The sequence below is a fragment of the Neovison vison genome, chromosome 2 (assembly GCF_020171115.1).
Source record: "Neovison vison isolate M4711 chromosome 2, ASM_NN_V1, whole genome shotgun sequence".
Taxonomy (NCBI): domain Eukaryota; kingdom Metazoa; phylum Chordata; class Mammalia; order Carnivora; family Mustelidae; genus Neogale; species Neogale vison.
Window position 1 is genome coordinate 94810170 of NC_058092.1, and position 67035 is coordinate 94877204.

Genomic DNA, 67035 nt, shown 5'->3' on the forward strand with positions numbered 1-67035 from the left:
GATCATGACCTGAGCCGAAGGCAGAGGCTTAACCCACTAAGCCACCCAGGCACCCAGGAAGGTCCAAGATATTGAGTGATGGTCGAAGATCGTTTGGCAAGGCTGATTCAGAACCTTGATTTATCTGACCGTGTGCACCACACTGCCTCTGAGAAAGAAAACAAGGCGAGTCCTTGTGTAAAGCGAAGAAAACTTTAGAATCATCCATCCCAAAGGTGTGTTTCGATCTGTACTCCTGATGTTCACGCAGGGCTGTATTTAGTCAGGGCACCCATCCTGCTTGAAGAGGATTCTGGGAGTCAGATTCTCCAGGGCAGTGTTGCAGTTCCAATAAGGAGAAGGCTGGAGTTGCCTTGGGGTTGGGGCCTGGCCTGCATTTGTGGGGTGCTTCCTGTTCCTGCGGAGGGCTGTCCATTCTCCTTCATCCTGTGCTTCACAGTCTCACTTCCACAGAGGAGATGAGGACCCAAGTGTTCAGCGGCTTGCTTGAGTCCCAGTGGAGGAAGGTGAAGTATGGGGTGCAGGAAAGAATTGGGAGGCCCCTCCCTGGTTTTTCCAGGGCCTTTGATCTCTCCCTGAGTCTCTTTCCTCGAATTCCTCCTCACTTCTGCCCCACCTCCCCCAACCTGCTCACCACTGGGGTTCTCTCAGAACCTGGACCAAGAAGTGGGTTCCCGGTCAAGAATGAAGAGAGTCTCTAGAAGCTGCTGGGAGGTAGAATCAGGAATACAAATAAGGGTCTCCTCTCAGGGGACAGGGATAATTCTGAAGTGCTCTGGGTTGCCACCTCCCACTGAAGTCTAACTGGGAAGTTGTACCCATAATGTCACTGCCATGCTCTAAAACTTTCAATGCCTCCCTATTACCTTTCAGCCCAAGTAGAGGTTTTCAGACTAATACATCAGTCTTCCACATTACAGGATCCAACTCACCTTCTGACTTTATCTCTCACTAGTTCCCCAAGCCACACTTCCAAAAGGCCCAGCTGGATCCAGACCTAGGTCTATGGGGTTGGGGACGCGGTAGGTCCCTTCACAAGCTCATCCCTGTTTGCTCACTATTTCTCTGCAGCGGTCCTCAAGCTCCGGAGAGGAAGCGAGATGGACTGGTGATATCCATGCCATCATTGGAAAATGATAATTCTATTTATGCAGCTCGAGCTTAAGTTAGCTGTTTTAGCAGCCATTTCCCATCGTTGCTTCCTATGTATGCTTGAAATATACAAAAACTCTAGTTATTTTTCACATAAAACATGTGATGGAACCAAATGATGGAACCAAGAATGGTGGATTTGGAGAAACAGGAAACAAACCTGTCAAGGGTAACGAACTCATCTTTGTTGTTTCTACAAAGATTCTTACTTGAATTATTATATACGCGTACATATAGGCTACTGGTACACAACAGAATCCTATTCCTTCTTCCAGGAAACCTAATGCTCAGGGCAAAAGCGGAACTGAGCACAAACCCGTAGGTGCTAACAAAGTCCTTCAGGAAAGTTTGCTTTCTTTTATATGTGGATGAAGCCCATCATTGTCTTCTCACCGCTGGGGCCGATTTGGGGCTTTTGTTAGACCCTGGCCAATACAGAGGAAAGTTATTTATCTCTCTTCCATGTTGTCTTTGGCTGATGGTGTAAACCCCGCCTGGGAACTCAGCCGTGAGCTGAATGAACTTAGCACAGTGCCAGATACAGGGGAGCTTTCCCCAAAGACGATTTGCAAAGAGACCCACAGCACAGAGGCAGGAGCAGGTGGGCTGGGAGCAGCAGGAAGGGCTGCTGCCTGTCCCGCCCACCCCCACAGTCCCACCAGATGGGCCTGGCGAGGGGGCGGCTGCCTGCTGTGCACTGACTGCCAGGGAAGTCCCTCCCCCATTCAGGTTCCCACCGCTCCCCCCTTTACACGCGGCTCAAGTTTGGACGGGCGACCTTTCGGACAGCTGGGATTGCCAGCAGAGCTTCCACCTACGCTGGAGCCCAGGACAGAAGGCTCTGGCCAGAAGCACCTCTTTCCAAGCTTGTGACCCAACTCTCTACTGTGTCGTTGTCACCATCACCATCATTGCATTGTCATCATGATCCCAGTAGCAGTGGTCCTGTAGAGGCCTCGCTCTGTGCCTGCTGCTAGTATAAACGTGTTCCTTTTAATGATCAATATCCTGTGAGGAGGGTGCTATTCTTTTATTTACTTATTTGTTAAGAATTTATTCACTTATTTGAGAGAGAGAGAGCATGAGAGAGACAGAGAAAGCACGAAGCGCGAGCAGGTGGGTAGGGTAGAGGGAGCCGGAGAAGCAGGCTCCCCACTGAGCAGGGACCCAGACAAGGGGCTCGATCCCAGAACCCTGGGATCATGCCCTGAGCTGAACACAGACGCTCAACTGACTGAGCCATCCAGGCGTCCAGGAGATCTTTATTCTTTTCCCCATTTTGCAGGTGGGAATACCAGGTCCTGAGAGATCCCACACTAGTGACAGGGGTGTGAAGCTGTGAGCTCTGGTGCCAGTGCACAGGGGCCCAGTTTCCAACACACTCATGTCCTACTGCCCCACGCTGCTCCCACATCCCTGCCGCTGAGAGCTGGGACGCCCTTTCTTGCTCATTTTCTAACTGAAGAGGGCAGATGTGGGTCCTTTCTTCTGCAGACTCCAAAGGATCGGAGAGCTGATGAAGCCTATAGGGAGGGTCTCATTGGAAAAACAAAGTACAATTGAGTAAGGATGGCAGCCGCAGGCAAGGAAAAGGAAGTAAGGAAGCAGAAGTGCCATGAGTGGGGGTAGCCCGGGAGGAGGTCAGAACTCCTGTTCTAGGTTCCACTTTCCATTCCCCCCAGGGAGTTGATGCTGGCATTTCCCTCTTCGTTGGTGTGAAATTCCACAGACCTACAGGGCTTGGCTTTATCCTCAGAAGTCGTAACAGGATAACGGTCCTTAGGGAACTGCAATAGGCCTAGCATTTGTTCTAAAGACACATACAGTATCAGCAGGGGGTGGGGACTTTTGCCTCCGCTGTGTTTTACATCGTGAACCTTACCTGGGTGAGGCTTGCTCCTCCCCTTTGCTCATCTGATTCAATGAATCTGGGAGGATGGGGTTCCAGTGATGGCTGCAGGAAAAGGCCCATTTTCTACTTCTAAATCGTTGGTGAGGGAGGTCTCCAAGGTGTGAAAGTAGCATGTGGTCACTGACCTCCTTGCTGCTTCCATGCTTACTTAAAAATTACATGGCTGTTCTGGTTATTATTTTTTTTTTAAGATTTTTATTTATTTGACAGAGAGATAGAGAGAGATCATAAGTAGGCAGAGAGACAGGCAGAGAGAGAGGGGAAGCAGGCTCCCTGCAAAGCAAACAGCCCGATGTAGGACTTGATCCCAGGACCCTGAGATCATGACCTGAGCTGAAGGCAGAGGCTTAACCCACTGAGCCACCCACGTGCCCCATGTTCTGGTTATTGCTGTGTAATGAAGCACCCTAATACATAGTTTGATTAAAGCATTAATTTTTTTAAGGCATTAATTAAATAATTAAAGCATAAAATTAAGGTGATCATTATCTTTCTCTATTTCATGGTTTCTGGGCATCAGGCATTTGGGAAGGACTCAGTGGGTGGCTCCATGCACTGTCCACATGCGGGGACTGAGTGGGTTGGAGGAGCTGCTTCCAAGATGACGCACTCCCGTGGCTGGCGAGGTCAGGAACTCAGCCCTCGCTGGAGGCTGGAGACCTCTTCTCCTCATTGGCTTCTCTCTAGGCTCCACAGAATAGTAGTCAGGTTCTAAGAGCAAGCATCCTGAGAGAGAGAATGGAAGCTAACCATTTTCTTACGGCTTGGGTCCAGAAAAATACATGACTTGCCTCCCTTGTTCGGGCAGCACAGATCCCAGATTCAAAGGGAGGAGATATAAGCGTCACATCCTGAAGAGAACACAGTCAAACAATGTTGGGGCCTTTTAAAAAAACACCCACACTGGAAAAACTAATACTTGTGCCCCCCAGGACAAAGGAGAGATCATAGCTTAGCATCTGTGTGTTTCAGACACTCAGAAACACAGTTTAAGTTAATTGCAGTTTGGGCTGCTTCCCTGTGTCCTGGAAAAAACCATGGCCAACACTTCCTCCTACATCTTACTACTTAATGATTCTGGGGCGTAGCGTTCCTTGGATTCCTGTACAGAGAAATAAAAATTAGGAGCATTACTTCAGTGTCTTTCTTTTCAGGAAGACAGGCTTGGGTGGAAGAGGAAGAGCTGGGGAGGGGAGATTAACCAGTAAATGTGTCTCCTCTTCCAAGTAGGACCAATATTGAGAAGAATGGATTAGGTCATTGTGTTGGACCTGCCATACTTGACAGGGCTTCCCGACCTGCAGATTTGACTGAGCACCTCTTATATGTACGTCCTGTGTTGGGTATGGGGGCGCAAAGCATGGAGAGATGAAGAGGAAGAGGTCCCTGCCTTATATGCAGCCACACTCTTAATTTGAGACGTAAGGCATAGACATGGGAAGGGGGACCTACTTTATAAAGCCCTAAATGTCAAGGTTGAGAGCAAGAACTTTGGTCCTGGGATGGCTTCGCTGTATGACTTGGACACCAAGCCTGAGTTCCTCTGTGAGTAAGCTGGGGTTACTAATAGTCTTACCTCATAATATTATCCTATATACTTTAAACATCTTTCTATAGTCCTGGCAAGAAAGAATCAGTTTTCTAGATGTTCAGAGGGGAGATGGCCACTGAGAGCTGGAGGGTTCAGGAAGACTTCCTGGTGGAAGTGTTCCTTCCCTCTCCATGCTGGGACCTTCAATCAGGGATATCTTCTGAGCTTTATTTTCTTTCACCTCACTGAAAATGTTGACACTGTGGACTGCCTTCTCCTTCTAGAAACACTTTCTTCTGTGATAAACATTGTCCACTCACCTCTTGACTCTTCTTCTCTGTCTTCTTTCCTGACCCTTCTTGCTCCTCCTGCCCCTCCAAAGGAGGCACAGCCCCCCAAGTTCTGTCTTCTTGACTGTCTTTTATGTACTTCCCCTCCACTTCAGCACCACGTTTCCACTCATGATGTCCAAGTCTGTCCTCAGCCCTCTCTCCTGAACTTTATAGCCATATTTCTTTTTTTTAAAACAATGTATTTATTTATTTTAAAAGATTTTATTTATTTATTTGGCAGAGAGAGATCACAAGTAGGCAGAGAGGCAGGTAGGGCGGGGGAGGGGGATTGGGAAGCAGGCTCCCCGCTGAGCAGAGAGCCTGATGCAGGGCTCGATCCCAGGACCCCAAGATCATGACCCAAGCCGAAGGCAGAGGCTTCTCCCACTGAGCCATCCAAGTGCGCCCCCCACCCCATATTTCTAACCTCACCGCTTTATCTATTCTTTCAGCAAATCCCTGTGGAGAGTCCACCTTGTGGTGAAGAAGGACATGGTCTCTGCCCTCATGGAGTTTACCCATCAGCCAAGGAGGCCATCACTCAGCAGCCAGTCACACTATTAGGCATCTGGTTACGATCATGAAAAGGGCTACCAAGAAGAAATGTCTGCTTGGGAGGTAGGTTGAATTCTTCTCCGCGGTCAGGAGAGGTGTGAAGAATTAGGGTTTGAGGTGAACTGGGTGGATGAGCAGGGAGTGAGGGAAGAGGAGAATGGGACAGAGAGGCTCTCTGTTAGAGAGGGAACACGGCTGAAGGCCAAGTCAAGAAGGAGTGGGTGCATAGGAGAGCCAGGAGAAAGTTGGAGCAGGCAGTGGGCTGTAGGGAAGGCCCTTTGGGAAGGTGTGAAATGAGGCTAGGGCCAAGGCAAGGCCTGGAAGGACGTGTTGAATATGTGAGCCAAACTCTGCAAGCTTGAGAAGCGTGTGGTCATATCTGGACTTCTAAAAGATCGTGCCTTTGTGGTGTGGGGAAAGGGAGCAAGACTGGAATTATCATAAGGAGGTGATGGTGAGAGTCCAGGTGAGCCATTATTTTGGTCTGGACTAATGACAGCAGAATGAAAGAGAAACAGACAGAATCTAGAGGTACTTAGAAGATGAAATCTCCCGGATTTAGTGGTAGATTGCACAATAGAGTGAGAAAGAGGAGGTCTCAAGGATGATTACTGGGTTTCTGACTGCTCAGCTCTTCATGGAGCCAGGGAAGACTGGAGGAGGAGCAGGAAGTGAACTACAGAAAGTTTCCAGGGTAGAACTTTGAATGGTGAATGTATTTCTTACACATCTGCATTGGATGTGATTCCAAAGGAGTCAAGGGGAAAGATGGAGTAGGAAGTTGAGCATGTAGAGCTCAGAGGATATCTGAAATGGACATGTAGAGGTGGGAATCAGTGGTCGGTCTGGGAGACGCTCTAGGAGAGAAGTACAAAGGGTGAAAAGGCTAGGGCTCTGGGAGGCCCAGCATTGAACTGGAAGGGGAAACTGAGAGGTGGCCAGAAGGTAGGAGGAAAGCCAGGGAATATGGAGTCCTAAGGAAGAGAGTGCTAGAAGGAAGGAGAGCCAAGACAAGTATCATAGAGAGGTCAGGGAGATGAGGACTTGGAGACTGTTCCATGGATTTAGTGACATAGAAATCCCTTGTGACCTTAGTGAGAGAAAGCCATTTGGCAGCATGATGGGCAGAGGTGAGTTGGAGAGTGAGAGGGGATTGAGGGAATGGAAGTAGGCTATGTGGAAGACAATGAGAAGGTAGGGATGGGAGCTTTAGTGATTTTGTAAAAGGAAGATAGCTGCTAAGAAGGATCTAGTAGCAAGGGAAATGTGGACAAGGAAGAGAGAAGAGGAGTAACCCACAGTGACTGAGGATCTCAAGAAGCGTGGGACCAGGGGACCCAGTGGGCAGATGGGGGGTAATCTCAGGGAGCAGGAGAGACTCTCCAATGCTGTACCTGGAAGGAGGAGGAGAGGGCAGGTGCAAATATAGGGGCATAGGGGGGCAGGTCTGCTTTCATCAGTGGAAAACCAAGGGGGGCTTCTGGCCGAAATAAAGCAGGGATCTATGTGGTATTGGTGCTACAGTGGGATGGGTATTTAGGAGAGTGGAGAAGACTGGAGTGGCCTCCAAAAGAATGGAGAAGTAAGTTGACCAGAGAATCCTAGGAAGGTTGTTGTGTCACTTGAGAGCCCACTTGAGGTTAATGACCATGAAAAGCAGAGGGACACCTGTGTGTTCCATAGTGTGTTTTTCTCTAGAGAACTTGGCATAGAGAAAGCCAGTATTGAGTTCATTCACGGTTGGGGCTTGACTGGGGTTGATGTGACATACAGGTAGGGAAGCAATGGACATCTTGGGGTTATCCTTTTGATAGCTCACGGACATTTTATTTTCAATATGTCCTAGATCCATGATCTCATTACCTTCTTCCCTACTGCTCCTCAAATCTGTTCCTCTTTTGAAATTCCCTATCCTGGTTAATAATAATAAATCATCTAATAATACCACTAATAACAGTGATTTTTTAAGCATATATATCAGACGTAATACCAGATATTTTTAAAAATCATCTCATCTGATCATCATAACAGCCTTATGGGGGATGTTATTATTCATTGTACAGATGTGGAAACTGAGGATCAGAATGTGATATCACTTGCTCAAGGTCTCTAGGAAGTGGCAGTTGGGATAAGAGAAAACAGGTCTGCAAGGTCCAAAGTCCTATCCTTCCTGATCAGCACACCATTACTGCAATGAGTTCCCCTGCCCCCAAACCACCTAACTCTGACCCCGCCCTTCTTCACCATCCCCCACCAGGTCCAGTGTCCCACTCTGTTGGTTCACCTCTGGCATGTCTCCTGGATCACTTGCTACTTCCTGCCGTGCCTCTTCACCCCACTCCGTGTTATTGGTTGGGTCTCCTTGCATGTCAGCTCCACGAGGATAGGGATCATCGCCTGTCCTGTTCTCTGCTGTGTCCTCAGGGCCTAGAATAGCACCAGGCAAACGCTAGCTAGCACTCAGTAGCTGTTGAATGAAAGGATAGATGTCCTTTGGGAGATAAATCTCCATGGGAGTCTCACATTTCTGCAGGCCTTGTGGGCAGAGGCACTGAGGGCTGTTTGCTCCAGACTATCTTTTCGAGGGTATTTGCATAGTGAACAGCTTTGGGAGACACTCTCCCTCAGTGGAAGATGGGCTTGTTTGTTGTCTAAGATAACACTGTCTCTCTCCAGGGCAAAGGCTGGCAGGTTTGCTTGCAGCCCATTAGAAAGCACTGGGGTTTCTAAACTTAGAATTCCTCAGGGTATGCAGGATCACAGGGACCTAGCCCTTCCCATGGAACTTGGAAAGCAAGGGAAACTGACTTGCAAGTGAAGCTCCTGCTTCTTGCTGCACTACAGGTAATGAAGTCCTTTGTCTCTGGCCATGGAGTCTCATGTCTTCTGCCAGCTTCCATGAAACAGTGGCAGATTCACTCTTTAGAATCCAAGGGTAAAAATCTCAGAACCTTCAGAGTTTGTGACAGTGGCCCTCTTGCCTGTCAGTAGGACAACTGAGAATCAGCCTCCACCTCCCCCTGCCTCTCCTTTCCCCAAACACTATCTCTAATGCCAAGGTCCATTAGAGCACAGAGAATTCATCCTAGACTCTCTCCACACAACCAGGCCTCCAAGGCTGCGAAGGATGGCCCCCCCTCCCTCACTTCACTCCTGTTACCCCACTCCTCCAACTTGGGCAGTCAGTCACCTCTACTGCACACCTTCTCCACTCTCTGATATCTTTTTCCTTGTCATGCTCTCCCCTCAAGGGCCAACCTTCTCCCTTTCTGTCAGTTGAAGTCCTGTCCACCCTTTGAGGCTAGGATCCCACTTCCTTCCTCAAGGCCTGCCCAGAGCCCAGTCAGAATTTTCCTTTCCCTTCATCGTCCCCTATTTTCCCCATGTTATAGGGTTCCCCAGTCTTTCGGCCTGATATTGTGGCTCTCTAGGTAAACCCCCTCTGCCTGTCCCAGAGGTTCCCCCAACAGTTCTGTGATCTTCTCAACCCTGTGGCATACAGGAGAAGCTCAGCAGAAAAGTACTATATTGAAGTTGAACCGCAGGGGAAACGGTCTTGAGGATGGTAGGACAGAAGAACGGTGGAGTGGAAAAGGAATTCCAAGCAGGGGAAGAATGAACGAAGGAAGGCAGGGAGGGGGAAGTGGCTACAGGGGAGTAAGCACTTTGGCTGGAGCTGAGTTCACAAAGGAAGGCCAAAGAGCTGCTCCTTAAAAGGTGAAGAAATAAGGCCCAGGACTCCGCAGGCCCTTGGCCATCGGGGCCCCATTCCTCTCTGAGGACAGAAGCCCTGGTAATGCTGTCCTAGGGTCTGGGTCCCTTGGGCTGGCGCCACAAGAGGCTGGTCCCAGGTTAGCCCCTCTCCGTCTCCTGGCCCACCCCCTCAGCCTGCATCGTCGGCCATCAGAGCCTCGCTTGCGGCCCCAGAGCCTCGCACTGACGCGGGCCCGCGCGTGAGTCAAGCCTGCGTCACGGCGCCCCGCCGCCAGGGTGGCCTTTCGGAAAGCGAGGGAACAGTGCGCGCCGCGCTCCGCCCAGCTCCGTTCCGCTCCGCAGAGCCGGCGCGGCCAGGGCACAGGGAGGGCGGCACTCGGCGCCCGCGACCGCAGCCGCACGCGCCGTCTCCATCGCGGGACCTGGGTCCCAGCGCTGCTCCCTAGAGGCTCGAGCGCGCAGCGGGCGGGATCTGGGCCGGGACCGGCGGCGAGGGAGGGAGCGAGGAGCGAGCAGAGTCGCGTGCGCGGACGCGCGACTCCAGGTCCCCTCCCAGACCCGGCCGGTGCCCGCCGCCGCCAGACTCGGGCTGCCGTGGGAGGGGCGGTGCGCCAGCCACCCGTCTGGGACCGCAGCTACTCGGCCGGAGTGCAGGGGCCGAGTCCGCGCGACGGCCCACGCCGGACAGGTGAGTCGCCGGCCGCGCCCCGCCCGGGTTTACCGCGCCAGCCACCGCAACTTTAGCTGTTCCGGCCCCGCCCCAGCCAGGAAGGCCTAAGGACAGAGGCGCGAGGAGGCGCCGCCAGGTACCCGCCCGGCCCTGAGCTGGCCCCGGGCTCCTCCCGCCGCTCCAGCCGTTGTTGCCTGGAGACGGAGCCCCGGGGCTAGCGCTCCTCCGCGCTCACGGGTTGGCCAACCGGCTCTAGCTTCCCGGGCTCAGGAGGGCCCAAGAACTCCGGGGGTAACCCGGCAGAGCTGCAGAGGCAAGCGCCCCGCTGAGGACCGGGTTGGAGACCCGGCCGGTGTGGCCGCCCGGAGCTGCGCGCCCAGGGCGCAGTTCCCGCGAGGAGGCTTCTGCGCGGCTGGAGACCCCAGCCCCAGCCGCTGGGCTTCAGGCCCGTGACCTTGACAGTAACATTGGCCAGAGAAGCAGAGCTCACGCCCGAGATGAATATTTAATTCCCAGTCTGGGGCTGGACCGCGCTCAATTCGGAGCTAGCGGGGAGCCCATCTTCCCTCGAGGGAAGCGCGTCTGGCAACCGAATGGCGGACATGGGGGACGTGCGCGGGGTGCGGGTCTGGAGGACTGTCTCGGGAGAGGCCTCTGCCACGTTTATACCTGTGCGCATCGCGCTCCCAAACTGTGCTCGCTGTAGTCTAGGGAGGGCAGTTCCCCCAGGGGCGCGGCCGCTGAGGAGGGTAGCCCAGTGCTATCTTTTAAAGCCCAAACAGCCCTCTCGGACTTTAAGTGTTAGGAAATCCCGAGGCCACTCACCTTTATAGGACCCAGTTGCTATCAAGTGGAGTTAAAAACATTTTTTTATTTTTTTTTTAAATCCCATTCCTCTTTCCTTCTTTGGGAAAACCTTTAGGAATTAGGAAATTTCTAACCAGCGCTGCCTTGGTGGGGGTGCAATTCAGCTGTGAGAGTGAGACAGGAAGGTTGGGTTGGTGAGACAGGGCAGCGGTATACAGAAAAAAAGATGCTTGTGAGGGGGCTGTCCTTGTTAATAGGAACTTCCAGAAGCTAAGAAAATCCTGTAATGGCTCCCCAAATATTCAACCAAAACTTGAGTGGGAGCCTGTTAGATGGTGCTGGACGTTCTGATAGATGCCTAGAGAGCAAGGTCAGAGTGTGTTGAGGTTAACAGCAAAGGATTCTTGTATTTCGTGCTGTGCCTACATTGTCCCACGGTCCAGTGAGGTAGACCCATCACCCAAGCAGGAAGGGCTTTGAGGTCACACCTGACTGTCCTTGGCTGTGGCCCATCCAGTGGGACCATCAGAGGTTTTGGCTCCTGTGCTGGCCTTTTCTCTAACGAAGCAGCTGCAGCTAAGTAGGTGGTGAGTTTCAGCAAATCCTTGCAGCTTGGCCCGAGTGACTCAGTGCAGGAGGCAAATCGTGCCCACCGGTGCTGATTGGAGTCAGTTCGTTTGGCCTGAGTCACACACAGAGTTGTGTGTCAGCTATTTATGAGTTGAATGGAGTTCTTTATCCGGACTTGTAAGCAGAAACCCCAGAGCTCCCAGGGTTTTGGGGTCACAGAGGTAGGCAAGTCCTCAGGGTGAGCTAAGCAGAGCTCGGGCTGTCTGGCTCCTGGGCAGGGGTCCTAGAGCTCTGGCCCCACGGGCAAGGCAAGCAGGGGTTGGGGGGTGGGTTGGAGCAGAGGCTCCGTGGGAGGCTCTGTGATTGTGGACAGAAATGGGCCCTGTGCTCTGCCACATGCCGGCATGGGGTGACCTTGGACAAGTCACTTTACCTTCAGAGCCTTGATTTCCTCAGTTATAAAATGGGGATGTCTATAGTGCCTTTTTCTCAGGCTTATTTGGAGCCCCTTGCTGGACACCTGGCAGATGCTCGTGAAATGTTGATTCCCCACACTTTTCTTTATGGTCCTTAAACAGCGGTGGTTCTTTCTCTCCCTGCCCTTCCTTGTGCCTTGGTGTGAGAAGGGGTGTGGAGACCAATGCAAGTGTCAAGGCTTCTCACGTGGTTGAGAAGGACCCGTAATTCAGCTTTAAACTGACCTCTTCCCGACCTTCGGGTCTCCCCAGGACACCCTGAGTGAGAGCAGGATTACAGGGCGGGGGGTGGCGGGAAGAGCTGTGCTGGGTCTGGTGGGTGTGCTTGGCTGTCTGCAGCAGCTCCAGGGCGAGACTCCTGCACGGACCTTTACTCCTTAGGATCGTGGGTGACTGTGGTCTGCTCTCAAGTTGTGGCATTTAGCTGGGTGGACTCCAAGGGCCCCTGCCCTTGGATAAGATCTTGCCCTCCTCCCCCCACCCCCACCTGTCCTGTCCACCATGGAGTTGGAAGCTGCTTGACAACCATTCTGGAGAGGAGACTGTGTTATTCTCCTGCCTTTCCCGAGGGATCCTGGCCCCTCACTCTTTCTGTAATGTCTCTAGACTTGGTGTAGCTAAGAAGTGTGCGCCTCAAAAGTAAAGGCAATAAGGGGATCCCCAGTGTAGCAAGAGGCCATGCTGGCCCAGGGGACTCCATTCTACTACTGGCAGTGTGTGTGTGTGTGTGTGCATGTGTGTGCATGAGGCACATGCACCCTGGAGGTATGCTCTTCCCACTGGATCTGGCAGCAAATTTCTGAGATGAGGGCATTCTTGACAAGCAGGGTCCCTCTGCCTGTGCACCTTCCCTCCCCTCATGCTCCTTTCCTGTCTAAGTTAGCTGCAGCAGGACAATTCATCACCAGTCCCTTTAAGGCTGCTAAGATAAGCAGCAGAATAGTTTAAAGGGAAGATGGATTTGAGCTTTCTTCCTGGAAGCAGATCTGAGTTATGGCTTGCTCCTGGGCTGGGCTGCAAGGCGTTCTCACAGCAAAACATCTGGAGCACCCAGGCTGGGAAAAGACTCTAAGTCAGCCCCCACAAAGTCCTTTTCCATCATCCTCCCCCACCTTGTGTCCCAGACTACCAGAGGTCAGAAGCATAAGACTACTGGTGGATCTGTATTAGTGCGCTAACCTAGATGGGCAGGTTAGTGACCTGTGGGGAAAGGCCAGCTTGGCGTGCTTTTAGGGCGGGTGACTGCCGTTCTAGGTTCCAGCAACCCACGCCATGCTTGGCACACAACAATGACGCCCAGGTTTTTACCGAAGGCTTCGGTGTTATGCTAAGTGCTTTATTCATATACCATCTCATTTAATCTTCGCTACAACCACAGGAGATGGATAGTGCTCTCTGTACTTTACAGATGTGGGACTTGATGTTCAGAGAGGTGAAATAATTTGTCCAAGGTCACACCGATAGTGAACAGCAATCTGGCAATTTGAATTCAGGTACGGTAGGATCCAGACTTTATGCCCCGAACCACTTAGGTGATATCTTCACAGTATGCTCTTAATAAATATTTGCTGGCTACCTGAGCATTTATCCAAACAAGGTGTTCTAAGCCTGTGGGTCCGGTTCTTTAAGCTAGTGCCCCAAGGAAGCAGAAAATGAGCCTCCACCAATGGGAATTTGGTAGAGAATGAACATACGTAAACTTCCACGGTTTGGGAAATCTGGTCTGTTGTGCCTGGTGGTTGGAATCCAGCCGAAGATCCCAGGCTCCATTGTCATGCTTTACTGTCCTGTTGGTCTTTTTCTTCCTGATCTCTACCACTCCTGACCTCATTCCTTAAAGTTTATCCAAGTCAGGGGTTGGTGCTGGAAGCAGCGAGGGAAGAGCCTCGGCAGGCTGGATGGTACCCGGAGGATGTCTGCCTCCGCAGAATCAAGGCGGCCGTGTGCTGCTGGGAGCTCTGGTGTGTCAGATTTCTCTGCTGGAGAGCACGTGCCAGGGACTTGGAGGGATTTCTGGTCAGGCCCCAGACCCCAGAGCGAAACTGTTAACACTCCAAGGTTATTTACGGCACCTGCTGGCATGGGCTGCTCAGAGGGACGCTGCTTGCTTCCTAGTCTTGTTCCATGGAGAGCCCACTGTCCTCACCCCTGGGGCTTTGCCCTGGAGTCCGTGGCTGCTCTGGGAAATGTGGCTTCTGATTCTTCCTGCCTCTTCATCTCTTCACTCTCTGAGAAATTATCAGCCCTGGGAGAATAGGCCTGTTTGTCCTATCCTGCCTTGTACCTGCAAGCCACCATTGATCTTGGGGAAGTTCCTGTAGGTGAGGGTGGAAAACTGGAGTGTAAGCATTATTGCTTCTCCACCCCACCCACAGAGAACATGAAGAGTTCTCCCAGAAGCCCTTGCTGCACAAGCAGCCATTTTGTGCAGAAACAGTGCTTTGAAAATTCCCCCTCTCCCACCTCCATGAGTAATTATTTAAATTAAAATGTGGTTCAATCATGGCTAAAACTAGTTATTTAAAAAAAAAAAACTAGATATTCACGGTGTTCAGAAGATTTACAGGTGAGAACCTAAGCTCTAAGCTCAAATGCAAGATGGATTGCTGTACTACATTATTCTCGTGTTCGTGACTGGGTATATTTTGTTGGAGAATAATTCTGGTTCAGGTGAGTCCTGAGTGGCCTGAGTCTCCAACCTGGGTATTGAGACTTAAAGCCCTATCTGGCTGGGGCCTCTTGTGGAGTGAAGGCATAGGCAGGAGGAAATAATGCCCAGCTCCTGGGCTCTGGGCTCATCTCATCTCCTGCGTTTGTCCCACCGAGCTGCCTCTCGATCTTCCAGGGCTACTCATGGTTCATTTGGAGATAACAAGTTGCCTCTCACTGTACTCCATCGTTTCTAATTACTGGGTTAATTAGAATTTCCCCTGGATTCTGTGCACCACTAATTTGCCACCTATTCTTTTACTCACAAAAATAATTCATTGGTCCACACCCCCAGATTCTGCTGCTTGCATTTTTCTCTTTAACTATAAGACTCCGGCTCCTGTGGTTTTAAATCCCACTCCAGGCCAGGAGTGCCGTTTGTTAAAGCTCCCTTTCGAGGAATGAGAACAGTCACCTGCTGGAATGCCTCCATCAGGTGCTGCCAGGTGCATATTCAGTGAGGATGTGGACCTTCTCTTCCCTAGGGGTGGGTCTAGGGGAAGGAGGGCAGCCGCAACCCACAATTAGCTCCCAGAATGGCCCGGTGGGCGCTGTCCACGGTCCTGGCACACCACAGAGATGACCCGCCAGCTAGTGATTTGGGGACTTCTTTAGAGCAGCTGGAAGGAATCTCCTTGACCAGTTCCCCAACTCTCATTATGCCATTGGCTTTAGGGAAGGACCTAGCCAAATGAAGAAACTCCTAACCCAGGGAGAAACAATGGTAGAAGGACTCGCCTCACTGTTGACGTGCTGAGTGAGATTCAGGTGTGTCACTGTGCAACGCAGCCGGGCCCGGTGGAGAACTTCCTCACCAGTGCCACATACGGGTAGCTCGTGGCCCGGAAACAGTGATGCCTTCATGTTTTGGAGTAGCCCCAGTGTCCCAACCAGCATTCTTTTCTTTGTGTATTATGACATACAGAAGATTGGAAAGCACCAATATATCAGAAAGGAAATGGGCTACAGAGTTTTGAATCCCCACTCTGACACTTCATGACAGGCTAATCTTGTACCTGTTATCTTCCCTTAGCCTTGGCTTCTTTGTAAATGAGAATTACATTTTTTCCCCCAGGTTTTTTGGGGGATAAATTATGTATGTAAGCATAGCAGGTCTTCAAAAATACTTGCTCCTGGGGTGTCTGGGTAGCTCGGTCCACTGCGTGGCCACCTTTTGATTTCGGTCATGATCTCAGGGTCATGGGATTGAGCCCCATGCTCAGCGGGGAGTCTGCTTGTGGATTCTCCCTGCCCCTCCCCCCACTTGTGCACTCTTTCTCTCTCAAATAAATAAATCTTTTTAAAAAAATGCTTCCTCTCTTTGCTGTGATTTCAGCTGTCCTATGACCTGTTCCCAGTAGGAGCACTTTTCTGGCTACCCCTTCCACAAAGCTGCACTTGTGCTGGTGAGCAAAGGAACACAAACCCTTCTCATTCCCAGGAAAGAGACATCATGTTGGGACGGTAATTAAGGGTTTCTGATCTCTATTCCTTCAAGTGCACTTCAGCAGTCTGGTGGGTAACTCAGGTAATTGGACCCCCTGGGTTCCCTCTGTTCTCTTTCTGAAACAAGATAAAATAGTGGCTTTAAGAAAATCCAGGTCAGAGAATTTGGACAGATACTGTGAGGACCCATCTGTTACCACCATGAGCCTCCTGTGAATGAGGAAAGAAGGTAGTGAGGTTTTTACTCATTGCTCCTGAACTTTTAATTTTTCACATCTGATTTAAAAAAATTGTGTCTTTTTCCAATTGGTACAGTCTCATGAGTCTTCTGCCTGTCTGGGACCTGATATGCTCTGCAACAGCTTGGGGCCCTCCTTTTCCTTCTCTCTCTCAAACTTAAACCTCACCCATCACCCAGGCTTGGGTCACCATCCCTTCTCACCTGTCCTCCCTGTTTTTTCACTTGTCCTGTAGTCATCTCCTTAAAAACAGTTGAGTCACATCACCCCCCTGCTCAGACACTTAAAACAACTCCCTGCTAGCCTTGAAAAGAAACCCAGGCTTTTCCATGCTTTGCAAGTCCTCTCTGGAGTCTAGCTATCCTCCTGTCAGCACTTCCCATTCTTCCCTTGCTTAGGATGCTCTAGGCTCAGGCTGTTCTTTCTGGTCCTTGTACTCACCAAGCAGGCTGCCTCAGGGCCTTTGCACTTCCTATTTTCTCTGCCCTGAATGATTTCTCAGGCTACTCACATGGCTCATTCTCTCCCTCTATCAGGTCTTTATGAGAATGTGCCCACCTATTCCCCCTATATGTCGTAGCATCCCTGTCTCACTCCATCCCCTCACATTCACTATTACATATTTTTGTGCAATCTTTATGTATACTATAGGTATGTGTCCGTATACACAATATTGATTATATATTTGTCTGATTTTTATTTGTCATTTTGCACAAGAATATAAACCTCATGAGGGAGGGACACCGTTTATTCTGTTCTCTGCTGTGCTCGAACAGGGCCTGGCACTTAGTTAGTGTTCAGTAAATATTGGATGAAGGAAGTAAAGAAAGCAGCACATCAGTTGGAGCGCCAGCACCTGTGTCTCCTAGCAGCATCCCCCCCCCATCATCAGGGACCCACATGCTTGTCACACTCTGCTTTGCCAGACCGTGGGCAGCTTGCCTCTAGACTTGGGTCAAGCCCATCTCCCCCGCATCTCCCCAGACATGAAGGGGCGGCTGGTGCCTGTGTTATCTTTTTATCCTCATGATGCCTCTGTGAGATTGGGGCCATCTTTTCCATCTTTTCAGATCTAGAAGCCAAGACTACAAAGGTTATGCAGTTTCCTGAAGACTCATAGCTAGTAAGGAGAGCAGGACTTCAACCAGGGTGCCCTTGCTCCGAAGCCCATCTTTCTGGGCTTGTGTTGAGGTATAGAGCCAGACCCCAGAGTCAGACTACGCTGGTGTGGAACCAGGGCCCCCAGATTTTGAGCTGTGTCTAGGAACCCGTTGCCTTACCTCATCAGGTCCAAGATGCGTTTTTCTGTACGTTGTCACCTCGTCAATTCAGGACACCATGCACAATGAGTTGTATCTCAAAATGGCTATTGATTGGGTAGGGGTGGTGATTGGGTGGAAAACTTCCGTTGACCCTCCCTGGTAAGTTCAAGAGAGTGCCAGCATCAAAGGGTCTTAAGTTCAGTGAAATTAGGTAACCAATCCCTTCAAACCTCTACTTCTTCATCTGTAGAATGGAAATAATTGTGGGACCAACCTCATCCCGTAATGGGCAGGAGACAATGGCTGCTGCACACAGGGGCTGCTAGAGAGCCAGCCCTCAAGAAGGGTCCCCTGTATGTCGTGGTTATTGTTTATCACTACACCACCCCCTGCCTTCAGAAGTTCCCTTAGCACCCAGAGTCTGGCACAAGGTTAATACATCTGTGGGGTGGCCACGGGGCTGCTGTTGCTTACACACCCACGGGCATGCCTTTCCCCCTCACGTGAAATGGTAAAGCTGAACCAAAAGATTTTGTTTGCGCTAGCCCCGCCCACTTCTTCCAGTGCCAGTTCCTCCCCCTCTGGACCATCTGCCCCTTTTCCTGCTTCCCTTCCTTCTTAACTAAGAAAACAAAATACCAGCTGCAGAGAACACGCTCCGCAAATGCAACAGGAAGGTGAGACCGGCCGAGGAAGATTCTACTGGCTCCTTTGCCTGAGCTGTTGTTCGGAATGGTCCCACCAGCCTTGTGGAATGCTCTGGGCCAAGACGGTGCCCCTCTAGGGTATATTTCTCTGAGGTGAAAATGGACCCTGTCTACGACGTGGAGAAAGTGAGGTACAAAGAGTGGATCCTTTATAAGACAAAAAATGTCTGTGAATGCTGGCTGGGCTTCTTAGTTCACCTTTGCTTTAAAACACCGGCTTGGGGGAGCGCCTGGGTGCCCAGCTCTTGGTTTCAGCTCAGGTTGGGACCTCAGGGTTGTGGGTTTGAGCCCCAAAGTTGTCTCCCTGCAGGTCTCCCTGCTCAGTGGGGACTCTGCTTGTCCCTTTACCTAAGCCCCTCCCCCAGCTCACGCTTTCTCTCTCTCTCCCTCTGTGTGTGTGTGTGTGTGTGTGTGTGTGTGTGAAATAAATAAATAAAAACCTTATAAAAAATAAATTGCTCCTTGGGGCGCCTTTGGGGACATCATGTCTTCTTGAGATCAGAATATTGCATTGGAAAATAGGAAAATTTTGGAGCTGGGAAACTCTATCAGACTCTGGAAAATTTGGGGACTTCAAAATGCACCCGTTCATGAGTCCACTCATTCGCTTCCTTCATGTCATATTTACTGAGTACGTAAAATAGTAATACACGAAGGTTTGGTTTTGCAGAACCAAAAATGGTATTCTGTGAAATACAGGTGAGAGACCAAAACACCAACCCGACAAATCTCTGAAACGGAGTTGGAAATTACCATTCTGTTTATTTGCCTCATCGATAAACTTTTCTTTTGCTTTCTCTCTCTAACCATGTGGTAACCAGATGCAGTTGGTAGGTAAGCACTGTTTCCTATTTTACAGATGATTGCAGAACAGAGGACTGGCTTCCCAGTCCTGGGGTCCTCCCCCATGGGCTGCAGGGCTGCACCCGATTAGTCACCCTAGCTGGGACAGGCAGACACCTAGCAAGTTTAAACATATCTTTCGGTCAAGTGCATTAGCATTTCCCCCCTGCCTCTCTTTCTAGGTGAAGGCAGTGGTTAGCATTTCAACAGGGAAGCAGGCTGCCCTTGGAGGATGGGAAGGCAGGGAGCGGGAACATTTGTAGGGACCTTGTTCCATTCCGTGTGTGGCAGGCCTGGGCTGGGCTAGGCTGGGCTGGGCTAGGGGCAGTGGCGGGCGGACGCAAAGCTGGGTACACCTTGGTTCCTGCCTTCAGGGAGCTTCCTGTTCAGAGGAGGAATCAGGGGTGCACACAGGTAGCTATGGGAAAAGCATGGAAGAGTATTCCAAGTTGCATGCTGAGAAGGGGAAAGAAAGGGGCGTTCATTCTCACTTAGAGCATCACAGAACATGTCACAGAGGTGATGCAGTGGACCTTGAGATGCACCTTCGAAGACTGGAAGCTTCCATAGGCAGAGACCAGGGAAGGTTTTATGCAGAGGGGTTTCGGAGAAGAAGTGCCAGCTGAGGCTGGGGGGTGAAGGGGCCCCGGGGGAGGAGCCGCAAATGTGTCTGGCAAGGGCAGTGGGCTCTCTCCAGGACGCAGTGGGAGTGGGTGACATGGAATTTCAGGAAGCTGCCCCGAAGGCCTACAGGAAAGTGAGGCTGCTGCAGGCATCTGACTGAGGAAGGGTCTGAACTAGAGCACAAGAGGTGGGAGTGAGGGTGGGTTCAGACATGCTAACAGGGCTCTGTGCCCTTGGGAAGGAGGGTGGGGGGCCAGGGAGAGGTCAAGAATGGAGCTGGATGAGAAAACCCAAGGAGAGCAGCCATCGAGACCCGCCAGGGCCTGTCAGGAGCAATTTGCCCCCAGGTGACTACCAGAAGTTTCGATAAAACAATTAAAAATAATTTGTAGGACAGTTTTTGTCTCTGATAACGGTCTGATCCGTTCTGGGCTCAGTTGAAGCCCAGAGGCTCTAAGGTAATTAGTAGAGGTGTTTGGGCCATAACTGCACGTCACATGGAAATCAGGAAGCTGTGGAGTCGTCCAGAGAGCAGGACCCTGACCTGACTTCCTGCCCACCACATATGAGCCTTGAGTTGGACCCTGGCTTTATGGCCGAGGCGGCTGGGTGTTCTTCCCCTGGCCTCCCCTCCTGGGGGCTCTTCTCAGCTCTCCACTGTAAAGGTTTGCATTTAAGAATGTGCACTACTGTCCCCAGGAGACCCTGGCGGGGGGGGCTGAGCAAGGTGTGCCCCATGGGGCTCAGGGAAGTGGGGCCCTGGAGGGGGGTGTCTGTCATCACCTTGGCTCCCAGCTTTCCCGAAGAAGGTGACCCCACCACACAGACCCTGGGAGGAGTCTGGCTGGGAAAATAAGTGATTCCCTCGAGTCTGTCCCCTGAGTTACCTGGTCCAACCCTCCTGAACAAGAGAGACGCTGACCCCAGGAGGCGGATGTTCAGGTGGCTGACTGGATGCTCTGTTCCAGAAGGCCCCCAGCTCTGGCTGCCGAGCAGAGGGGCTGGCCCCTGTCGCAGGTGGGCGGTCGCCCCTCACCCCAGAGGGGATGACTGAGAGCCGTGCTTGAAAAGCCACTGGGGACCTATTGGCCCTCTGGCCCCGGGGTATTTTTACCTGCTTGCCTCCTCGTCACATTATTATTATTATTAATATTATTTTCCTTTTTAAGAAGATTTCGCAGTTCACTCCCTCCGGGCTGCTTCTCTCACGTGTTCTGCTGAGCTGGAAGCTTAGCCTCTGTTGCTAAGTGACGGATCTGTCAGCCAGGCGTTCTCTGTTCTCGAGCCCCCCCCGGCATTATGCTTTAGGTAACCGAGGCATTCCTCTCAGAGCGCACCCCGGAACTCTGTTATCTGACATTTGGCCCGTCCCAACTCCTCTAGAGCCATGATTCGAGTTTGGCTGGGCCAGCCGTCAGAGCGTCCCCGCAACAGCCCAGCGAATTCTCCACCAACAGAATGGGTGAGACAGGTGGAAGGACCTGCCGTGTCAAGTGCCGAGGCAGATCACACCTCGCTCACACTCATGTGCGGAAGGGACACACCCTGGATATAGGCAGGGCTGAAAAGGGCCTCAGAGATCGTGCAGACCAACCCATTTTACACATGGGGAAACCGAGGCCTAGAGAGGTCAGGGCAATGGGGCCAGCTTGCACAGTTGGCTGGTGGTTGGTCGGGACCAGCAACTAGCTGGCTTCCTGATACCTGGATCATGGCTGTCTTCATGGCCTGTAAAGTCAGGGGCAGAGAGGAATCTGCCCCTTCTGGGTCCTTCTCTGATATTGTTTGTCCCAGGGTTGTTGACTGGGTACATGGTGGATTCCCATGGCCTGGTCTGAAAGCTGACCTTTCCCAAGCCCAGGGACTCCCAGGGAGCTGGAGGGAGTAGGAAGGTAGGGTCGTCCCAAGTCACTGGTGCCCCATCATCTTTAAAACATGGAGGCAACGCAGGAGCGAGCAGATGTGGGTGCTGACAGCCATGTGGTGTGAGCCAGGTGCTGTCCTGCCCTGGAGCGTGGCTACCCCTGCTCACTCCCCGGGCTGGCCATGAATCCAACGAGCTGTCAAGAAGAGGTGACAATTGTGAGCCCTTGCTGGGTGCCATTCTGAGACCCACCTAACTGCTGCTCCCCACAACACTGTAAGGCAGGCACCGTTATCCTCCTTTGACCGCAGAGGAAACGGATCTCAGGCCAGGCAGCCGGAGAGCACGAGCTGGGGTTTGACCCCGTGCAGTCTTGCTTCTGAGCAGTGTCCCCTCCCCGGACCGTGCCAGTAGACTGAGTAAAAACTGTTTGTAAGTGGTTTCAAATGAGCACAACTAGGAGCTGTCCCTCCACTACTAATATTGCTAAACATTAAGATGAGGCCACGTTTATATTTGTAATAACATTGCTGATCTTTAGACCCAAGACCCAGTGCTGTGTGGCGTTTACCTGCTTCCCTGTGGCCCCGGGTCCCTGAGGGGGGTGGGCTGGGCTTTGTAGGGTGCTGCCCCAGGAGCCTCCGGCAGAGGGTGGGGAGCACCCGTCCCTGCTGACAGAGCTCGGACCTTTCTGAGATGGTGTGGGTGGAAAATGCTTCTCTCCACCCTCATCCCTCTTCCTCCGCAAACTCACTCTGGCTTTTCCTGAGGAGCAATGGCATTTCTGTGACCAAATAGAAATAGGGAGGGCTTGCATATTTTTAAGTGAATTAAGGCAAACAATGCAAGGCTTCCCAGTAGCAGGATCCTTCCTGGTGCCGGGACTGGGCACTTTGGATGTGTCCGCCCACTGAGTCCCTATGGGAGCCCTCCCTCAGAGGGGGAGCTGTCGTCACATAGACCCTTTTCGCCCCCAAGAGGACTGTCAGCCGCATTATTAAGGTGAAATGGCTGCCCACCCCTCTCAGCACACTGAAGTCCTGATAGTTGGCTGCTGTGGTGGAGGGCAGGGGCTTGGAGACAGGCCAGGGGTTGAGTGCTCCCATTTCATCCATTTGCTCGCTCACCTGGCACACATTTCCTGAGTGCCTCTGCTCAAACATCCCCTCCTCAGGGATGCTTTTCCAGACCATAAAATGGCGGCCCTCCAGCTTGTGACACCGCCCCCGACCATGTTATTTCTTTGTATCTTGTACCCCGTGGGCCATGGTACGTTTCTTTCTTTAGTATCTGGCCCTTCCATGAGAAATATAAATGCCACGGGAGGACATACTTTGCTTATTTTGTTTGCTGCTGCATCCCAGGCACCTAGACCAGAGCCCGTCACAGAGAAGGAACTCAGTAAATGGGTGTCAGGGGAGAGAATGAATGAATGAAATGGGAACTCTCCAACTTGGGCCCGCTGATTGCAAAGCCGCCGTCCTCACCACCTCCATCTTCCTCCTCTTTCCCACCGCCCCCATGCTGAGTCTGATCCAGTGGCTTTGGGCAAGTCACTTCATCTGTGGGGCCTCAATTTCCTCGTATAGAAATTGAGAATATTGCTAGGGCCCCTCGAGCTTTAATATTCTATGTGTCAGACTCGGTTGTCACTGAGTGTGTTTCTGGGCACAGAACGTTCCAGTCAGGATTGTCGCCCAGCCCAGGGGCTCTGCTTGCAAATTTGCACCAGCACTTTTTGTCTTGTGAGCCTGATGGCCCAGGAGGCCCCTGGACCCCCCCTCCTGTGATGCAGGATGCTCACTCACATCTTGGGAAGAAGAGGCTTTGGCTGAGCTGATTCCTATGGTTTCTGTGATGCTGCTGTGGCCAGCCTTCCCTGGCTTTACCAGAATGTGCTGATTTTGTCCTTGAGTCCTCCTAGCTTTAATGAGACTCGCACCCGCCCCCCCCCCCAACTGCAGCCCTTTCTTTGTTGGTGACCAGAGCTGCCACTCTCGGCTATTTATGGGAAAGCTTGTCCTCCAGTTGGCCAGCAGCAGGATAAATTCTGCGGACTTGCGGGAATCCCCTTCGGTTTTCTCCAGTTGTGGGATGATGGGCAGTAAATCATACTTAATGCACTACAGATCCGTCCTGATCAGATTCCACTGCAGGCCCAGTACCTGCAGTTAGGCTCTGAGCTGGGACCCTAGTGACTGCCATCTCCAGAGGGACCCCAACCCTTCTCCCCAGTTCTAGTTTTTTTTTTTTTTTAAGATTTTATTTATTTATTTATTTGATGGGGGTGAAGAGAGAGAGAGAGAACAAGCAGGGGGAACAGCAGACAGAAGGAGAGGGAGAAGCAGGCTCCCTGCTGAGTAGGATGCCTGATTTGGGACTTGATCCCAGGACCCCAGGGTCACGACCTGAGCTAAAGGCAGATGCTTAACCGACTGAGCCACCCAGGCATCCCCCCAGTTCTAGTTTTTAATTAAAACTCTTGTTTAAACTGTAGGGGAGTTAGGATAGCCAGCCAGCCAGACATTGCATGGGCCTTAAGTTTTCTCTATTTGAATGCCCTGGTGAGAGGGACCTGCTGACTAGGGAAGGGGGAGGGGCTCATCCTGGCAGCACGGGCAAGAACACAGGCCTCCCCATTGCATGCCTTCTGAGGGCACGCTTCCCTTAAGAGGCATGGGCCACATGGCAGCCTGGGGAGGCTGAGGGCTGAAGGGTCTATGGAACACACACTCCCTCTGGGACACAGTGGAAAGTTCGCCTGACCGGATGTGAAGAGGAGTCCCAGCCGAGAGCTGTATTTCTTATAGTGAATTCTGAGGTCTTTTAGGCAGACCGGTTCTGTCTCAGTCCCTTCAAAGCCCAAGACCTTGACTGTTCCTGGGATCGACGGAAGGGGGGCGGTGGCGGTGTAGTCACTAAAGACTCATGGTCTCCCTTGGGTGCGGAAAGCAGGGAGGTGTCACCTGCTGCTGTGGTCCCCGGCCTGGCCCAGGGAGGGCTGGCGAACCACGCAGACTGGTGTAGACGGCCCCCATCCCTCAGGTCTCCCAGCGTCACTACACATGTAACAGGATCTGGCTGGTCAGGTCCCCCTGAAGCCTGGGTCTCTACTCAGTCGGCCAGGCAGTCTGGGTGAAGCTTCTGTTTCGTGGTGCCGCTGCCCCGCGCTGTTCCGACGGCACAGATGAGAACAGACGGGACCGCGGATTCCAGAGGCAACTCCTTCCCTTCGTCAAGGAATTACTGGATAATTTACATCCCTCGAAAGATGCAGGGCAATGGCAGGCCGGGTGTATGCATGTTTAATTTTAAATCCTCCAACCTCCCCTTGACGAGGAGGTGCATTGAAACACAGCATGCTGATATCCTTCAAAGGGCTCATTTCCTTGGTGCTTTATTTCTTTAAGGAAAAGCATGAAAGACAGATGAGGAATGGTAGGAGCTGGGGAGGATTTTGCCTCCCCCGCCCGCATCGTGCAGACATTATCTGCTGTAAAGCTGTCACTGAAGGATGGAGAACTAGCTCTTGGCTGCAGTGGCCCTCAGATAGTGTCAGCGCTGAGCGATGACCCAGCATTTGTTGGCACTCAACAGATGCCTCTAGGGCGGCCGTGCCAGAATGCTTAGCAGAACCTGGTCAGTGCTCCTGCCTGGGGACTGCAGGGGATGCCGGAGCCGATGTGCAGGGTCCCTGTGGTTGGAGCTCGAACTTTTTTTTTTTTTTTTCTTTTGCAAGCATTAATGTCCCTTTGAATCACCAGAGAGTTCTGTAAAAATACAGAGACTGACTCAGTCAGTCTGGGGGTGATCCTGAGAGTCCGCATTTCTAACAAGCTCCCCATGATGCTCCTGGCGCATGAACCGTTTTTGGAATAGAAAGACCCTAGAGATGGCAGATACAGCCTCCCTGGGTCCTACCGGGTGGTTGAGCTATGTAGAGCTCAGGAGGGGTAGGGCTTGGCCACCAACCAATTCACCTGGGGCAGGGGGAGGGCTGTGGGGCCTCTTGAACATGCTAGGACATGCAGTTATGGGAAGGGGGGGTACTGTCATGGAGGGCCCTTTATTTGGGGTTGGTGTCTGGTTTGGCTTCTTTTGCCCCTAGTAGATTTACCTTTCTTTCCTTTTTCTTTTTTTAAGATTTTATTTATTTGGCAGACAGAGACAAGCAGGGGGATTGAGAGAGGGAGAGGGAGAAGCAGGCTCCCTGCTGAGCAAGAACCCAGACACGGGGCTCGATCCCAGAACCCCAGGATCATGGCCTGAGCTGAAGGCAGACTCTTAACTGATGAGCCACCCGGGTGCCCCTAGGTGTACCTTTCAGTGCTGCTCACATAAGGCCTGTGGGAAAACTAAGTCTGTAGACTCTGAGCTCCTCAGTGGGCACCCTGTGAGGGGGAGGAAGGCAAGCTCAGTGTTCCAGGCCAATCACTGCCCGGCCTCTGAGTGTGTGCCCCGGAGTGTTGGGGGACTGGGGCCCATGTGGGCACCCTGCCTCTCTTGCTGCGGTCAGCTAATCCTCTCCTGCTCACCCGGTCGCTCCCCCAGGTCCCCGGATGAGAAGGAGCTGACAGCAGCCGAGAGTCACCTTCTCTGAGTGCGGCGGAGCGGGGCTGCGTGGCCCAGGCAGCACCCATGCCAAAGAACAGCAAGGTGACGCAGCGTGAGCACAGCAACGAGCATGTCACAGAGTCGGTGGCCGACCTGCTGGCCCTCGAGGAGCCGGTGGACTACAAGCAAAGCATCCTGAATGTGGCGGGCGAGGCCGGCGGCAAGCAAAAGGCGGCAGATGAGGAGCTGGAGGCCGAGGACCGGCCGGCCTGGAACAGCAAGCTGCAGTACATCCTGGCCCAGATTGGGTTCTCTGTGGGTCTGGGCAACATCTGGAGGTTCCCCTACCTGTGCCAGAAAAATGGAGGCGGTAAGAGGCGGCCCTGCTTGCCCCGACGGCATTCCGCAGCTGGGCCAGGCCGAGGCGTGGAAAGGAGCAGCCCTGTGTTGGTGCAGAGCTGGGGCTCTTGGAGAGTGGGGCTCGGGATTCTCGAGGAAGGCGCCCCAGAAAGAGCCAATGGTTAACAGCAAGCAAGAGGCTGCTGGGAGTGGTGATAGCAAGGACACACGCTCCGGCCCGGGACGGCCCGCGGGCAGACCCCAACGCAGCTGGCCAGCCCAGAGACCCCGTGCAAGTTGCTTGATCTCTCTGTGCCTCTCTGTTCTTCATCTGTAAAATGGGAGTAAGAGTCGATCCTGCCTCACGGCAGAGTGGGGAGGATTCAGTGGCCTTTATGTGTGGAATGCTTAACTTGTATCTGAGGCATAGTGAAGAGCAGCGGTTGGCCATTCTAACGAAATTCTTACTGGGTGCCAGGCCCTGCTTCAGCACTTATTGGATATTAGGCTGAAATGCATGAAATCGCTGGTATTTGAGCGTCTTCGAACAACCAAAATGCCAATTTCATACAATTCAACCACTGATTCCCCCTACACTCTATGTGAGGGAAGAGTCATCATCCTCGTGGTAGGGACTGCAAAACTGAGGCACAGAGAGGTTAGATGACTTGCTCAAGGTCACACAGCTAGTGACAAAGTAAGGATTCTAAGCTGGACAGGTTGGCTCTGGCATCTGAGTACTCCTGCTGCTGCCTCCCAGGAGGAGGAGGCCTCACACAACCCCTTGTGTTTTAATCCCCCTAGAGGATCTTGCCCCTGGTGTCAAATCCGGGTTGCAGCCCCTGGGCATTATCATCCCCAGCCCCTCTGAGGCAGGCTGGACTGTTCTAAAAGTAATTTGTTTTGAAACCAGGGGAAAAATAACAGAAAATAAAGAGAAAAACCTAGCAGGCTAAAGACGATGAATTTACAAGCTGGGACATCTGGGAAAGTGACTTGAGTCAGCAGAGAGCCCTTGTGGCTCTTAGTCCCCGTGGCCTGGGACTGCCCCATGCCAGCCTGATGGTTGGCCACAGCTTTGTAGGCACTTCACCTGACTCCTTCTGTCTCTGCTCCCTGAGGCTCTGGCCATGGAGCCTCTCCCAGAGATGCAGCCCCATTCAGGGACACTTCCTCCTCTCCAGAACACACCTTCTCTGGCTTAGAGGCCAAGTCTGGTTGGAGGCTTCCCTTTCTTTCCAATCTCTGTTGAAGGGCAGGAAGTGAGAATGGCCCTTCGAGCCTATATAACTGAGGCCAGAGGCTTTTATCTTTCCACTAGAGCATTTACCATACGATCTCCATGCTGTGAAAGGTCTTTCCCCACCCCCGCCCCAATCAGTCAATCGATCAGTCAATCAGTCAGTAACTGCCAGTTAGAGCTTTTGGTCTGGGTGACGAGGCCAGACTCAGGTCACTGAGAGTGGTTACAAGATCAGCCCAAATCTAGGTGTGTGGTTCTCTTATGTGCTGAGAGATGATGACAACAAGCATCCACTGACGTTGGAGGACACGTCACCTCTGGAACTCCAGCCGGGAACCTCTAACCTTGTCCTTTGCCTGGGCCCTGGGCACTGAATCAGAATCCCTCTCCCCACCACACACACTCCCAGAGCAGTGGGCTTGCCAAAGCTTTCTTGCTCACGGTGCCACCAGCCCATCGCCCTGGACCCAGACCCCGCAGACAGCCCCCAGAAGAGTTGTTAGCGCTCTGGATTCTGAACTCTCCCTTCCCCGTTCCTGCTCACGCTCTTCCATCCTGTCTCATCCCTAGAATCCCTTCGTATCTCTCCCTTTAACGCCCCCATAGCCTACGAGTGTTACGGTAAGTCATCCCAAACGCTTTCTGGGAGGAGTCAAATGATCCCATTTCAGATGAAGGAAGGGAAAACTCTTGGGTGGGAGAGAGGCAGCTCTTTGGTTTTGAGCTGTGGGGAAGCCAGGCAAACCTGGCTTAAATCTGGGTGGGCCTTCTGGAACTCTGCTTAGCTCCACTCGATGCTGAAGTTTCCTTTGATTTGGTTCTCTTAATTGGCTTTTTTTTTTTTTCTGTTGAGTTTTATGACAAAGAGGCAACCGTTCTGTTCTTTAAGTGCTGACTAAGACGAAGTAACTTGTATAATCCTCACAACAGCCCCCCAAACCCCACCCCGGCCCGTTCAAAAGGGAGCATGGAAGCCTGTGAATGCGTGCTTTTCTGGGCCAAAGATGGTCACATATCAGCAGTTTCATGTGGTTCTGCCGAATGTTATCATCTTCTTTTAGAAGACCAAAAGTGGCACAGAGAGATCAAGGAATTGGCCCAAAGTCACACAGCTAGTAAGCAGCAGAGCCAGGATTCGGGCTTAGGAGGTCTAGCCCCAGGGGCTGTGTCAGCCCCTACTTGGTATGCATCTCAGCAGGCTGAGACCCAGGTGGTCTTCCAAATCCCAGAAATAACATCAGTGTTTGCCAGAAACAAGACCCAGAGTATAGACCAAGTCGGAGACTGCAGAGATCCAGGAGGTCTCGGAGTTGCCACAGCCCAGCTTCCTAGAGCCTGACACCCTGAGCAGTGCTCCCAGCTGTTGAGAGGGAGGACCCAGAGTTCCCCTAAGTTACTGAAATAGCCAAGGGAATCCCGTTGCGTCTCCAAATTGTATTTTCAAAGGCGGAAAGGGTGCAGTTCCAAATTATTTCAACAAGGGTTGATAAGAAAAAGGACCTCTGCCTACCCAGAAAGCCTCACCCAGACCCCAGCCCCTGAGCGCTGTGGATGACTGGGCCGTGGCGTGCGGAGGAGAGCTGCCACCAAGTCTGTGCCCTGGGCCCGACCGACTCCGGCCACTGGCCCCAGTGGCAGGTGGCGGCATGCCCGTGGCCGATCTTGGCTGAGAGCCGCTCTGTGGACAGCACATATGTGGAGAATCTCCCTGGTTCTTTGGGAGAGAGGAGAGAAGCCTTCACAGAAGACACCAGCCTACCCTTCGGACACCCCGAAACCCACCTCCCTGCACATTTTGCCCCCCTGCCCTCGAGGGGATATGGTTGAAATACAAAACCAGTGAGCCGCGTCCCTTCACTTTTCTGCATGTCACGAGTCTCCTCTTGCATTTCCCTGAACCCCAGAGCAGGAGACAGAACTAGGAGTCCTTCGGGCCCCCTCTCCTTTGGGCGCCAGGATGGCCCTCCTTGTTAGTGACAAGAGGAACTTATGTGTGTGTGTGACCGCGTATAGTTGTATGTTAAATGAATTAGATGCTGTCGTGTGAGGCTGGGTGGGTTACCGCCCTGGAAGCCTTTGCTGATTAGTTGCGTTGGACTCTGACCCCTCCCTTGGCAGGCCTGGAACTCAGCTGGCCCTCCGGGACTGGTCCGTGTGTGCGTGTGTATGCATGCGTGTGTGTATGTGTGTGTGTGTGTGTGCACATGTGCTCACATTGCTCACAGGAACCTGCCGTTCCTGCCTCCCAGATTGTGAACTGTACTGGGATAGGGCTGTGCTTTCTTTTACCCCCAGATGCCCGGGCTGCTCTTGCCTGGCCCAGGGTAGACCTGTAGTAAACAGCGGGCTGTTGCCAAGTGCCAGGCGTAGTGCCTGGGAAATGCCTGGTCCCCTAGGGTCGTGGGCAGATTGGCTACATGTGGCATGTCCTGTTTTGGGAGGCAGAGCCACGGGTGGCTAGGGGTCTTCTGGATACTCCTAGCCGGCAAAGCTTGGTCTGGGGGTGCCGGGTGACCACCAGGGCCCTGGTGACTGGGGCCGTCTGATGGCTTTGCTAACAAGACTAGGTTGCTGGCACAGCTCTCCGCAGAGATCACTCGTCTGTGTCCAGACACGATTTTAATTCTCCTGCTAAACGCCCTGTCACTTAGAATTGAGATTGCGTCTGCATGGAGGCCAGGGACCGTGAACTTAATTTATCATCTGGAATCTTTATCAAGATCCATTCTGTCTCTCCATGACGATCCTCCCGGCTATGCATTTACAAACTGTTAATTTCTCTGTCTCGTTCCTCCCAATTGGCTGTAGATTCATGGTGATGCCAGTCAGACCCTGTCTTCCTGGAGAGCTTCCAGGCTCTGCCTCCCCGGAGCTGCCCGGTCTGCGGCATCAGCATCTGCTTCAGAGGAGGGCAAGACCATGCCTGGGGTTTGGGCCTCTGGGGGGCGAGGGAGCAGGGCCCACTCCATCTGGGGCTGCTCCTCTGGGGCTGGGAGTGAGTGTGAACCGGTGTCCTCCCAGTACATCAGGAGGTGACTGGGGACTTGACATGTGAATTTCTGAAGAGACGGTACGGTGTCTGTCTGTCTGTCTGTCTCTGAATCTAACAGTGTGAGCAGTCCTCCCCCAGAATTTCAGATCGGGGGAGTCAAGGGGAAGAAGAGGGGGCAGGGGAGGCAGTGTGTGGTGGTGGGTCACATGTGGGAGCCAGACCCCTCCTGGAGGAGCACAAGGCTTGGAGCAGTTTGAGGATGGTCCGAGGTGCGGGTGAGACTGCAGGACGTGGCCGTCCGCCCTCAGCCTGGTGCCCTGCTCCGGATGCCCTCCGACACGCCTCTGTCCTCCCTAGGTGCATACCTTGTGCCCTACCTCGTGCTGCTGGTCATCATCGGGATCCCGCTCTTCTTCTTGGAGCTGGCTGTGGGCCAGAGGATCCGCCGTGGCAGCATCGGTGTGTGGCATTACGTGTGTCCCCGCCTTGGGGGTATCGGCTTCTCCAGCTGCATAGTGAGTCGGGGGCCGGCACTGGGCGTGAGCTGGCGGGCCGGGGGGAGCCGCTTCTGGGGGACGGGGTTTGCAGACCAGAGTCTGGGGCCAGATCAAAGGTAGGGAGGGAGACCCTGCTCTCGAGAACTGCTTCCAGCTGGCTTCCCAGGGCCATGCATTTCCTACACTGAAAGCGGGCTGCGCTGCCTGGGGCAGGATAGAATATTTGGAAATGTTACCAAGGAGGAAAGGCTGGGACATCTCCGCTGGAGTTCTCTGTGGACACGTGGACTATCCGGGATACCTCTGTCTGCTTACCAGCCCCTCAGCCCCGAGTGAGGGAGGCACTTCTCTTTCCTTGATTGAAAAGTATTTGCACCAGGCAAGCATGGGGCCCAGGGAAAGGCCGCCCTGAGGCATGAGGTCTCATTGCCTGTTTGCTAGGCACAGGAACAGAGTAGGAGAAGGTCTCAGACAAGAGCCCTGTGGCCGAACCAGGAGGGGTGAAGCTTAGGAACAGTGAGAGACAAGGATCAGCATAACAGAGCTGGGCCCCTGCAGGCGGAAGGGGTCTCTCAGCCGCCAGATCGTGTAAAAGCATGGCTTGTGGAGAAACCGCTCAGACCTTCAGTCCTAATTGACGCCTTCCTCTTCTAAGTAGAATTCTACCAAGACTAGCGATTGTGTTTCAAAGACACGAGAAGTGACATCTTTCTGGGGGCAGGCTGCTGCCAGGACCAAAGAGAGAGCGGTGTCCTGAGGGGAGGGAGGACACAAGACACCAGTAGGAAGCATCCGCAGGGCCTCCAGAGCTGTTCAGTCTGGGGCCGTTGTCTGGGGACACAAAGTCTGTGCAGGCCTCCACAGTCCCAAAGGGTAACTCTGCAACTGTCACCCCGAGTCATCAGGAAATGATGGGGAAATGCTTTAAGCATCTTAGAAGAATTTCAAACTGGAAAGGATTAACATTTTAAGAGTTCATTGCTTAGAGGAGAGATCTTTAATATCTGAAGCATTCCTCTGTAGATTCCCTGAATACCAGATGAACAGAGGATTAGGAGCAGGCCCTCAGAGCCCCTTCCTCCTCCTCCTCTTCCTCCTGCAAGGGAGGCCCGTGGACTCGGGGTGGCGGTGGGGGTGGGGACTGTGGCCTTCATGACCCCTCCCCCCACCATGGACCCTTGTCCTCAGGTCTGCCTCTTTGTTGGGCTGTATTATAATGTGATCATCGGGTGGAGTATCTTCTACTTCTTCAAGTCTTTCCAGTACCCGCTGCCATGGAGCGAATGTCCCGTCATCAGGAATGGGACTGTGGCAGGCAAGTATGGGACCCCCCCGAGTAGGACCACCCTGGGGACCCCAGCCAGCCCGTCCCAGGAAGGGCTTGAAGGAGCCTAAGAGGCTTAGGTACAGGTTTGGGATTTCATTAACTCGTCACCTTGTATTAGACACCTACCCTCTCTGGTCCATTCTGATGGCTCTTGCCAGCCTGTTCCATAGAGTTCTTAGGGGGATTGAATGAAATGAGTGTAGGGAAAACTCTGGAAAGTGTGGCTTTTGTTTAGTTGTTTTTAGTAGTCCTGTGTTACTCAAATACCATCCTATCTGGAAAGAGCCTTACTTTGCATGCCAGTCTTATAAAAGGCTGGATGATTTATCCTACCTCACCAATGGGTAAACTGAGGTCCAGAAGTGACTTTCCTGTGTTCACACCAGGATCTGAGATGAGACACCAGAGGTCTGGCTCCTAGCTCAGGACCTTTCCCAAGGAACTTGGGGCCAGCTCTGCCTAATCCTTACTGTCCACCACAGATGGAAGTGGGAAGGGGTGGCATGTGGGAATTCAGCCCGATCCATGTGTCCCGAAGCCTCCTGGGCCCCATCTGGAGCCCCATCTGGAATCTTCAGGGTCCGCCAGATCCTGGCTAGCCCACAAGGAGCACAGCATCCCCCTCCCCTAGCCACATTCAGCCGCACTCAGCCACTGCCGCCCTGGGTGGGGATCAGGCAGAGGAGGTGACCCCACAGTCCCGCCTGAGGGGGCCTTTGTTATTGTTCCAGTGGTGGAGGCAGAGTGTGAGAAGAGCTCAGCCACTACCTACTTCTGGTACCGAGAGGCCCTGGACATCTCCAACTCCATCTCGGAGAGCGGCGGCCTCAACTGGAAGATGACCCTGTGTCTCCTGGTGGCCTGGAGCATTGTGGGTATGGCCGTTGTCAAGGGCATCCAGTCCTCGGGGAAGGTGAGTCGGGAAAAGAGTCCGACCCGCAGAGGCGGCTGCAGAAGAGCATGGCAGGCAGGGGGCTGAGGACCCTGGGTTCCGCCATGCCATGCAGGGTCTGCTGAGTGGGCTTTGCCTCTTGGAGGCTCAAGATGATGACACGGGTCCACCGCCATGGGTGCGATGGGTGTGTCACGGCTGTGTCCCTGTTCTCTGTGAACAGCCAACCAGGATTGGCTGGGAGAGGGCTTGTGGAAAATCAGGCCTTGACCCCCAGCCACCTCTGGGATCATATACCTCAGACCTGCTCCACAGACTTTAAAGAGGAAGAAAGCTAGGAGTACAGACCCAGGGATGTTCGTCGAGATCCTAGTCCCTTAGGTTCCCAAGCAAAACGCCTAGAAGAGCATTCCCTGAGCAGTTTTTGGTGAAAATCAGCAGCTCACCGTGTGTGAACTAAAGGGCGCCTGGAGCAGGCAGCTGCTGTGAGTGAAGAGGCCTGGGGCATCCGAGGGTGGCTTTCCCCTGCTCTCTCAGGGTGCAGCCCAGCCAACCCCACACACCCCCTTCAAGTGAGGGCCCTTTCTTCTTTGTCACATATCAGTATTCCCGGACTGCCAAAGCCGTGGCTCCATCCGTCCGTTCTACAGATGAGGAAACTGAGGCCCAGAGCCGGGAAAGCCCCTCCCCTGAGTTAACACAACCAGTCAGTCCCAGAGCTGGAACATCTGAGGCTCCAGGTTCCATAATGTGCTTCTCAAGTAGGGAAGCTAAGCTCTGGGAAGGTAACTTGGTCTCAGCCAACCCCCTCTTCCCTGTCCACAGGCCAAAATAGTAGCTGACACTTGGGGGAATTTATCAGGTACTGCCATACATATGAACCCTTTTGGTCCACAGCAGCCTTACTGAGTTCAGAAGCCTTACACCCATTTCATAGATGCACAAACAGAGGCACACAGAGGTTACATGAATAGCTCAGGATCACATGGTAGGTAAATGGCAGAGCCAGGATCAGAACTCAGGTGCTCTAGCTCTGGACGCATACATGATTACACCTTCAACACCATCCCACCCAAACAGCCTTCTTGAATTGTTTCGGCACAGCAGACGTGCTGTGAGCATCTCTTTCCTGGGCAGCTCTCTGTCGGGGGGATGTAGAAATGCATGAGAAATGCACGTGCTGGAAAACAGCGGGTGATGTATAATCACAAGAGGCAGGACCTTCTCTGATGTTTTGGCTTGGGAGCCATGCCTGTAACCTCCCGGATGCCTTCCATCAAAGGAGCTCTAAGGACAGGGGAGAGCCTTAGGGGGTCCACTGGAGTCAGGGATGGAAGAGCGGGCATGAGACATGAAAAAGTGAGGAGGGGAGAGGAGAGGCTTCCTCGCCCCCTTGGCGGCCCTTGGGGGTGGGGAGGCTGCAGGCCCGGCCCTGCCAGCTCTCGAAAGGGGGAGGCTAGCCCCAGGCACAGCCATGCTGACTCCAGCTTGTCTGTGCTCTTGCTTCTGCCTTGGCTCAGTGCCAGGTGTGTGGTGGTTTTGGCCCTGTGCCCAGGGGTCCCAGGGCTTTTCTTTCTGCTGCCATCAGAGGAGGCTCGGGTGCTCTGACTGTGAGCGGGGAGGGGGATGCCCCAGCTGTGAGCTGGGAGACGGTGCTGGCCGCAGGGGGCCCTCTGCCCCACGGTAGGTCCCTGTCCTCTCTGTAGGTGATGTACTTCAGCTCCCTCTTCCCCTACGTGGTGCTCGCCTGCTTCCTGGTCCGGGGGCTGTTGCTGCGAGGGGCCGTCGATGGCATTCTGCACATGTTCACCCCCAAGGTAAGGGTCTGGGGGCACTGACAGCTCTGGTGGGCCCGGCCAGCATCCTGCAATTTCGCATTCGCTGAGGACCTGTCATGGGTCAAGCAGTCATCACAGACCCCTAGAGGCATGCACTGGGGAAGGGGCATGCACCTGCCCCCTAGGTTCCAATGAGAGGGATAGCGTGTCATTTTGGGTGGAACCGGAGGGAAGCTTCAGGGAGGGCATGACCTGGAAGCAGATCCTATTTCAACGAACGGCCGTTGGACATTGCAGTCAAAGGAAGGGCAGGAGCAAGTGTGGAAAAGCACTGGGTATGCTTGAGGTCCTGGTGGGAAGGCAGGTTTGGCTGGGGCATGGGCGGTTTTATCACTGGATCTGTGACAGCAGGAGCCAAGGAGATGCCTAAGAAAAGTTATCTCCCTGCTGAGAATCCCAGCTTGTTCCCAAATCAGGGGAACAAGTGTTACTGTTTTATTCCGGATACTAGACCACGTGGGGCAATGATTTTACCCTTACCAAATCCATTCCTTTCGTCTCTCACTTCATCCTCCCATAGCACAGTGAGGGACCGCTGGGCACATTTCACAGGGCTGTCACAGGGCCATAGGCATCCTGAAGATCTACACTCAGGTTTCTTGATGGTGGTCTTTGCCACCATGTGGCCTTGCCTCTGTATTCCCCCTGGCCACGGCTGGCATGGGCCGGTCCCCTGAGGAGTCAGGGGATTGCAAACGCAGACTGGGAGGCCTTCAAGGTGCCCCAAGCCATGTACCTTAGGAACCCCAGCGGGAAAAGCTGGGGATGTCCACCTCCACATACCAACGTATCAGTGAGCAGCCAGCTCCTCGGTGAGACTAGGCTGCGGGCATGGGTCAGAATGCCACCATCTTGAGGCCCCCAACCGTGGTCCTCAACAGTGCCGTGTCACACACGTGCTCACCCACACTGGTGCTCACACGGGAAGTTCATAGAGATGACAGGGACTAGAACCCAGATCCGATGGGGAATCCCTGTTCCCTCCCAGCGGCTCTGCCCCGGATGTTGGGGGATGGCAGTAGGTAAGACACACAGCACTCATATTCGTCAGATAGGAAATAACGCTGGCTCCCAGCAGTCTTGGATGTAATATTTGAGGCTGAAGTGGGCCGCCTGAGCCATGCGGCTGACATGAGGTCATCGTGAACCTGTGATACCCGACAAAGAAGCAAAATGCAAATCTGGCACGTTTGGGGGGAGAAACGGCCATGAGAAGAAAGCCAGTGGTTTTTATGACTTACTTCTACTGTATTTCTAGAATGAGGATCAGTTTAACCTTTTCACTTGAGTCTTTTAGTTATACTTTTCTGGGCTTTGGGAGGAAACGGTATACTCTGGAGATGTTCATAAATAGGGAGAGTCACACATGTCTCCAAATGGGCGGGCCCCTTGGTGGCATCCATCTTGAGAGAGCCCAGGACGGGATGGACTCATGAGACTGGCTTCTGGTCCCAGCACACACAGTACAGCTCCCCATTTGACTCAGACACTCTTTCAAACACCTGTTTAATCATACAATGTCTCAGGCATGTAAACATACACATATATAATAATATAATAAACATTGGAGAGACCATAAAATAGTACAGAGACCATAAAAGTGTCCTCATCGCCTGCCCTGATCCCATATCCTTCCTCCCCCAAAGATAAGCACTATCCTGAATGTGGGGTTATCCTCCTAACACATTTCTCTTTCTCTCTCTCTCTTTTTAAGATTTTATTTATTTATTTGAAAGAGAGAGAATGAGAGAGAGAGAGCAGGAGAGGGGAGAGGGGCAGAGGGAGAAACAGATTCCCCACTGAGCGAGGAGCCCAATGCAGGCCTCAATCCTGGGACTCCAGGACCATGACCTGAGCGAAAGGCAGTTGCTTAACCAATTGAGCCACCCAGGCACCCCCTCCTAATACATTTCTTAAAAGACATGTATTTTATCTCGTAATGCATGTATGCATATGTGTAAACAACATACCGCATTTGTGTGTACTTTCAAATTTTACGTAAGTGGCATCATGTTATAATGCATCTTCCTGTGGCTTGCTTTGGCTTTTATTTTTGCTCAGCACTAGTCCTTGAGATTTATTTAGAGTGCTGTTTGTAGCTCTAGTTCATCCATCTTCCCTGCTGTGTCGTAGTTCACTGTAGCACTAAACTGTGCTCATGTATGAGCACGTGAGGCTCATTTATGTTGTTTCCAGCTTTCCCCATGGCTAGTAATGCTACAGTAGACGTTATTACACAGGTCTCCACTTGCACAATTTTCCCGAGGGTGTCTGTGTTTAGGAGTGGAATTGCCATCTCAAAGGGTACATGTACCTTCAGTTATGCTAGAAGGTGGCCACACTGCTCTTCAAAATGGCAGCCAAGGTCAACACTCCCACCAGCTGTATGGGAGAATCCCTGTGGCTCCAGGGACTTCTGTTTTTGCCACTCAGATGGTTGCAAGATGGTGGGTGTGCCCTTGGAACAATAGAAGACCCTCCTTTCAAAAACCTTTTCCTGAATGTTAAGGAAACTCCAGATACCACTTCAGCATCTGCAGGGGGCAGAGTCCTCCTGAAGTGAAGTTTAAAGAAACCGAACCCAGAAGGCCCTAGAAGAGCCAGGTCATCAAGACCCAGCAGGTGGCCCTGACCCATCTAGCTCTTGGGACTTTTAGTCTGGATAGAGCCTGTGGGCTTGTCTGAGCAGTGCTGTCCTTGTCCTTGGTTGGATGTGTCTCACAGGGACGGGGAGGCCTAACTTTTCCGTCAAGGATTCTTTTCATAGCCTGCGCTGCAGGTAAAGCTAGTAATGATGGCTGGGTGAGGCCATTGTTTACAAATTCCTCCAAGTCATCTACAAGAAAGGTGGATCCACTCTCAGAAATAGTCTTCTGACTACCGGGCAGTCTACTCTTGTAAAGCTGGGACTATTCCAGCACAGGATCGGTGAGATATGAGGAACCCTGGAACCATTTCAAGTTCCTGACCTAGAACAGTGCTATTGAATACTAGGGTCATTGCACACAGCTGCTCAGGCTGTGCACTGCTCCACTTATATCGACCATAATGGGAATGAAATCCCCGGGGGTCATGCCATTTGGCAGCCATGGCAGAGTCCAAGAGGACTTTTGGCCAGGGCCTCTCTGAATCCACTTGAAAAAAGCATAGGCTCTCCGTGGATATGCTGAATGTCCTCTTACAAATTCTTCAAACATCAGGAATAATGCAGTGTGGCCAGGGTACCATGATGACCCACTAGCATCTTTGATGGGACAATAACTCATGTTGATGGCTAATTAAATTCTTGGATTCCTTGGGCAACCTCTCTCCTGATAACTTTCTTTCCACCAAAGAAAAACCCAAGTGGGGCACCTGGGTGGCTCAGTGGGTTAAGCCTCTGCTTTCAGCTCAGGTCATGATCCCAGGGTCCTGGGATCGAGTCCCACATAGGGCTCTCTGCTCAGCAGGGAGCCTGCTGCCCCCTCTCTCTCTGCCTGCCTCTCTGCCTACTTGTGATCTCTCTCTCTCTCTCTGTGTCAAATAAATAAATAAGATCTTTAAAAAAAAAGAAAGAAAGAAAAACCCAAGTTAGCATGGAGGGCCACAGAATTCACCATGTGACTTGCTCAACACAAAGTCACAGATTATGGTAGACTTCTCACCACTAAAACTTGAAGAAAGTGTTTATCAAAATTACAGCTGTTCATGTCCTTTGGCCCAGCAATTCCACTCCCAGGTACTTGTCCTACTGATATATTCGCTCACAAGCAAACTGATCTGTGCACAACATTGGTCACTACAGCCTACGTTTTAGTGGCAAAAGATTGAAAACAACCTGAATGGCCATGATTCATTTATCCCTTCATTCCATAAAGGTTCACTGGATGCCTGTTATCTTCCAGGCTCTGTTATGTTCCAGGCTCTGTTGTGTGTCCAGCTATGGGCCAAGCAGACAAACTTCCCAAGCCTCCTGGATCTTGTATTTTAGGGAGACAGACAATACAAGAGTAAGGAGTTGTTGGGTGGTGTTGCTAAGGAGAAAAATAAGCAGAGAAAGAAGGATTAGGGACACCAAGGAGAGGGGTTGCTTCAGCTAGGGTTCAAGGAGGGCCTCCCTGAGAAAGTGGCATAAAAAATAAAGACGTGGGAGATGGGGGAGCAGGCTGTGTGGATATCTGGAAGTAGTACATTCCATTCTGGAGGGAGCAGTAAGCAAAAGGCCTTGAGATTCGATGAGTCTGGCATCCAATTCAAGGAGGCAATTGGATCTGGCATGGGAGGGGAGAGAGGTAAGGACAGGTGGTCAAGGAGGTCATGGGAGGCAGATCACGAGGGTCTTGTGGGCCAGGGATGACTTTGGTGTTTACTCTTGGTGAAATGGAAGCCATTAGAGATTCTAAACAGAGGAGCAAGATGGTCTGACTTCTGTCTTTGAAAGATCCCTCTGGCTGCTCTAGAGAACCTGAGGGGACAAGGGTGGAATGGGAAGACCTGCCAGACAGCTCCATCCAGGTGAATCCATCCAGGTGACAGATGACTGTGATTTGAGTCCAGGTGATGGCAATGGAAGTGATGAGAAGTGGTCGGATTGAGGATACATTTAGGAAGTAGGGTCAACAAGATTTGTTGTTGGATTGGACCTGAGGGGCAAGAGAAAGAGAATGGTCAAGGGTGACTCCAACATCTTTTGACTGAGCATCTAGAAGCATGGAGTTGTTATTTATGGAGAGGAGGGCAAATGATGAGAGGAGCAGGTTCAAGACTACTGTTTTGGACATGGCAGGTCCAAAATGTCTAATAGATATCCAAGTGGAGGGGCCCTGGGTGGCCAGTCCATTAAGCATCTCTGCCTTCAGCTCAGGTCATTGTCCCAGGGTCCTGGGATCGAGCCCCACATTAGGCTACCTGCTTAGCGGGGAGCCTGCTTCTCCCTCTCCCTCTGCTTCTCCCCTGCTTGTGTTTGGTTGTGCACTTTCTCTCTGTCAAATAAATAATAAATACAATCTTAAAAAAAACAAAAGATAGGGGTGCCTGGGTGGCTCAGTGGGTTAAAGCCTCTGCCTTCGGCTCAGGTCATGATCCCAGAGTCCTGGGATCAAGCCCCACATCGGGCTTTCTGCTCAATGGGGAGCCTGCTTCCCCCCACTCTCTCTGCCTGCCTCTCTGCCTACTTGTGATCTGTCTGTCAAATGCATAAATAAAAATTAAAAAAAAAAGATATTCAAGTGGAGATGTTGAGTAGGCAGTTGGAAAGATGAGTCTGCAGGTCAGATGGAGGTGTAAATTTGGGAATCAGAGAATTTGAAACTGTGGACTAATGAAAGTCACCTATAGAATGAACATAGAAAAGATGACTGAGCCTCAGGACCCAGCATTTAGGGGTTGGGGGAAAGGTAGCGGGAGGAGGAAGAGGAGGAGGAAGGGGAGAGAGATGTGGATATGTCGATCCCAGAGGCAGAGAGGAGCAACTGCTTTAAGGAGGGAATGGTCAGCTATGTCCGAAGCTGCTGAGAGGTCAGGCGATGGGCCTGACCCATCAGAAAATGAGCAGTGCGCCTGGCTGCAGAGGGGTCCCCGGTGAGCTCAACGAGAGCTGTTTTGGTGGAGTGCTGAAGGTAAAGTCTGAGCGTGGCGGGTTCAAGGGAAAATGGGACATGAGGAATTAGGAGACGAGTGGTAAAGACTACTTGTTTTCAGGAGTTTTGCTCTACAGGGGAGCAGAGAAATGAGAAAGGGGTGGACACTGGAGAGGGCCATGGGATCAAGGATGTTAGTATATCATCCAGCAATTCCATTCCTAGGCACATTTCCAAGAGAACCCAAAACACGTTCACATGAGAACTTGTACACAAATGTTCCTGGCAGCATTGTTCAGAAGAGCCCAAAAGTAGAAGCAGCTCAAACGTCCGTGAACAGATGAATGGAAAAATCAAGAGTGGTGTGTTTATTGGTTGCAATGTGATTAGGCCATAAGTAGGAATGACGTACTGGCACCTGCTACAACACAGGTGGACCCCGAACACATCAGGCTAAGTGAAAGAAGCCAGTCGCCAGAGACCACATATCATGTGATTCCATTTACGTGAAACATCCAGAATAGGCAAATCTGTAGAGACAGGAAGCAGACTAGGGGTTGCTTAGGGCTGGGTTTTGGGGGAGGTTGGAGGAGGAATGGGAGTGACCGTTAATGCGTGTGGGCTTTCTTTTCGGGGTGTGAAGAAGTTCTAAAATTGGTCGTGGCAATGACTGCCCAACTCTGTGATACGCTAAGAACTGTTAAATTGTACACTTTTAAAAAATGCAGCACAGAGTGGGAAATCACTGCTCTTGGGTGGAGGGAACCAGAGGGCTTGAATGAGCGGGAGAGGTGGGACCCGGTGCCCAGCTGGAGGACGCGGGGGAGTGTGTCGTTTTGTCTGGGAAGGAGGAAGTGAGGGCATCAGTTGAGAGTCCGAATGGTGGAGGGGTGGTGGGGGCCTAAGGAAGGGTGAGTGTGAGGTGACCGTGCAGGGGATGGGGAAGGCGTGCAGCACAGTGGAGTGGGGGGACCCTGGCAGTCAGGGTCATGGGTGTGAGGTGCAGTCAGCCAGCATGGCGCCGCTAACATTTGTCTGGTTTCAAGCTGGACAGTTCCTCCTGGTTCACGCTTCGGAAAGCATGCCAGTTCCCACAGTGAGGGGCTACTTAGAATAATCCTGTGATTGACAGTGGACCGTGCTGACTGGGTGCTGGGCACTGTTACCCACACCTGACATACATCAGCTCATTTAATGCCATGATGACCCTGGAGGCAGAGGTTACTCTTGCCATTTTGTGCGTGGGGAAACTGACACAAGGAAGGTTGAATAACCCGTCCAAGGTCCCAAGGTGTGCGCTGTGTGATTTCTCCAGCTGGGCTTAGCTGCTGGGGGTCGGTGGGGGGTTGGGCCAGGGTCAGGAGGCAATGACAAGCTATGACCACGGAGGGAGGTGGTTGGGGAGTTAAGAGGGTAGCAATCGAGTAGCCCAGGGATGGGCCATTGACTAAGGCCATTAAGAAGGGAAGTTAGGACACACAGAGTCGGGGGGAGTGAAATGTAGGTAGGTCCCAGGGAGGCCAAAGAATTTTGGAATCAAGATACTAGAAGAATGGGGCGCTTGGGTGGCTCAGTGGGTTAAGCCTCTGCCTTCGGTTTGGGTCATGATCTCAGGGTCCTGGGATTGAGCCCCACATCAGGCTCTCTGCTCAGCAGGGAGCCTGCTTCCCTCTCTCTCCCTCTGCCTGCCTCTCTGCCTATTTGTGATCTCTGTTAAATGAATAAATAAAATCTTTAAAAAAAATACTCATAGGAGTGACCTGGAAAGATGGGGTGCTTGGGGGTTCAGGGTCCTTAACGTTGAGGTCCTACTTGGAGCATAGCTCTCAGATATGACAGAGGCTATGGAATGACCCTAGGAGTGGGGTGAAGGACAGGACTGGTGGAAGGGAGGAGCTGAAGGAACCGAGAATTCTGATGGCAGTAGAGCGGGACAGAGAGAGAGAACCTTGGGATAGCAATGATGACCTGGAGGGAGGGGCGGCATCCCGCCCACCTCCAGGCCTGAGGGCAGCATGGGCAAGTGCAAGAACAGCCTTTACCACAGGGGGCTTAGGGGAAGCCTTGGCCTCAGGCCCACCCTTGAACAATCAGACTCCAGCCAGCAGACCGGTTAATCGGGATCACCAGGCATGGTATCCAGGTAGCAGCAACTATTGAAAGCCCCCAGTGGTTCTGAGGTGCAGCCAGACTGGAGAACCACCACCTCAGAGCAAGGAGGACCATCAAGGGAAGGGTGTGGAGACGGGGGATTTGAGGGATGATGGACTGTGAGTTCCAGAAGCCCTAGAACTCTGTGAGTCCCCAACTCAGCACGATGAAGTAGTGTTGAGCCTGGGGCAGGGCGGTGGACATCTCTGGTGTGGACCAGAGGCACTGAAGGCCCAGGGGCAGAGGGCAGTGACCTTGACCCCCGTGAGTAGAGGAGGGCTTCTAGAGAGGATGACCAAAACAGGCCAAGCTTGTTGCCAGAGGGTGGGCTCTGAAGCCAGACTGGCTGGTTCGGGTCCCGGCTCATCACTCCGAGGTCCGTGGTCCAAGGGCAAGATCCCTGGGGAACTCACTCCGTTTTCCTCAGCTTCGAGATGGGGCGAACAGTGGTAGTTCCTGACAGCCTTCTCGGGAGAGAATGGAGGGCTGCTCCCTGTGTGCAGAGAGTACATGGGAAGCCCTAGTGATTATTATTCTCTCCCTCATGAAGGTGACACTGTTCTTGGGTGGTGGGAACCTGGCGCTCCAGTGCCATCTGGTGTCTCGCGCACCGGCAGGGGCCCGGCAGGGCTGAGAAGCAAGAGCGTGGGCTGTGGTCACGCACCGGGTCAGGCCAGGAGCTGGGGAGCTGCTTGTGGATTCCGGAAGCATCTTCGTGCCGCTGAGTCAAGTGCGTGAAACACCTTGTTCTCTGTGTGAGGAAGTGACTCAGCCGTTGTGCCAAGGAGGGGGCAGGAAGCCCTTGCTGTGTTTCAGGGCATCTGCCCCCCCACCCCCTGCTCTTCCCGTCTGACACTGAGGAGGGTGCAATCCTTGTCTTCGGTGGGGAGAGCCCATTTCCCACCTGTCCTCTTGCAGTCACATCCTGACGTTCGGCAAGGACATTCCTGAGGTCTGGCCATGAGTTCAGCCTCTTGGACACTATGATCAGGACCTTGTTAGAATTATGTACCAGCACCCCAGAAATCCCCATAGGTCCCCTTTGTTTTCTTTTCATTTTTTATTTGAGAGAAAGAGCAAGCGCGGAGGGGAAAGGGAGAAGCAGACTCCCCACTGAGCAGGGAGCCTGATTCAGGACTCGATCCCAGGACTCTGAGATCCTACATGAGCTAAAGGCAGACACTTAACGAACTGAGCCACCCAGGCGCTCCTAAGACCTTGTTGGAATTATGCACTAACATCTCAGAAATCTTGATGGAGCCCCTTTAAATTCAAACAACGACAGGCGTTGAATCCTAAAGGTGACTGACTCACTTTATCCCCAGATGAACATGGAGATCTGGTCATCTCCATCAGTAAGAGAGCCCCTCCAAGCCCCATTGAGAGCGGTGCCCAGGCTCACATGGGGCACTTTTCTCCTCGAGGTCAAATTTTGGCACTGTCAGGTTCTTTCCTGGGGCCTCATTAATAGTAGATTTGGATCCACCGATTTTCCTCAAAATAATCTAGGGCTGGGGGTTGGGGGTACAGAGGAGACCAGATAGGCCCTATGTTGGTTGTTGTTGAAAATGAGTGATGGGTACATGTGAGTTCATTATACTGTCCTCTCCACTTTTGTGCATTTTATAGTAACTGTTCTGTAATTTTTAAAAATGAGGAAAGATCAGCAAATACAGTCTTCACAACATACAAATAATTTTTATTCCCATTCCAAATCATGACATTATATAAGATATTCCTACCCTGTCCTTAGGGAGCCTGTCCCCCATGTTGGAGGGGGAACTCAGATGATGCAGTCTGATTATGGTAGCCTCCCTAGGGGGGCTGGCGATGTTGATGGAGGTTGGGCCTGAACAGTGGCTGGGTCTAGGAATTCACCCATGTCTTATTTTTAGCACAGGGAGTGATAAAAATCCCAACAATGACATGTCTGGGTCTCACAGATGATCCAGATCCTTCTGTAAAAACTTTAGTAATGATTGATATAGATGAAAAATGAAATAATCACCAGAAGGAGATGAAGAAGAGGAGGAGGAGGAGGGGGGCGGGGAAGGGGGAGGTAGGGAAGCAAGAGAAAAGGAAAGGAAGCCAATATTAAAATAGCCATGCTTTAAAAAGCAGAAGTTTAAAGCCGTAAGGATCTTCTTGTCCTAGAAGCCTGCATCCTCATACAAAAAGGCCAGGACAATTTCACAGTGCCTGGTTTGGTCCTCCCCGCTCAGCTCAGCTTGAGGAGACAGTCTTGTCTCTTGCCCCCGACTCTTTTCCTTGTCTTTCGTGTACCAGACACGGCTTACACAAAGACGAACAGGAAATGGGCTCCGCCCCTCAGAAACACAAAGTGTTGAAAAGAAGGCAGACATGCGAACCTGAGATGCAGGTGTGGACCAGAGGGGCAAGAGCCCAACGATCATGACGACCTCTGCCAGAGACATCAGGAAAGACTTCAGGGAGGAGGTGATATTTGTGTTGAGTTCTGAGAAATAAATGGGAGTTTCACCACAATGTGAGTAGGAGGAAGGGAATTCCAGGCAGAGGGAACCGCCTGGGCAAAGGCTAGAGGTAGGAGACTGCTATGCTTTCAAAGAGTAAGTTCACTGCCTTTAGAGATAAGGACAAAGAGTGGGAAAAGATTTTCCGGCAGACACAACCATCAAGGATGTTTCCCTTTGCAAGGGGGATGACCAGGGCTTGTGTCCATCTCAATCTACCCTCTCTTACAAAATCTTGTGCTTCCTCCTGCTTAGAACTCACCGGACCACCCAGAGTCTAGCCTTTAGGTCTAGGTTTCTAGCCCAAGGGAGGTGCCCAGGTTCCAGCCGATTGGTAAAACTGACGTGACTGACATTTGTGAGCATCATTGCCCTCCAGGTGCAAGTAATTTCCAGAACTTTCTGGGAGGATCATTTAAGAACCCACCCAGGAGAGGGGAGATACAGAGACCTTTCCCAGTGGGACGATGATGACTTTGTTCTCCTTTTGAAAATAATCTTCAAATTTCTGTATAGGCCCCTGTGTCCTTACTCATAATGCCAAAATCCAAATAGCCCCAAAAAACAAAAGTTGTTTTTTCTTTCTCCTGGAACTTGTTTGGCGGCGAAGTGACCTGAACAGATGTGAGGCTATTTATAGTCTTTATTGATTCACTTGGTGTGAATATTCATATTCTGCTGCAGAAATACTGATGTGTTTGATTATGGGGTGCGGCCCCAGACCCCACCGGGGGTGTTATGTAATTATGCCGCATACGCATCACATTACCTTTCTAAAATAGAATTAGGAACAAGAGCCCAAATTCCACAACCAGTCTGGCCTCAGGGCTTTTAGATAAGGAAATGTGGGCCTGTCCTACTTTTATAAAGATGCCATTTTGAGCACAGGGGACCCTCAACAATGTGGGCTAACCGTACCCCATTTCCCTGGCATCTCATTCTCCCTGCTTCACTGTGACCGTTTTCAACCTCTTCCACCTGTCTGCATGTCCTGACCTCACCCCAAACAGATGATTTGGCCTCCTGCTTTCCAGGGTGAACAGGAACCGCCAAGACAGAAACTCACCCACAGGCTCGGAATGTCCAAACCGGTCTGTACCTGCCTGCCACATCCCGTGCTCTTGTCTTGGTCCCTCTGTGAGCAGCTCCAGGGTCTCTGAGGGGAGACAGCTCCCCACCCCTCTAGATCCCCTGCCCTCCGCCTTTACCTATCTTCAGGTCGCTGCATTAAAGACAAAAACGAGGCAACAGATAAAAAATCAACTCACTGATTTCATACCCTCTGCCTGAAGCTGCTGTCTTTCTCTTCCTGTTCCAAGACGAGCTTTCCAAGGAGTGGATTTTCCACCTTACCTTCATTTCTTCCCCTCTGCTTTTCAGCTTTCCCGGCTCCTACCTGACTCTGGCCTCATCAGCTCCGACCCAGCCCACCAGGGACAGGCTCACCCTGGTATATTTCTCTGGGTAGCATGGGCCTCTCCCCGTCCCAGCCCTGCTTTCTTCCTATGGCCTCTGGATCCAGCCCTCTCTTGCTCCTCCTCCTGTCTGGCCTGCTGTACCTCCTCTCCCTCCCTTGGGAGATCATCTTTGCTGCACTGAACCTGGAGTTGCTGCCTGGCTTGCCTCTTCTCACGACTCTATGGTTGGGGTTCCTCCTGGCACACCTGCTCCTCCTCTCTGGCTCAGCCATCAGACCCACTTGTCTGCCTGCCCACTAGACATCTCCTCTTAGATAGCATAAAGACACATTAAATTCAACATTTCTGCAGCAGATGCCTTGATCTGCCCTGTTCCAACCCCATCAAGATCTTTCCCTTCTTCTCGGACTTTTCCAGGTACGCGGACCAAAGGGGTGGCTGTCCCCTTGGCATATGACCCTCCAGCATCCCTCTATCTCCAGTCCGTGGCTAAGAATGGTTTGGTTGCTTCCTTCCAACACCCCATCCCTTAGTGGTTTCCCATATTAAGTGCTTTCTTAGGATTCCTCCACTTAGGGTCCCTACAGGACCTCTGCTCGGACTCCTCTGCCCCCTACCCCCCGCCTCACCTCTACCTCTACCGCCTTGTCCTTGCAGCTTCAGGCAGCCTGGCCTCTTCCCCTAACTTTCACATGCCCTCCTCTTTCCGCCTTGACTCCAAGTCTCTGCACACACTGTTCCCTCTGCTGGCATGCTTTTCCTCCCCTCTTAGCCTTGCCTTCATATCGCTCAGATGTCACTCAAGGATCCCCTCGTCCTGGAGAAGCCTTTCCTGCCTTCCTGCCTGGCTCAAGGCCCCCTTCCACAGGCTCTCCGAGCATTGGGTACCTGGCCTGCATGGCCCCTGTCCTACTTGCAACTCAGCATCTGTTTGCAGAGTCATTTGACAATGGTCGTCTCTCCCATTAGAATGTCAGCTCCATAGGAGCTGGACCTTGCCTGTGCTTGCTCTCCATGGCTCCCCATCACCTAGCCCTGGGCCTGACCCACAGCAGGTGCTCAGTGTTGCATAGGTGAGTTGTAGTCATAGGGAGGCCACACGGTACTACTGAGGCTGCAGAGAGTGGGAGGGACAGAGGGGAGTGTCGCCTGCTCATGGATGTTGGTGGCTTGTAGCTCCTTAAAGCCTGGCTTCTGGGCTTTCTTGGCGGACCAGAGATGACTTTATTTTGTGCGAGGTGGGGGACCTAATCTCCCCTAGAACACACATGCTTGTGGGCCAAGGCTCCAATGGCATACCGATCCTAAAGTCTCTACTACCATTGTCTTCCTCTTCCCCGTCAGCCTGCAGCGCCTCCCCCAGCAGCACATCCCCTCAAGCTTGCCAACTCCCTCTCAGCTAGTGGAGGGACTCCAGGTGCTCACATAGACCCAGGGAGCTGCTGAGGTGGCAGACGGGTAGGTCTCTGTCGTGGATGTTAGGGCTGTAACAGAGCTTCAAGTCCAATGCCTCAGTGCGCACACAAGGAAGGACTGAGCCTCGGGCACTCAGCGAGGGGAGGTAGGCCAAGGCCAGGTAGGGCTGGTGCCTGCAGGGATGGCAAGCTGTCTAGCACCTCCTCGCCTCCCTGGTCTGTCACTTGGATGGACCTCAGCTGCAGAGGTCCAGGGGCAATGCTCAGAGAAGTAGAGGCATCAGGGGATGGTGTAGGACAGTGTCTTGGGCCACATCAGACCACCTGTGCTTGAGCAACTCCTCTGTCCCAGCAACCAGCTCTGTCACTGGGAGCAAGGAATTTCCACCTTGGGGGTCTCTGTTCACTCTTTCTCGAAATGTGAATAATAATTCCTGCTCCTCACCAAAGAAACCTGTCCTGACTAGGTCAGAGGAACTTCGGCAGGATTCATTTTGCTATTTATGTGCTGGGTTTACTTGTTGCTTGCCACATCTGATCCTCACAATCACTGTGGGAGGGACGTGGCATTATTATTCTCATTTTTCAGATGGGAAAACTGAGCCTCCTAAAATAGGCACTGTCATTTTCCTAAGCCTTGTCAGCTATTTAAAGATGGGAGTCAGGTTTAGACCTGAGTCTGTCTGACTGGACAGCTCTGTGCTGGGTCCAAGCCATGGTCCCTGCTTTGAGGAGCAAACAGCAAAAGGAAAATGGATACTAAAAGCATTTTGGGAATTGTCCCCTGCTCTCTACATGCTGATGTGGTTCAGGGTTCTTTCAGGTCTGAGGACACATAGAGGGTTAGGTGGGGGCTTCCCCTCTCCAGAAGTATCTGGGTTCTGTGTTTTAATTTGGGTGGGTGGGAAGGGGGAAGGGGGAAGGGGACTTTTGTGACCTAGAGTATGTCAATGCGTATGAATGAACATTGGTCTTTCCCCCTCTCCCTGAGGGAAAAGGAGGTCAGGTGGGCAGGAGGGAGAAGTTGGTGTCCTTTCTCATGGTTTGAAGTGGAAGGGAGGTATCAGGGAAATATTGGTGTTCTTAGTGCTCTGGTACCGTTGTACAGGCTGTACACTGCACAACTTTAGGAAGCACCATTCAAGTGAATGGCACTCCCTGGAGTTGTGCACCAGGCCTCATACCGAATGGCCCTGAAGTTATTCCTCAGTATAATAGCTCCATGATAAGCAAAGATGGCAGTTAAAATTGACTGAGAAGTTGCTGAGTAAGCACATAGCATTTATTTGATCTTAAGCCTCACAACCATCCTCTGAAGTCAATATTCCCATTATAGGTGTTCTGCACATGGGGAAACTGAAGCTCAGAGGGGCGTGGAGGATGGCCAAGTTCACGCAGCCCCGGCTTTCCCACTCTGCCATGCAGAAAGGGGTGTGGCGGGAAACCGTTATCTGTGTGTCTCTGGTCCTCCCCCCCACAGCTGGACAAGATGCTGGACCCCCAGGTGTGGAGGGAGGCGGCCACCCAGGTCTTCTTCGCCCTGGGTCTGGGCTTCGGGGGCGTCATCGCCTTCTCTAGCTACAACAAGCAAGACAACAACTGCCACTTCGACGCCGCGCTGGTGTCCTTCATTAACTTCTTCACCTCGGTGCTGGCCACGCTCGTGGTGTTTGCCGTGCTGGGCTTCAAGGCCAACATCATGAACGAGAAGTGTGTGGTCGAGTAGGTGGCCTCTCTCCTCCTGTCCGTCTTACCCAGGCGGGGCGGGCGGGCCACAGACGCAGAGTCCCTGTCCTCCCGGGGGTGGAGCTCTCTCTGTCCCCGGCTCTGGATCCCAGGCTCAGACTCAGAAGTGTCTCCATCGATGGCCTGTGGGGCTTCCTGCCTGGGTGCCTGGGAGGTGCCTCTGGGACTGTGCCCACCCTTGCCTTTTTACCTGTCCCTTTTCGCTTTGTGCTGCAGGAATGCTGAGAAAATCCTGGGGTACCTCCATACCAACGTCCTGAGCCGGGACCTCATTCCGCCCCACGTCAACTTCTCACACCTGACTGCCAAGGACTACACGGAGATGTACAAAGTCATCAGGGCCGTGAAGGAGGACCGTTTCGCCTCCCTGGGCCTCGACCCCTGCCTTCTGGAGGACGAGCTGGACAAGGTGTGGGACAGGCTGCCCTTCCCAGCTGGGGTGGGCAGGAAGTCAGATGTGGGAACATGGGACCCAGAGATGGGACTCGGGTGGCTGGAGCTCTCAAGCAGGCCTCAGAAGGCTGCCTGGGACGCGTTCACTTGCTTGAGAAACAAGGACGAACTAGGGATCCAGGGAGGGAGAGAGGAAAGGGATCAGCTAAACCCCTGCCCCGAGGTAGGCTGTCTCGAGGAGGAAATGAGGCAGACACATCTGGCATTGAAATCACAGGAATTGTACAGAATGGTGCTCAGATTCATCGAATGGGTTTCTGAGTGGGGGGAGGAGAGTCAGTGCTGTCTGTAATGTCCTTGTGACTGTGCTTTGTACATGGCTCACAGAAAATAAGCATTTCTATTAGTGTTTACCCTCTGCTATCTCTCCCTCTTTGGCCCTCAGGCCAGTGCTATGGATACTAGGATGGTAGCCGTTTTTCTTATACAATAGGACCTCAATAAGAGCCAAGTGACAAGAAAGACACACTCATACAGTTGGAGGAGGTGTTCCCTCACCTCATGGGTCCTTACAGGACAACAGAAAAGTGACGTCAGTGGGCAGTGTGTGGTCACTTGCCCCATGAGCAGGGGCCCAAGCTTTAACACAGTAGCTCTCTCTCGGCTACCCATCAGAGACACCTGGGGACTTAATAAAACCCAGATACAAGCTCTACCCCCAGACCTATCAAAGCATTGTCTCCAGGGTGAGACCCAGGCATTGGTGTTCTAAAGGCTCCAGTATGGTCCCATTAGGCAGCTGAGGCTGAGCCCACTCTATGAAAGTCTGGAGCTGAGGGCTAGGAGCTCCTGAAGTTGTGTCTGGAGCAATCAGGGAAGACTTCCCAGAGGAGGAAGGTCTCAAGCGGGGCGTTATTTCTAAATGTGAGCATCTCCATCTGAATCACCTGGGGTCCCTGTCCAAGGCGTAGCTTCCAGATCCCACAGGTGAACTTCTAAATTGGTATCTTACTCCCTGGGGTAGGGCGGATTCTGATACTCACCCAAGTTTGAGACCCACTAGCGGAAAGACAAGGCATTAGGCGAGGGCACGGATTCCTGTGAAAGAGGGGAGAGTTATTCTTAAAGCTCTGGGGGCAAAGATAAGAGGGCACGGGGCTTCCAGGAGTGGCATGGGCCTCACTGAGCCCTCACCTGGGCCCCACCCTCAGTCTGTGCAGGGCACAGGGCTGGCCTTCATCGCCTTCACCGAGGCCATGACGCACTTCCCTGCCTCCCCGTTCTGGTCTGTCATGTTCTTCCTGATGCTTATCAACCTGGGCCTGGGCAGTATGATTGGGACCATGGCTGGCATCACCACACCCATCATCGATACCTTCAAGGTGCCCAAAGAGATGTTCACAGGTAACTCCTCCTGGCAGCCCCTGCTGGCCCGGTGGGCTGCCCTCAGGGACGACAAGCAGGACAGGCCTCTGACTTAGACAGACTCCATGCTGAGAAGGCTCCCCGCTGCCCTCACTGGGATGCAGTTGGAGCCTGGCTTGCCTCCCAGAGAAGAGCACTCAAGAGCCAGGAGAAGGCTGTCTGGGAATCTGGACCCAGCCTGAGCTGGGGGTGGCCTCTTCCTCGGGTCATTTGCCCCTCTCTCTGAGGGCCTGCTGAATCCTCTTGGGCAGGGGTGTCCTTCCCCGTGCCAGCCTGCACCTGTTCCATCTCTCCTAAAGGAGTGGGGGCTCAACCCCAGCACCGGATCCCTCCCCACTTGAAGGCCTTCAGGGAGGAGGGGTGGGAAGGGAGGGGCCTGGGTGCCCCCCTAACCCCTCCGGGCCCCACCTACCCTGCGCCTGTGCCCCCACACCGGCCTCCCGGCTCTCTGTAGTGGGCTGCTGTGTCTTTGCATTCTTCGTGGGGCTGTTGTTCGTCCAGCGCTCCGGAAACTACTTTGTCACTATGTTTGATGACTACTCGGCCACCCTGCCGCTGACCGTCATCGTCATCCTTGAGAACATCGCCGTGGCCTGGATCTATGGAACCAAGAAGTAAGGGGGCCACGGGGAAGGGTGGGATGGGAGGAGGGGTCTGTCCTCTCCTGGCCCCCTGGAGAGTGCCATGTTCCCCCGGGCTGCTTCTGAGTGGGACAGGAGATCACAGAGACAGAATGTAAGAGCTGAGAGTGCCCTCAGAGATCCTCAGGGAAACTGAGACCCAGAGAGAGGACGTGACTGCCAAGGGTCATGTGGCTGGTGAGAGGCAGAGCCAGGCTGAGCATGTGAGTCTCCTGGGTTCAGGTCCTGGCATTGCCCTAAACTGCCTTAAATTACCATAGCCCCCTTACCTGAGACCCAAAACTCTTCAATTTTGTTAACTTTGTTGAGCACTTAGTGGGTATCTAAGAGGGATCCACCCTCAAAGAATTCTGGAACTTCAGCAGCCAGAGGCCGTTTTCAGGTGATCGACCTCGGGGTGTGCGACAAGGTGTGGTTAGGGCGGGAAGTGTGGGGTCAGGTCGGGTCAGGGAAGTCAGGAGTAAGAAAGGATTGGGTCTCGTGGCCTGAGCCTAGGGCAGAGCCACACTCCCCATTAGCCCCTAGCCTTGTTCCTCATTTAACAAATCTGTGAGCCTGGGAAGCCCCAGGGCCAGGCCCCTCCCACTCTCTCTGCAAGGCCCAGGGCTCCCCTGATGGCTGTCAGAATCAGGCTCTCTTATGGCCTTGGCTACAGTTATCTCCTTCCTACAAGAACGCAGGTGCGGCCCAATGGTGGGTCAGGAGCAGCCCTGGGATTCATGGTTGGAAGGGGCTCTGACTCTTCTGCTGTCTGGTGAAGACCCTGCACACCTTCTCAGAATATTATTTTTAGGTGGACAAAACAAAATAGATAGTATACTATAGGAAATGAATGAAGTTGAAAAACAGCAAAAATACTGTTTTAAAATCTGGTATGGTAATGTATGTGCAGTTTTTTTCATGTATGTATTATTTTTACTGCATTAAGCCAGAAGATTTCGCTAGGGTAATAATAACGGTAATTGTGAAATAGTGATGGAATATAAATGACGTTTGTAGGTAGGTTCAGTTGTAATGTGATAGAGAGATACATGTCATTGTGGCTAATACCACGGTGGTGGTTTGCATTTATAGTAGAAAGAAACGCAAGGTTTCAGTTAGGTGTTGTTCAAGTAGAGATGATTTTTTTCTTATGACATTCATATACACAGCGTGCAGCTACGGTCATCCCACCCGCAGACCCCGAGGTTAGAAACCCCAAGTCAGGGCCTCTGGACTCTACGGAAGTGCACTTCACCTTCTTTCCAGCAGGGGGAGACCAGGCCCAGGCCAGTGTGAATGGGGCGGGGCGCATGGTGTCCGCAGAGGTCCTCAGGTGCCTGCCCCGCTGCCCGGCGTGTCCCGCGGATTATACCATATCCCTGGGTGCGATGTGACGTGAGGTATTCAGAGGAGGTTAGCAGGTGACACCAGAGCCTGCCCAGAGGCCAGCTGGGCCACCAAATAATAAACTGGTATCCCTCGATGTGAGGAATGGAAGAGTCTGGGAGGGAGGGATTGGTCAGTAAAGGTTTCCTGGAGGAGGCGGTGGTGGGGGGATGCGCAGGTGCAGTGGGGATGCCAATGCTGGGCCCTCTGCTCCTGGCAGGTTCATGCAGGAGCTAACGGAGATGCTGGGCTTCCGACCCTATCGCTTCTATTTCTACATGTGGAAGTTCGTGTCTCCACTGTGTATGGCTGTGCTCACCACGGCCAGCGTCATCCAGCTGGGGGTCACGCCCCCAGGTTACAGTGCCTGGATCAAGGAGGAGGTGAGGGGGACCTGAAAGCCCAGGGTCACTTTAATACAACAGGTAATAGAGATGAATCCTCAGAGGGTAGCTGCTGTGTGCCAGGCCCTGCCAGGACCTCTGTCTTTACAAGAGCCGGGAGAGAGAGGTGGCACTATCCCCTAGCACACATGGGGAGACCGAGGCTCAGAAAGGTTGACACACTCGTCCAGGTCTCACCCGTGTTCTCTCTCCATGTCTGGAGCAGAATCACCCACCCATTTTACAGATGTAGAAACTGAGACCCAGGGGAGCTTGGCCCCTTAACCTAACTAAAAGAGCGACAGTGAGGGCCTCCATCGCTGGCCTGGCCAGGATGGCAAGGGGTGGGGTGGGAGAGGGCAGGAAGAGACGGGCCTGGAGTTCCTGGAGGGTGAGCTCCTCACAGCCCTCATCCCCACCCCCCACCAGGCAGCCGAACGCTACCTGTACTTCCCCAATTGGGCCATGGCACTCCTGATAACCCTCATCGTCGTGGCGACCCTGCCCATCCCCGTGGTGTTCGTCCTGCGGCACTTCCACCTGCTCTCCGACGGCTCCAACACCCTCTCGGTGTCCTATAAGAAAGGCCGCATGATGAAAGACATCTCCAACCTGGAGGAGAACGATGAGACCCGCTTCATTCTCAGCAAGGTGCCCAGTGAGGCGCCGTCCCCCATGCCCACCCACCGCTCCTACCTGGGGCCTGGCAGCACGTCCCCCCTAGAGACCAGCGGGAACCCCAATGGACGCTACGGAAGCAGCTACCTCCTGGCCGGCACCCCTGAGTCGGAGCTGTGACCACCACCCCCCACCCCCTGCCTGCCTCTCCCCCACCACGCCCATCCAGCCTGCTTGTCCCAACCTGGCCTGTCTTCTTAGGCCAGGCCCTCTGCCCAAGGAGAGGGGGTCTGCCCTGCCTCATCCCCCACCCCAGTCCCAGCCAGCTTCCCCCTACACCTGAGCAGGGGCTGGGAGAGACTCTGTCCCCAGTGCAGGCTCCCAACTCGTCTAACCTCCTGAGATCCTCTCACCAAACTGCAGCTGACTAACTCAAACAGTCCAGAAGCCCTGATTCCCAGCACAGGAGAGATGGCAAGTGGCCATTGTAGGGGTCACACCCCAACACCTTCTCTCTCTCTGTAACCTGGCACTTGTAGGTCTTAAGTCCTGGCCATCCCTCTGTGCTGATGAGAAGCACCCGGTGGGGTTAGGATGCTGATGATTTATCCTAGGGGTGATACATCTCAGGGGCTGATTTAAGATTGGGGATGGGACAATTGTGCCAGGACTCAGGGCTCAGCCTTGGGATGGAATCTCGTAGAAGTCGCCAAGTTCTGTTTTGCGAGGCAGATGGCACGCTCTGCCTTGAGTGCCAGCCTTGGCCTCAGAAGGGGGCTAGACACGGGGGCCCCCTCAGCCCGAGGCTCTGGGTGGGATCTCTCGTGTCCTTGGCCCTGCCTGGGGCAGGGTGTGTCCTGTCACATCCTGCCTGGGAGGGTGATGATTGCTCGGGACCCTTCCCCACCTCCATTCGGGCTTTGCCTGCCCTCTTTGTCCCCACCCGGGAGCCCACAGTTGTGGCCTGTGCCTCTTTCCTCGAGAGAGGAGGGGACAGTACACAGAGAGGTTTCCAGAGCACACCTGATGGTTCACAGCACAATTCAGTTTGGAGCACAATTGTGAAGCACATTCCCTTACCTGGGGCCCAACTTCCTTGCTTGCGGCAGCTTCTCTCCTGGAATGGGGGTCCCTGGAGCTCAGGGGCTCATACCCAGGAAACCTCACACCTGGGGAAAGACGGTTAATTTCACTGCCCCTTTGGGCTGCCGCTTATTCTCCTTGTGCGTGGTGTGCCCGTCTTGTGCAAATAACCTTGGGAACCTTCCCCAAGATGCCCAGCCTGTGGTGGGGAGGGCACAGACAGTGCGGTGGACACTAGAGGCTGCCAAAGGGAAGGGCTGGTCTCTGTTCTGGGGCCCAGCACCCCCAGCACCCCACCCACCCTGACCTGAGGCCTCCCCTGGAAGAGAGCTGCCCTCAGAACGCAGGCTGGGAGGATCAGAGCCTGGATGGCGAATCGTGTCTGTAGAGCGACGGACGGCCCGGTGGAGGGACTGGTGTATGGTGCGCAGCTGTGGATGGATGGCACACATGCAGGCACGCCAGGGCGGCCCAACTCCATCTGTGAGCGCCATGGTGGGTGGAGTGGCTGCAGGCCACAGTGCTAGGTCTCAGCACCTTCACGGAAGGTCCTGAATTCTTCCCGTGTTCTCAGCACAGGGAGGGACAGACAAGACCCAAGGTTTCCTCCTTCATCCCTTAGCCCCTTGGTCCAACCCCCCCCCAACCCCTACCTTCCCTGGGGGGGTCCTTCCTCCCACCCTGCCATTTCCTCGACTCATCCCTTCCCCACAACTACTCCCATTTCCAGCCCTCCAGCCACACCCATCCTTTCGGAGTGTGAGGGGAGAAGGAGACCCACGTCTCCCCAAAGACATGAGCCTTTGGGGGACAACATCCCGCCCGAGGCACCCTCACCTAACGCCTCCTGCCTGGTCCCATGCCTAATCCCGGCAGATTTAGCAACAGGAAAAGCAAGGCCCCGGGAGAGACACTGTACTATATATACTCTTCTAGTCTATTTCTATTGTATATTCAATCTGTACACGTGGGTGTAAATGCGGTTAACTGACAAACCCCATATTCTGCCGTGGCTCGTGGGCTATTTTCATCCTCAGTGCTGTACAGATCTATTTTCATTGTATATTTGATATATTTTTAATTTTGTAGCGTGTGGCTGGGCCAGGCCCCAGCCCGCCAGCCTGTATCGGGGCGGCGGAGCTGGGCCGTCTGCTTGGATCACAAGAGCTGGGTCGTGCTTGCAGCCTTCTGCCGTAGGCCAGGCCCCGTCCTGGCTGTGTCTCCGCTGTGTTAGACATAGGGCCTGGAGCTTGGCGCGTGCACGTGTGTGTGTATGTGTGTGTGTGTGCGGCGGGTGCGCCTAAGTGGGTGTGGGTGCGTGTAGGGTGATTTGTGATTCCCAGGGTTCACCACGTTCCTGAAGACCACACTGCCCTCCCCCTGCCTCCTTCTCCTCCCAGCTCTGTCAGGCAAGGCCTCTGGGCAGGGTGCTGTGGGGAAAGGCGGGTGTTTCGTGCTGGGGACTCCTTGCCTTCACGCCCCTGGGCTTGCCAGAAGCAGAGAAGGAGGGGCTCTGGGCCGAAGAGCTCCTAAATCTGTTTTCTAGCTAACCTCTCCCTGTTCCTCCCGGACTCATGAGCTCTTCATCCTGAGGAAAAGCACTGGGTTTCTTGAGATGGTGACACCTCAGGAGAGCAGCTCGTGGCGCCTCTGTCCCGCATTTGTCCTTGAGATGGTTCTGAGAGAGTTCTGAAAGGAACAGCTGCCCTTCCCCTGAGCTTCAGTCCTCAGGGCAGCCGGGAGTGAGGCGACGCCTGTGGGGGAGTCAAGAACAGGTGGGGCATCTGATGAGGTATGATCCCTCCCCAGATGCCCTGGAGGAGCAGGAGGGGGCCAGAGAGGGGCAGGCCCCCACATCCCTGTGCAGGGTCCCCATCCCTTACTGGTTTTGGTGCTGTCCAAGCAGTGCCCACAGGGGACAGCGGGCTCAGGGCAGGGCGGGGCATGCCTGGAAGAGTCCCCTGGTCCCTGCCCCTTCCTGTCCTCCAGCCCCAGTCACCAGCTTCTTGCTCAGGGAGCCCTCTCCACTGAGGCAGCGTGAAGCCCGAGATCCAGATGGGGATGGACAGGGAGGGCATTCTAGCTGATACCAGCGGGGTGGGCCTCGGCCCTCCAGCAATAAATCTGAGGGGACTTGCACTCTCCTAGTGCCGGGAGAAGGCTTCCTGAGTCACCTGCCATCGGCTAAGGCTGGGAGCTGGAAGCTGCATGGTGCCGGGCCCTGAGCAGGCCTACAGTATTATGGGCAGGGGCTCCCCTCCAGTCCCTCCTCACAGCTGCATCCCTCTCCCCCCACCAGAGTACTCCCATGGTGGAAAAGAGGAGAGACAACAGGTTAGAAAACACCTGACTCCCGGAGCATCCACTAGGCCCTGAAACTGGGGGCCTGCTGCCCCCTCACTGGAACCTAACGACCAGAGGTGGGGAAGAAGGGCCCAGGGTCCCTCCTCAACCCGAGTGCTGCTTTGTACAGACCCAAGCACATACAGCTGGTATCACTTTTGGTTTGGGTACAAGTTTAGAACAGTTCAAGTCCATGTGCCCCGTGACTGGCCAGAGCCCTGGGTGAAGACCACTGAACCCAGGGGAGGGGATGAGGCATCATCAGCCCTAGATCCCCTCCTTCCTCTCTTCACCGCCCCCCACCCATGGTGTACAATAAAGTGTCTGTTCTTACCAAACCCTTCCTGTCTTTCTGACCTTCTCTGGACTCCGGGAGAGGGGATGGGAAGGCCAGAGATCCCAACAGAAGCTCTGGAGGACAAGTGTGGGATGGGATGGGGCAGAGAGGACTGTGGTGGGGTTGTGGGTGCTGGCTGGCTGAGGAGTTCGGGCACAATGAGGAGGGATGCATGTTTATTTTCCTGAGAATCATCTTGGGTGATTCTTGTAGCAGGCCTTTCGGGGGTCCAAGTCCTCCACACACAAAATCTCACATGAACAGCTTCAGAGGGAGGTGTTTTGTGCTCCGGGTTTTCCCAAGGAAGGAGAATGAGGCTCTGTCTGACATGAGAAAGGTGCTTGGTGCTTGTGGGGTCTTGTGGGGGTAAATCCTGCCTTAGTGCCAGGAAGAGCGGTACCTATCACTCTGCAAGGAAGGGCACAGGTGGAAACCCACCTAGGGATGAAGAGCTGGGGGCTGGGAGAGAGGAGAGGGATGGTAGGGGGCTAGAGGGGTCACGGGGAGCCACATTCTAAGTTCTCATCTTTTGCAAATTTCAGCGGAAGGTAAGGCGCCCCCTACCGCACCCCACTCCAGTCTGGAATGCTGCTGTCTCACCTTCCCCCGCCCCGCCCCCACACCCAGGACTGCATGTACAGCCTAGGTCCCCCAAGCAGCCCTCCGATTCCTTCTCCTGCTTTGAAGAAAACAGTGTCATTCCAGAAATAGCCACCAGATGGCAGGAAAACCTTTCCCTTCAGACCTTCAGACTGACCCTTCTTTCCAACTCCAGCACTTCGGCCTTTGTGGATTAGTTTGACTGTTGAATGAGCATATATTAAGTGTCCACAGTGACAGGTCACATGCCAGTGATGGATGCACAAAGATAAGTAAATTGTCCTGTTGTCCTGAGTTTTCTGAAGGGAATACCTCTCCTCACCATCCCCAGACTCCAAATCATCCCACTGAACCTCTCAATTCTGAAAGTCTCTGTGCTGAAAATGTCCTTCCTTGTAAATTCATTCAGTCATTTGTTTGAAGGGAAGGGTTTTGGTTGAAATGTCGACCCCCCGCCCTGTTCCTGCAGGAGGTGCACATAGACCCACTAAGAAGCAGTGGGTGTGAAGGAGCTATGGAGTCTGACTCTCCAAGTTCAAACTGAAATGCCAGCTGGACCTCCTGCCTCCCGGGAGACCTAGGGCAAGTTATTTAACCCCCCTAAGCTTAAATGTCCTAGTCTGTAAAATAGGTATAATGAATGAATTGGATGGGATTATGCGTGTTGCTATAGATCAAGTTACCCCAAATCTTAATGGCTTAAAGCAACCATTTTATTCTATCTTGTGGGTTTGGGGTAAGAGATTCGGGCAGGGCTTGTCTGAGTGACTCTTCTGGTGGCAACCGAGGTCCCTCAGCGGTGTTGAACTGCAGAGAAGCTGGTCTGGAGGGCCCGAGGGAGCCTCACTCACATCCATCCCGATGAACTCAGCTGGGACTGTCCCCAGAAGAGTGTCACACCCGGCTTCTCCAGCATAGTGCCTCTCTGGGTGGCCAGGCTTCTTAAGTGATGGCTCAGGGTGTCCAGAGAGGCCCTTTCAAAAGAGAAGAGTGGGAGCTGCCAATTTCTTAAGATGAGGGCCTGGAAAATGACACAATGTCTCTTCTGCTGTGTTCTATGATCACAGTATCTGCCCAGGGTTAACGGGATGGCATATAGACCCCTCTTGCCAATGGGAAAGGGGGGGCCAATAGAACTTATGGCAGCCCATGTCCCAGGCCCATCATGGGGTGCTAGGGATTTGCAACCATTGACATCTGGGTGGGAGCTTTCTCCTTGGAGGGATATCAACTTACAGACACAAAAGTGGGAGCACAGAACAGGTTTGTTCTGATGCGGAGGTGAGTGTCTGAGCTGGAGCTGTGGGAAGACCTGAGAACAGCTCATTCTGCCCCGAGTTTGCCTGGGGCAGGTGGCATGCCTCGGTTTGAATCATGGCTTTGTCACTGACTGTGTGAACCTAGGCAGGCCACAAGCCTCTGGACCTCCATTTCTAGTCTGTAAACGGAGCATGGCAATCAGATCTCTTCTGCACAGGGATTGCTGTGAGGGAAAAAGGAACTCCTTCTGGAACACCTCCTAGAATACAGTGTAGAATTCTTTCCATACTGGAATACAACAAGTACTCATTAAACAGTTGCTTCCTTCCTTTTTGCAACTGGAGTAAGTCCAGGGGGGCCTGTCTCATTCTGGGGGGTCCCATCACCCGTGCAATGAACCATTCTCACAGAGCCGTTCAGAAAGGACGGTTTCAGCCCCAAACCCAAAGAAACTAAGAAAGGAGGGGCAAGAAGGCATTGTTTCTAAAGAAGGGAGTATCATTGATCCTACACACTGCCCTGCTCCCCGCAGAAAATAGCTACAGCCAGCCCCACAGCCTCAGCCCACCTGTAAGGGCTTGCGTCAGGGTTGAACGATTCCACACACCACAGGATGTGGTGGTTTTTAAAAAATGGCCTCGGGGGCACCTGGGTAGCTCAGTCGGTTAAGCATCTGCCTTCTGCTCAGGTCATGATCCCCGGGGTCCTGGGATTGAGCCCCCTATCGAGCCCTGTATCGAGCCCTGGGCTCCCTACTCAGTGGGGAACCTGTTTCTCCCTTTGATTCCCGGCCCCTGCCTGTGCGCTCGCTCTCTCTCTCTCTCTCTCTCTCTCTGTGTGTGTCAAATAAATAAATAAATAAATAAAATCTTTTTTTAAAAAAATGACCACAATCCTTTAATACTTCAAGTGGAGTCTGTGTTCCTCCCCTCGAATCTGGGTGAGTAAACGTCTCCCGGGACCCACAGAGCACAGCAGAAGTGATGCTATCTGGCTTCCGAAGCTAGCTTAGGAAAAGACATGCCACTTGTACCTGGCATTCTGGGGCTAGTGGTTCTAGGGGAACCTGGCCGCCACGTAGAAGTCCAACTGCCCCAAGGCTGCTAGAGGAGCTGTGTGTTTGGAGGCAGTTCTGTCAAAAGGCGCAGCTCAATTCCCAGCCGACGGCTGCCATTACTGTGAGCCATGGGAGCATGCCGCAGTGAGCGTGCAGCCCTGCTGAGCTCGAGAGGTCGGCAGCCCCCGTGGACTGCAGCTGCAGGAGGGACCCGAAGCCAGAACTGTCCAGCTGAGCCCTTCTGACCCGCTGCTCCAGAGTATCCTGAGCAAAATAAAATGCTTGTCATTTTGACACCACTAAATTCTGGGGGACATTTGTTTCACAGCGATAATAACCAGAACATGAAGCCTAGTGATGATCTGGCCCAACTTCCTTCTAGAACAATCGCAGAACCTGAGGCCCAGAGAGGACAAGAGTTCGACCCAGAATTCCCGCAAGCAAATGGGGTGTGTGTGTGGGGGTGGGGAACCAGGGCTGACACCTGGGTTTCTTGACTCCCAGTCTAGAGAATGCAAGTTCTGACTGGGAGGGCTTCTACCTTTTCCCCATCTTATCCCACCTTACGAGTTCCATGAGTCAAGCATGAACTAAGTGTTCTGAATCCTAAGGATTGTGCTAAGCACTGGGAATAAGGATCAGGCAGGGGCCATCTGCCTCACATAGGCACTCATAATCTGACTTGGAGGTCCCACCACTGGCATTCATTACCCACTGGTATCAGGCACCCAGGTGCATTCTTCACTGACATTGTCCTTTGTGGGAGGAGACCCGGGAAATGGGGAGAAGATGATGTCTGTCACTCAACAGCAAACCATTATTAAGATTACTCCACGCCAGCCACAGTGCCAGGGGCAGAGCAGAAAGACTCAGTGGCGATCCACCCTGCAGCTCCCTGGGTCAGAGCTGGCCGGCTTCTGGGTCTCTCCATTCTTCCCAGGGCTGGCCCAAGCAGGGAGGGATCCCTGGGCTTCATAAGCGTCCAAGAGGAGCCAATGTTGGGTCTGCCTCTCCAGACAACGGCTTCCCCTTTCCCCAGGACACTGCTGGAGCGGGCTGGGACCGTCATAACTAATTAACCAGTCTAATGGAATGAACCAGTTTTGTTGGAATTTAGCCCAGGTGGGAGGAATCTGTACTTTTCTAGATGGAGAAATGCTGAGTGCCAAGAAGTCCTGCCAGCTGGGCCCTGAGCTAGTGTGTCTGTGTGTGTGCATGCATACACACCCACACCCGCTTTCTCTGGTTGAAGACTGGGTCTCTATCCCAGCAGCCTTGAGTAAAGAGGGCTCTGGGGGTCCACTTAGCTGGCCCTGGTCCTGTGACTCCCAAGAATACTATCCTACAGGCAGAGGCCATGTGGGATCCTGTATCATTCTCTACCCTTGGATCAACCATAGGCCCCGCTCAGTCTCCCAAACCTCACCGCTGCTCCTTAGGCCTGAAATCTCTTAAGAAGACTGTACCTGGGAGCTGGTGCTCCCTTCCCTGCCAACTGTCTGACTCCGAGTCTATGAGTTACGAGGATTTGAGTCTTGGCCAAGCCTGCGCCTCTGTCCTTTCCCTTTAAGGGCTGGGACATCAGAATCCATCTCCTGAGTTCCAAATACACCTTCATAGGATTTTAAGAGCCACCCAACCCTGCCTTCTGCCCCTGTGCAGAACCATTATAGCTGACCTCCACAAGGCCCCGAGGGCTGTCCTCCATGCTGGGCTCTCCCCAGGCCCCTCCTGGGAAGGCTCTCGGCATTTGACTTGAAGCCTGTTAGTCTCTGCAGGCTGTCTGCGGGTGGGGGCAGGAGGTAGGGTTCAAAGAACTTCTAAGCAAACAGGAACCTTCCAGCCTCCTCCTGCTCTCTTCTTTAGTACCTTCACTAGAGGGAAGGAAAGGCTCTATCACCTTCCCCCCAATGGTGATGGCTGAAAAAACTTTCAATTATTTGGGCTGGGGGGCCAGGCAGGCTGGGAAAGGATGCTGGCTCCTTGACATGGGCCTTGGGAGGAGGGGTCAGTCCCTGGCCAGAACTGGAATGCCAAAAAGGGAAGATGTATCAGCAGAGAGATCCTTGCTTGATAGCTTGATAGAGTGGGACTTGCTGTTATGGCTGGAACCCACAAAACAACTAGAGTCCAAAACAGGAAGATAGAGAGCATATTACACGGCTCCTGTCACCCCAAAGTGGCTGAGCCCCACTCCAAGCCCCAGTAGGGAAAGGGGAAGGGCAAATGGCTTTGATGTCAGGCTCTCCGGCTCTGGGTCGGCAGGGGCGACCTCACCTCTCAGAGACCAATGAAGGACCTTATTTGAGGGGCTTGCCAGCCCATCAGTGTCACTCTGGGAACAAACGTTGCCCTCTTTTCCTGTTCTTGTGCTATCCCTTTATTCCTGGTAAGGGGAACCACTGTGGCTGCCACTTTAGTGTAGCTAGTGCCCAGAAAGGGGCTCTTTTCTGACCGCGAGATGCAGCTCTGGGGCCCCCAGAAGGAAGGTGGAGAAAAGGAGACAATGGAGGGAAAGAGGCTTGAGGATTTAGGAATTTCCGGCTGTGGCTATTTCACAACCTTGCTTAAGCCTGCTGGTTATCGGAGTCTTGGAGGAATGGAAAAGGACAAGAGCAAGCAGAGTCTCTGATGGGAGAAGTAGGCTGGGAATTGACAGGAAACCCAGAACCTGGTGTTACCCCAAGCCTGTAACTCATTTTCTCCTCATCCCCACAGCCCGGAGTGGTGAAGTCTGGTGCAGGGATTCCTAGCACCACCAGGGGGCAGCACCTACCCATCCAGAGTAGGCTGGCACAGGGCAGGCTGGGCAGGGGGCTCTCTACTCCGTCCTGGGCTCTGTACTTTGGGGAAATAGCGTGACTTCATACATGCAGAGCTAATGGAGAGGAGCCTTATGATGCCAGCTCCAACGTTCTTAAGCCCCCAGAAGATTCCAGAAAGGCCAGGTGACAGGTTAGTTCAGAGCTCTAGGATAAAGCCTTCAGCAAGTGGACAGGAAGTCTCTGGAGGCCTCTGGCTGAGCTCCCATCTTCAGGAGCTAGTCAGTGCACTGAGTCAGGGACCCTCCCAACCCCTCACTACCCCCAACCCCCCGGCACCTGGACTCCCTCCCTCTCCCAGGTTGGGCCCTCTGTTTTCTCTGACTCTTCCTGGGTTCCCCTACCTCCACCCCAACTTTTTGATCCTACACCCCTCCCTTGAGGCCTTCTATTTGCCTGGTAGCTTTCTCCCTCCGCCCATCTCCCCACATGTTTGTCACCATCCACAAACACTGCAGAATGGAAGAACCAAGAGTGCAAAGATTTGCTGGGATCTGGTGGGGGCAGGGGCGGGGAGGGCTATTTTATTCCTTGACTTCCAGTGCCTGAACTGCTTCTGGTACACAGTAGGTACTCAAGAAATATTTACTGGACGAATAAATGACTCGGCTATGGGATGCTAGGATTGTTTCCCCCCCCCCTCCATTACTCCCATCCCACTCCCATCAGTTTCTCTCTCTTCTTAGAATGATTGAATTCAGCAAGCCTGAGAAATGCAAGTGGGAGAGACCCCTAAAGGAGTCTGCCAGGACATACCCAGACAGCATGTTAAAGCCATTCATCACGGTCAGTTCTTTTAAAATCCTTGCTATGGCTCTTCCTTTCTCACTCCAGCTTCTGTCCAGTCCTGGGTCTTCTCCTCCCAGTCACACTTGGGATATTTTTTCTTTGCTGCAGCAAAATCAAAGCCAGCCAAACTCTGAAATGCAGACATTAGGGACTGGACAAATAAGAAGTGCTGGCAAATGTGTGTTTCTGGCCACAGTCCAAGATGGTACCCACCTTCCCTCCATATTAGTACAGATCATCAAAGACCACGATCCCTCTGGTTTTCTGACCTCATTAATGATACTTTTGCAGACAACCCGTGGCATCTGCATTGAGCTTTTAACTTTTCCTAGGCGCACACCCAAGCCCTTGTCTTGTTTTCCGAATAACCGGGTACTGCCTGATCTGGAAGTTGGGTGGTGCACAGGTGTCCAGACCAAATGTCCATCGCCTTGCAGTTTGGCCTTAAAATCCTCCTTACGTCACCCGGATGGACATGGAGGCTGCCTCAAGCTGTAAGAAAAAAAAATGAGGGTTAACATAAAGATGTCGAAGAGGCTCTGGACTCAAAAGCAAATAAAAACAGATGAATCTGGAAATTGCTTTTGGGATGAGGCCAGTAACATCCGGCTGGAGCCTAATGTTTTGGGTATGGCAGCATCTCAATCTCTTAGCAAACAGGTTCTCAGAGGCAGGCACTATGGGAGCTGTCAAGATGAAAAAGCAGCAGGGTCTGGAAGACCTCAGGGTCAGAGAGGGGAAATGAGACAAATTGCAATGAGTAAAGCAACAGAGAATGGGGGTGGGGTCGCAAGGCAGGCACGGGGGCACTTTTTAGGTGCTTCCAGGACATGGAGGAGCCACGCCTTTAACCTAATGATCTTTCAGGACGACACACTCCATACCCATGGGTGCCAGAGCTCAGGTTTTCTTCCGCCCAGACCAGGAGCCAATTCTCTGCGCAAGGCCCGCAGGTCTCGCATTCCACTATGACAGAGACAGTACCAAGGCTACAGGCATCTTGGGCCTAGTTGGGCCTCGGAGGCGCAAGATGGGGGCGGGGTGGTCAGGAAGTCCCAACAGGGTGTCTGGGACAGGGGAGGGCAGCCTCTTCCTCGCGGCACCGTCTCTCCACTCCCTTTCTTCCCTGTTCTCCAGTCCGTCGCAATGAAACCGCAACAATAGTGGGCAGGGGGAGACCAGAGTAGCCAGAAGGGATGGGCGGGGGTTAGAGGTCAGGGGCCGCGAGCGCTTGGGTGTCACCGAGGCTGCAGTGGGAGGAGCTGTGGGGCCGGGGGTAGGCGGGTAGCCGGGCCGATGGGGGCGGAGGGTGGCGGAGGCGCGCAGGGGCGGCGCGCCAGGCTGGGCGCTGGCGGCGAGTGGGTTATGCGCCTCGGCTCGGCTCGGCTCGGCTCCGCGGAGGAAGGCTGAGCTCTGCGGCCGCAGGGGCCCTGCAGCGAGCCCGGTCGGCCCCGCGCCGCGCCCCGCCCACCCCACCCCGCGGAGGGCGCGCCCGGGCGAGGCGGGGCGGGGAGGAAAAGGCGCCAGCAAAGAGTAGCATCCGCTACCATCGCGGGAGGGAGATCGAGAGCCCCCCTTGAGCCCCAGCCCACCGGCGCCAAGGCTCCTCTACCCTTAGGCCACCTTTCGCCCGCCTCCTGTCGCGAGCCAAGGCCGGCACCCCGCCCGGAGATGGGCAGACGCGCGGATGGCGTGGCTCCCAGCGCCGCCAGATCGCAGGAGCCCGGCGCTGGGGCGCTGCGCTGAAGCTCCCGATCGGCGCAGCCTGGGAAGCCTGCAGGTGTCCTTGGCCGCTCGGCCACCGGAGCCCAGAACCCCGCGCCCCGGAGCGGCTCCGCCCCCCAGGCTCGGCGCTGCGCAGGACGCCCCGTCTGAGGCCCCCCCGCCCCAGCACGGCCCCCGCTGCGCAGCGCCAGCCCAGCGCCGCTCCCAGCCGCTGCCGAGCGGCGGACGCAGGACCGGAGGCTCGCTCCTGCGGGCGCGCTTGTTTTCCTGCGGCCGCCTCGCCCTGCGCAGCCCCAGCCCGCCTAAACGCCGCGCT

At 53.2% G+C, this 67035-nt stretch overlaps 1 protein-coding gene across 1 annotated transcript; it reads left to right on the forward strand.

Annotated features, from left to right (window-relative positions):
- Positions 1–9605: 9605 nt before the first annotated feature.
- Positions 9606–58467, forward strand: SLC6A17 (solute carrier family 6 member 17). Its single transcript, XM_044238872.1, has 12 exons — positions 9606–9884; positions 25965–26337; positions 30899–31056; positions 32227–32353; positions 33097–33278; positions 34964–35074; positions 49610–49851; positions 50092–50284; positions 51480–51672; positions 52148–52307; positions 53923–54085; positions 54515–58467. Exons 2-12 carry the CDS (start codon positions 26052–26054, stop codon positions 54881–54883), a joined length of 2184 nt encoding a protein of 727 aa, XP_044094807.1. The 5' UTR covers positions 9606–9884; positions 25965–26051; the 3' UTR covers positions 54884–58467.
- The last annotated feature ends 8568 nt before the right edge of the window (positions 58468–67035 follow it).

What these genes read in the sequence shown, in the direction of transcription:
- SLC6A17 (XM_044238872.1), top strand. Translation starts at nt 26,052, where the DNA reads ATGCCAAAGAACAGCAAGGTGACGCAGCGTGAGCACAGCAACGAGCAT. An exon ending in GCATCCAGTCCTCGGGGAAG is followed by an intron (nt 33,279 to 34,963) that starts GTGAGTCGGGAA and finishes TCCTCTCTGTAG; the next exon opens with GTGATGTACTTCAGCTCCCT. An exon ending in GCCCAAAGAGATGTTCACAG is followed by an intron (nt 51,673 to 52,147) that starts GTAACTCCTCCT and finishes GGCTCTCTGTAG; the next exon opens with TGGGCTGCTGTGTCTTTGCA.